Source organism: Camellia sinensis, chromosome 14 (assembly GCF_055761805.1).
Source record: "Camellia sinensis isolate YWXY chromosome 14, ASM5576180v1, whole genome shotgun sequence".
Taxonomy (NCBI): Eukaryota; Viridiplantae; Streptophyta; class Magnoliopsida; order Ericales; family Theaceae; genus Camellia; species Camellia sinensis.
The window spans coordinates 134,482,617-134,554,371 of NC_138974.1; the positions used below are offsets into that span (position 1 = coordinate 134,482,617).

The 71,755-nt window shown below is 38.8% G+C and overlaps 4 protein-coding genes and 2 long non-coding RNA genes across 7 annotated transcripts; 2 read left to right on the forward strand and 4 right to left on the reverse strand.

Annotated features, from left to right (window-relative positions):
- Window positions 1-1,599: 1,599 nt before the first annotated feature.
- LOC114269358 (major strawberry allergen Fra a 1.04) lies at window positions 1,600-2,671 on the reverse strand. The gene is made up of 2 exons (XM_082906183.1): window positions 2,275-2,671; window positions 1,600-2,132 (listed from the first exon to the last, which is right to left on the reverse strand). The coding sequence occupies exons 1-2, from the start codon at window positions 2,456-2,458 to the stop codon at window positions 1,834-1,836; spliced, it is 483 nt and encodes a 160-aa protein (XP_082762309.1). The 5' UTR covers window positions 2,459-2,671; the 3' UTR covers window positions 1,600-1,833.
- A 9,309-nt stretch (window positions 2,672-11,980) lies between these two features.
- Window positions 11,981-17,206, reverse strand: LOC145807316 (uncharacterized). The gene is made up of 2 exons (XM_082905293.1): window positions 14,464-17,206; window positions 11,981-14,421 (listed from the first exon to the last, which is right to left on the reverse strand). Exons 1-2 carry the CDS (start codon window positions 17,204-17,206, stop codon window positions 11,981-11,983), a joined length of 5,184 nt encoding a protein of 1,727 aa, XP_082761419.1.
- Window positions 17,207-18,878: 1,672 nt separating this feature from the next.
- On the reverse strand, window positions 18,879-20,168 carry LOC114310089 (kinesin-like protein KIN-14I). Of its 2 annotated transcripts, XM_082906184.1 has the most exons (3): window positions 20,034-20,167; window positions 19,410-19,897; window positions 18,879-19,299 (listed from the first exon to the last, which is right to left on the reverse strand). In XM_082906184.1, exons 2-3 carry the CDS (start codon window positions 19,739-19,741, stop codon window positions 19,167-19,169), a joined length of 465 nt encoding a protein of 154 aa, XP_082762310.1. In that variant the 5' UTR covers window positions 19,742-19,897; window positions 20,034-20,167; the 3' UTR covers window positions 18,879-19,166. The 2 variants fall into 2 exon arrangements, with proteins under 2 accessions (XP_082762310.1, XP_028111799.2); XM_028255998.2 differs by having other exon boundaries at window positions 19,410-20,168.
- A 20,503-nt stretch (window positions 20,169-40,671) lies between these two features.
- Window positions 40,672-41,510, forward strand: LOC145807794 (uncharacterized). The gene is made up of 2 exons (XR_014351182.1): window positions 40,672-40,807; window positions 41,229-41,510. It is a non-coding gene; the product is annotated as an uncharacterized LOC145807794 (long non-coding RNA).
- A 6,357-nt stretch (window positions 41,511-47,867) lies between these two features.
- Window positions 47,868-48,706, forward strand: LOC145807795 (uncharacterized). Its single transcript, XR_014351183.1, has 2 exons — window positions 47,868-48,003; window positions 48,425-48,706. It is a non-coding gene; the product is annotated as an uncharacterized LOC145807795 (long non-coding RNA).
- A 21,376-nt stretch (window positions 48,707-70,082) lies between these two features.
- Window positions 70,083-71,154, reverse strand: LOC145807641 (major strawberry allergen Fra a 1.04-like). Its single transcript, XM_082906185.1, has 2 exons — window positions 70,758-71,154; window positions 70,083-70,615 (listed from the first exon to the last, which is right to left on the reverse strand). Exons 1-2 carry the CDS (start codon window positions 70,939-70,941, stop codon window positions 70,317-70,319), a joined length of 483 nt encoding a protein of 160 aa, XP_082762311.1. The 5' UTR covers window positions 70,942-71,154; the 3' UTR covers window positions 70,083-70,316.
- Between the last annotated feature and the right edge of the window lie 601 nt (window positions 71,155-71,755).

Here is a 71,755-nt window from a genome sequence, read left to right on the forward strand (position 1 = left end):
AGGTATATTAAGATTAAGTGGATCTAAAAGTTTAAAAAAATAATTAAAATATTTTTAAAAAATATTAAAAATACAAAAATAAGAATTGAAAACTTAAAAATTAAGGATTCATTTGATAATTAATTTTTTTAGTTGACTTTATAACTTTTTACAAAAAATATATATATATATATATATATAGAGAGAGAAAAGTAAAAAGCGATGTGACAATTTATAGTAATTTTTTGACTATTTTTATCACACCCCAAACAATGCCTAAAATAACAAAAAAAACTAAAAAATCACTACAAGTTATTATATTACTCTTTATTTTTTTACACATTTTTTTTTATAAAAAAATTAAAAAATAATTAAAATAATCAATTCCGAAGCAAATCTGTGTGTGGACAAATTCTCACAATTTCAACAAATAATATTAATAAATTGAGGGGTGACTAAAAAAATCAAACAGCTTGTTCACAGAGTGTAAACAAAGCATACTATTTATTCCATTGGTTGAATCAATGAATTAGTCCCATAGAAGGTCCAAAATTGACCAATGGAACCATATATTATCTCTCTACTATGTGAACAAATTCACATACACATTCAATATATTTGGAATTAGAATAATTTTTTTAGTTTTTTTTATGAAAAAAAAATACAAAAAGTAATCTCATGGAGGGGCGTAAATTTGGCCTGACTTGGCCCACTCGGGCCCGAGCTCGGGCCGGCTCATGTCGGGCCTCGCAAGCTCTCGTCAAAAGTCGGACCAGGTCGGCCCGGCCCATGGGCCAGAAAAGTAGGCCCGGGTCCAGGCCTAGGGGATATTCGGGCCTTGGACGGGCCGGTGGGCATGGGCTTGGGCTTCGACAGAACTTGAACATTTTTTTTCTATTTTTTTTCATCAAATTTTTTTTCCTCCACCAAAAATGACATTGGGCCTCGGGCTGGGCTTTGAGTGGGCTTTAATCGGGCTAGCGTAAGCGGGGTGGGGTAGGCTTCAAAATGATGGCCCAGGCCCAAGGTCCTGTGCTGAGCTTGGGCCCAGGCCTAATTGGATCATGCCCACCCCAGACCACAGGCGGGCTTCACATGACATTTAATTATTTGTTCTTGTTTTCTTCACGACGCAATTCTACAATTTTGTTTTTCAATATTGAATATCTTTTTAGTATGAATGAAACCCGTTAAATTTGAATCAAGAATTTAGTTTAAATGAAACAGGGAAAATTATGCCGATAGTATTTACATTTTTATCATTGTATTATTTTGATTTTGTTAATGTTATTTGACTCAATTTTGACCTTTAATTTATAATTTTGTTCCAATTTGATCCAATTGATTAAATTACTTGTGTTTTTTTTAAATGAAAAGTACATACATGGGCGATATGTATCATAGTTTTATAAGTAAAATTGTGAACTTGTTCAACTTAGTAAATTTCAACAAATTCAGTGACCATTTTCCTTTAAAAACCCTAATCGACATTATCAGTTAAACTAAATTGACACAAAATCTAAAATCAATGATCAAAATCAAACTAATTAAAATTATAGACACCAAAACAATATAATTGACAAAATATAAGGATTACCAATTTTGTCCACGAAACAGATATGAAAATAAACATTTCTTGCACAACTTTACTATTACACTTGTTTTCATTTTTGTTTTACATGCTTTCAGTTTTATACTCCACACATTAATAATGTCACACTAACGTGGAGTTCTTATTCTCAAGCTTAAGGTAGCAGTTCAAACAACACAAAAAAAAAATCCACACCTTCAATTACTGCATAGGAATAGAAAATAAAGAAACAACTCAACAACTCAACAGTAACACATTTTGGTTCAAGCATAGACATCTGGGTTTGCAAGCAGGTAATCTTCGACAACCTTGAACATCCCCATGGCCTTGTCCTTTCCGGCTGTTAGTTCATCTACTTTGAGCTCAATGTCACCTTTGGCGTGATAATATGTTGTGCTTGTCACCTTACTTCCGCCATCAGTAATAGCCTCAAACTTAACCTCGTAAGAGAGAAATTCTAATTTGTCACCCAAGGCATCGCCTTCAATCAAAGTATATTTGCACGCATAGTTCTCGATGTCAAGTGAATCAATCTTGTGCTTCAAGCACTTCATGTGACTCCCTACAAATAGCACAAGCATTACAACCAATTTTATTGGCTCTTTTTTAAAACATAAAACAATTCTTTTAGCAATATTGTAACTGTCTTGTTAATTCTATTCACATTTTAGCACATGAAATATAAATTGACCTATATTATATACCTTCATGGAAGTTGGTTTGCTTGATGCTTCCAACACCGCCATCGCCTTGAATGTACTCAATGCTCTTGATGGATTGAGGGAGAAGCTTAGGGATGAGATTGTGGGAGTCAAGCATCAAAGCCTTGAACATCCTGTTGGGTGCAATTGAGGTGGTGAATTCTTGGGTGAAAGTAGTGACACCCATTTCTCTTTTTGGCTATAGAAAGGAGAGAGGGAATTGGTGTAGGAAATGGGAATGAGAGTGAGTTGAGGGTTGTGGGGTGTGAAGAACTGAATTAAGACATGGGTATTATATATAAGACTTGGGACTAGATAGGAATGTGTTGGGATAGTATAAAAATTCTCCAAGTAGGCCATATAATATTCAATACATAGCCATCCATTGTAGAATAATCGCGCTCTGTGGCCCTTGACCCATTTAGTCCATTTAAACCTGCCTTCTAGATAATTGACCGTTTACTTTAGCCGTGAATAACGGTTATTACATATAAAAAAATAATAGCAATGATCTTCATAAAAAAAAAATATCATAAAATGTTTCATAAAAAGTTTCCATTTTTGGATTATATACATAATAAAACACCACACTCTAATCAAATGATGAAAAGTATCATGAAATGTTTCATGAAAATTCTTCACTCTTAGATTAAATACAATAAAACACACACACTAATTAAAAGATAAAAAATCTTCATGAATATTTCATAATATTTTTTTCATGATACTCGACATTACTATTTTCTTTTCCAGTCAATGGAGGGGATATAGGAGAATAAAATATCGTCACTTAAATTGGAGTGTTGAATTTAAGTGATTTTTAAAGTTTGACGCTTAACTAAAAATAATGTAATTTCCATAATAACAAAAAAAGAATAGGCTATAGGAACCGGAAAAATTTGTTACTAAGTTCGTTTCATTTACGCTGTGTTTGGTTGGGGTATTTGGCGAAGAATTTAGAAAGGGAAAGAAAAAAAGTGTATTAAACTAGGTGAAATATAGGTATATTTTATTCACATTTCACTTATTTTTTTCCGTTTTCCTTTCTAAATCTCTTCTCAAATCTCTCAATCAAACATAGCATTAGAGAAGTCAGAAATTGTTAAGAAAAAATAACAATTCAGTGGAATATAGGATAAGTATTTACAATTTAGTGGTTAATTCTCAAAAATTACAAAGTTGGAAAATGAAAAAATATATATATACAAATAGTTGGAACCTCTATTTTGGAAGACAAAATTGCCCTTATGTCTCTTGACAATTCGATTGCTCCAAGTGGATACAATCAGGTCTGCATGAACCACCAATCTGATGGGTACATCACTCTTTTCGTTATATTATAGCTACCAATGCCATAACTACAAGACACCATTTGTCAAATTACTTAGCCAAAAATACCATAGGAGCCGAGTGTTTCTAAACGTGTTCTTTTTTTTTATTCTTTTCAAAAGCTTCCAAATATCAGTAGGCCCTCTCTGATCAATTATGAATGAGTTCAACAATGGATGGCTATGGCTATTCAAATGTGAAGTGCTAAAAGAATCATAATCTGCCAAAACATGCCCTCTAATCCCATTCTATAAATACCCATTGTCTTAATGCAGTTTCTTCATACCCACAATCAACTCATTCTCATTTCCTACACCTCTGTTTCTTCCTTCCTTTCTTCCAATAGCCAAAAACAAAAATGGGTGTAACTACTTTTACCAAAGAGTTCACCACCACAGTAGCACCCAGCAGGATGTTCAAGGCTTTGATCCTTGACTCCCACAATCTCATCCCTAAGCTTCTCCCTCAATCCATCAAGAGCATCGAGTACGTTCAAGGTGATGGTGGTGTTGGAAGCATCAAGCAAACTAACTTCCCTGAAGTGAACCTAAACATATCGGTTTTGTCAACAAATAGATCGCAAAGCAATATCATTTCAACAGTGATCAGAATGGATATATGCCCTTTTCTCAACTCCGTTACTAGATGAAAATTAGCACGCCAAAGGCCCAATCAGAAATATAAAGAAGAGACATTCCAGATATATGAAAAATGCTTAATAACATAAATAACGCAGCAAAGGAGAATTCATATGTATGCATACACAAAGACAAACTACCTGTCATAAAGAGTGAAAGAAAAAATTAACAGAAACATTGAGTTCAGATGCCAATTCATCAAAAATTGTCAGCATATTATCCCTTCAAACCATAAAACAGTGCACTAGTTCATTGCTTCATAAGATGCAGAAGACATCTTATGAAGAGGCATCTCCCTTAACTCTTATGAAGAGGCATCTTTTAAGAGGCATCTTCCCAATGGATCCCTCATGATAGAGGCATCTCCCTTAACTCTTGGATAGAGCGGTTCTTGATAGGAAAACATCCCTTTGCTTCTATGGAGAATTGTAAAATTTTCTTTATTGTTTCCTTGGCAGATTTGGAAGGATAGAAACTGTGCGGGGGTGATTTCCGCACTATGAAGAAGGGTTGAACTTCGTGGATGAACAACAGGCTTTGGGAATTGAAGATCTGCACAGAATAACAAACAGTGAGGCTGCCCGACCGGGGTTTGGTCGGAAACCCCTCCGATGGTAAAGTCAGGGACTCAGGGAGAGGAAAAAGAGAGAGGAGAGAATACAAAGAGTGTATATGTGTTAAGTGTGTGGATTTCGGATCCCTTGAGAGTGAATAGTGTTCACCTTTTATAGGAGAAGGTTGTTTGTCGTTCAAGTCCTTCTCTCTCCGCCATCTGTCCAATGTTCTTATTCGTGGTCGTCTCCTATTGGAGGAGGACGACCACTCCGCCTGACACTCGGGTGCAGGTCTGCTTTGTTTGTCTCATTAGCGGACATCTCTCATTGGAGGAGGACGACCACTCCGCCTGCCATTCAGATGCAGGTCTGTCATATATGCACATTGTCCCTCTGCACCTCCATGTCTCCACATTCTGTTCATACAGAGGGAGAGGAGCAGAGTTGTTTGTCTCTTGTGAGCCCAAGAAAGATCTTCAGTGAATTGGCCTTCTCTAAGTTGGTCTGCTCTAGAACGGTTGTCCAACCAGGAGGTCCAACAGGTTGCTCAACCCACTTCGGAGTGGTTCTGTCCATCCGGAAGGTCCGGCACGTTGCTCAACCCACTTCGGAGCGGTTCTGTCCATCCGGAAGGTCCACCATGTTGCTCGGCCCACTTTGGAGTGACGCTCGTACATTGGGCCGAACTCCTAGGATTGTCTTGCTTCGGAGCAAGTGTTGGCCATAGGGCTGAGGTCCGACCTAGCTCAACCTCGGAGTGAGCATCACATTGGGCCTAGCACCAAGACTTGATTAATTTTTACCCACTTCATTTGCCCCCTGGCTTGCGCTTACGTTTGGCGAAGCGGAAGCCAATTCTGTCACAAACTTCGAGGTTTGGTTGATCACAACTTAATTTGAGCTTCGTGAGTTGGATTAAAAATTATTGTTCGGTCCAACGTTTGCGTCTGCCCAATGTTTCGTAGCTCAATTGTGCCCCCAAACTAAATGTGTGTCTTCACTAGCCTTGTAATTGTCTAGCCTGGTGCTCTTTCAATCGGCTGGGCGTCGTTACTTGACTTGAAAAAATATATATATATATATATATACACAAAAATTTATTTTATTTTATTATTATTTATTATTATTATTTTTTAATTTCAAAAAAAAACATATACATACACAAATTTTGTTTTTGTTTTTTTTTTTTTTTAAATTATTTTTTAATTATTTATTTTTTAAAAAAATATATATATACACAAGAATTTTTTTATTTTTTATTTTTTTATTTTATTTTATTTTTGAAAATGTATATACATAAATTTATTTTTTATTCTTTTTTTTTTTTTATAGCACATTGCACATGACCATTAACTTATATAAACAATTACAATGAATGTACAGTGGGCCCTCTGCTTTGCTTGACTTTTGGTGCATATTTTGGTGCATAGTCACAGGATAAATCCTCCCTTGCCTTACTTCCACATGCATTATCTAAGCAGGTTTATTGGTGGGCTGAACGTGCAAGAAATTGTATATATTGCTCCAAGCAGAGTATGGACGTAATTAGCAAAACTGTTCAGCTCACTTCTTCATGCGTTGGTCGGTCGTGTCTTTGATTGCTGCTCGGCCGAAATATTTTGGTTGGTTTGCTCGTGTTGTAGCTCGGTCGGACTGCGTCTTGTTCGGCCCAACGCAGCTTCTTCGATTCATTTCAATTCATAGGTTTTGCTCACACCCAGCTTGGCTTACCCCATGCACGTTACGACTTGGTCGATTATCATCGATGCTCGGTCGACCCTTTTCCGACACTTGGTGGGCCGAACAACTCTTATTTATTTTACGCAAGACTTACCCAGCTCGGTCTTATTATTTTGATCTTCCAATTCTCGTTCTGCGTCGTTCGGCCTCCTCTTTATCGTTTGTAAATTGTTTTCCAATCTGTGCAGTTGTTCAGTCGGCCATGTTCGGCCTTCTTGACTTGTATTTGATGTTGTATTGGTGCTCGGTTGGGAGGTTGAATTTGCGTTGAAGATTTGGGGTTGAGAGTGTGAGGTCGAAGCTGAGGAAAGAGATCTATGGGCTGCGAGAGATCGAATCGACCATGGAGCAAGAGATGAAGGAGCGAACCAACTTCTCATCTCTCTGGTTTCGAACAAATTTAAAGCACCATCCAAATCATCTTGCATACAGTACCCCTTCATCAAGCTAGTTGCAACCACCAAATTCATTGGCTTTCTGCTACTAACCATTTCATCCTTTAGCTTTGAAGCATCTACCATGTTCCTTTGCTTCACACAAGCTCCAATCACACTTGTAAATGTGCCCTCAGAAGGAACCCACCCCATTTTCTTCATCTCATTCAACAACTCACATGCCACATTGGACTTAGGTTTTTTACCAACAACCTGAATAGCAGTACTGTATATCGCTGCATCGAGCTTAAGCCTACCGTTCTGCCTCATCGGTCTTCCCTTCCTTCAAACATGCACGCATCATCACGTATATAGTAAAACAGTCATAGTTAAATCCTCTGGAGGCTACATCATTGTATAAACCTCGAGCAGTCAACCAAGTGATCAACAAGAACACTAGCAGAGGGACCTGAATCCCCCAAAACGTATTGGTTAAGCAAATGCTGAGCAATTCGATGACGGTTCGGCGAACCCACCAAAATGTAGAGCAAAAGGCAAAAGGGACCTTCAATTCCATGAATCTATGTCTGCCTTCGCAGTACGTAAAGCATCTTTGTGGTTCCATCATTTATTTAGCTCCTTGCTCGGTCATCATTTTTTTTTTTTTTTTTTTTTTTTTGGTCCATTGCACGTGGCCTTCGTAGTGTAGCTCGGCTCTGACTCCTGCCTTCTAATATTTGTTCTGTCTTTGCACATGATCATTGAATTTCAAGCTCGGCACTGGCGGATGTAAGTACTAGACTGCCGAGCTACTACGTGTTTATGCCTGGTTGGTGGATTGGACTGCTGACGTGACGTGAAGAAGACCCATCAATTTTTTGAAAAATAAAACAAATCAATCTTGCCTCCACTTTTTTACTTCTGAAAAGCACAGGTTCCTTTTTTGAGAATAAAGTAATCTATTTTCTTTATCTTTACGTTTCCTCCCTTTTCCTTGGAGCATTAAAACAATTTAAAAATCTAAGAGCCTGACCATGGGACTCTTATAAATTCGGAATTTGTTTCAGAAAGTTGATAGCTTCCTCCAACTTTTTGGTTTTCCCATTTCCTCTCTCTAGAATTTTAAGTCAGAGAGACCAATTTCTTCTCTATTTCACGTTGGTTCGGGCTTATCTGATGTCCTGAGCAATGTATTTTTGATGGAGTGAACCCACCGTTATTTTGTCGCCCATGGATTGTAGCAGTGCTTCTTGTGCCTTTATTCCAAAGCTGCCTTTTCACCAAAAATGCCCCATCCTTCGCAGTGGGTTTGCCACTGTAATTTATTGATTCAAGTTGTTGACACTGTTTTGTAAGTTCTCCACTGTTATTTATTTATCTTTTTTTTTATTTTTTTTATTTAATCTTTTTCTTTTCTTTTCTTTTTATTTAATCTTTTTTTTTCTTTTTTTTTATTTAATCTTTTTTTTTTTTTTCTGCAACTCATAATTTTTCTCTTGGTTGCCACAGTGGGACTGCTTCATCGGAGAGGCTCGCCATCAAGTTTCCCTTGATTTTGGCACTGTAAGTCATAGAACCCATGTATTTCCTTTCCACCTTCACCATTACTTTTTTGGTTAAGTGTAACGTTGAGAGTCGTTTAGCACACGGTTGCTCGGTCAGCCATTGTACCTCCAACCTTGCAAGTCATCCTTAGTGTAGTTGTTTGGTGGAACGTCGCACCTCCAATGGGTAAGTTTCGGAACCTAGTGGACACTCCGGCAGGAATGGATGAGTTCCGCCGAAGATATAACATTCCCAATGATGTCACATTGACATTGGCGGCGGTTGACGCGGATCGGTCGTGTACAAGCACCACAATGCCCTTCTCAATTGCCTCCATCGTAGAGGGGGGTGTTAGGTTTCCGTTGAACCCTTTGTTGCGTCGATTCTTTTCTTATTTTGAACTTACACCAATGCAAATATCAATGAACACATTTAGAGTGGTAAACGGTGTCTCGGTCTTGAACGACCTCTTAGACTTGGACTTGGGTATTTGGGATATCCTTCATTGCTACTCCTTGTGTCGTAATAAAGGCGGTAAAACCTATTATGTCAAAGTTCGGTCGTTGGACCTCCAACTCGTTACTGAACTTCCTGATAATGACAAGCATTGCTCTGATTTCCTTCAAGTCGGAGGTAATTGGGAGTTTGCGGCCGAGGAGGTGGGCCGATTGAAGCGGGTTCCACGAGAGAACGGCCACCCAGGTCATTCTTTATTTTAGTTTCCTTTTATCCATTCGCTTATCGCCTATGACTTTTTTCTTTGTTAAAGTGTTATTGTTCGTACTTGCAGGTTCAAAGAAACTAAAAAGGAGGCCGGAGAAAGAGCATCCAAGGGATATCAAAGTTGCACTAAGGTACGAAGATCAGTCGGCCTCGCATTTGCTTAACTATGTGCGAACTTACAGACATGTCATCCAACGGAAACCCAAAGTAAACAACTTCTCGAGGGACTCACTTGAGATTGAAACCGAAGAACAAGTTGGCCAAACTGCTGGAGCTTCCTCTTCCGCTGTCGTTTGTTCATCAAGTGGATCACTCAGTAGAGGCTACTCTCCGTCGCCAGACTTAGCAAGTGAAATGGCTCGTCGCCAAAAGCTCAATCTTGATGCCTTAGTCTTTGGATCTGATGATGAGGACCTTCTAGCTGTTTCGACGGTCGACACACGAGTTTCCTCTCCACCGATGGAGAGGTCTAAGGGTGGAAAAAAGGATGTTGTTGTTCCTCCTCCTCCCGTTGCTACTCTTGCTCTTCCCGCTGATAGGGCCTCAAAGAGGAAGAGGTCCAAAGGTAAAGAAGTTGCTGGGGGTTCTCATGAGCAGGGCTCAGTTGAAGAATGGGTGCCTCCCTTGGAGCATAACGGCCGAGCAATCACTACATCGGACAGCACAATCTACTCAAGCGACTTGGCCTTTGACTTATCAAAGACATTGCTGCTACCTTTGGATATGGCGGAGCAAAACATTTCAAGCGACGTGTTGATTAAGGGTTCGGTGCAGATGCTAACCGCAGTAAGTCTTCTTTTATGTCTTTGTCATTTACTTAAATTTGGTTGTTGAGAATATGACATTTTGGTTTGGTGCAGTGCATTCAGAGGATGCACATCATGGATGAAAGGCGGCATCGTGAGGAGCAAGAGAAGGTTAAGACGATCAACATGTTGGCTGATGCTGATATGTCCTTGAAGGCGGCCAGAGAGGATATAAAGAAGATGGAAGATGCAAAGAAGAAGGCCGAAGCACTAATGTTCATGGCCGAGCGGAGGGCTGTAGATGCCGATGTTGCTTTGAAGTCTTTAAAGGCTAATTATCAAAGGATGGTGGACGAGGCCGAACAGAGGGGCTATGACGAGGCCGAAAAGACCTATTCGGAGGAGATTTTGAAGCTGAGGGACAAGATCTTTACTAAGGGTTGGACTGGGGCTCTGCGCGCTGCTAAGGTGGAAGAGGATTCTCCTCTTTATGATATTGACGATATCCCAGTCCCTTCGAAGACTGCTGCAAGGGTTAGGATGAGGAGGCCTCGCCAAGGTGGAGCTACGGATGTTGATCCTTCTGGCCTTTCTCCTTTTCTGCCGAGCTCTTCCTTGGTTAGACAGACTGTCAATCCTACAGAAGAGGAGCACCGCGAGGATGGACACTACGAGGAGGAGCAACGCAAGGAGTAAGTTGTTAGGTTGCCTCGAGTTTTGCTTTTACTTCTACTTTAGTAGTTCTTTTGTAATGAAACTTGGAAGTTAATGAAGTATCTTCAAGTTTTGCTTTAGCGTTCGGTTGGATAAGCTATGATACAAACCGAGCTCCCTTTTGTAATGAAGTACCTTCTACATTTGCCAAGTGTTGAATTTGCAACTTGTACTTTTTTATTTATCTTGGAGTTCGGTCGGGTGGACCTCTTCTTTTGTAAGGCCGAACTCTTTTTTGTAATTGAAGTTTCACTTCAATGCACTCGTTCTTTTATTTTCTTTTATTTTCGCAAGTGTTGAACTGCTTATCTTCAATTTTTGCTTATATGTCATGTTTGCCCCCGGCCGAGCAGAGGCTCTGTGGCCTAGCAGGCTGTCTGTTCGGTCTGATCAGGCTTCGTGCCTTAGAAAAAATTGAGTAAGTTTGTCGATGCCCCCAGCCGAGCATGAGCTTTGTGGCTCGGAAGATTGTCTGTTCGGTCAGACCATGCTTTATGCCTTCATAGAGAAAAAATTGTGAAAGTTCTTTATCATGTTGGTCGGCCGCCACCTGTCCTGGTCAAGTTTTGGCGTGATTTAACCCTTCGTAGAGTGTAATTCTGCCCGTCTTCGAGCGCGAATTGTGAATTTGGACCGTGCTTTAAGTAACGATACTTGGCACAAATTCCACCAAGTTATACCCCTTGGCACCCTGCTCCAACCAAAGGGTTGAGCATCCGGGATTGGCTTGAGTTAAGACCCGTGGCCAATTTGCTCCACCGAGCATAAATGTACAACACAAGCAAATAAGGACAAACTATAAAACAAATTTTCATTCATTGATATTTAGTAACTTTTGATTACATCAAGGCATGTTCTGAGAAATACATTACTGTAAGTACTTCATCCTAGGAATCATATCACTGGAAGTACTTCTTTAGGTTGGCGACGTTCCATGGTCTAGGGATTGCCTTCCCTGATAAGTCAGCCAGATAGTATGCGCCATTGCCAAGTGCCGAAGTAACCTTGTAGGGCCCCTCCCAGTTAGCACCGAGTTTCCCTTCTCCAGGAACTTTCTTGTGATCCATTACCTTCCTGAGTACCAAGTCACCTGGTAGGAATAGCCTTGGACGCACATTCTTGTTGAAGCTCTTAGTGAGTTGCTGCTGGTAGGCCGCCAACCGAATAAGGGCAGCTTCCCTACGTTCTTCGGCCATGTCCAGAGCTTGGGCGATGGCTTCATCATTGTCTACTGGCTCAAAGATCTCAGAACGGATGGTAGGAAGGCCAACCTCTAAAGGGATGACTGCTTCTATCCCATAGGTAAGAGAGTAAGGTGTCTCACCGGTTGACCGACGAGGAGTAGTTCAGTAAGCCCAGAGGACATTCAGTATCTCCTCCACCCATTTGCCCTTGGCTTTTTCAAGACGCTTTTTTAGCCCATCAATGATCGTCTTATTAGACGCTTCAGCTTGGCCATTGCCCTGTGGGTAGGCCGGAGTGGAGTTTCGGAACTCTATCTTCAAGTCAGCGCAAAATCTTCTGAAGATCTTGCCATCAAATTGTGTACCGTTGTCAGAGAGAAGGACTCTGGGAATGCCAAATCGAGTCACAACATTGCGCCAAACAAACCTCTTAGTGTCTGCTTCTTTGATCTTGCATAAGGCCTCCACCTCCACCCACTTGGTGAAGTAGTCAGTTGCAGCGATGAAAAACCTTTTATTCCCAGTTCCCCTAGCTAATGGTCCGACAATGTCTAAGCCCCACTGAGCGAATGGCCAAGGACTGGTGAGGGGGGTTAGAGCTTTGGCTGGCTGGTGAATGAGAGGAGCAAACTTTTGGCACTTGTCGCACTTGCGGACATACTGTTGGGCCTCCTTTTGCATGCGCGGCCACCAATACCCGTGTGTCAGGGCTCGGTGTGCCAAGGACCGACCACCAGTGTGGCTCCCACAGATTCCGTCATGGATCTCATAAAGCACATCTTCCACCAGACTTGGATGAACACAGAGTAGATAAGGGCCCATGTAGGACTTCTTGTAAAGCTTACCAGATGGGGAGACCCAAAATCGAGCAGCTCTATGCCTTGTCCTGTGCGCTTCTTTTTTGTCCTCAGGAAGGGTGCCATTCTTCAAGAAGGCCAGGAGTGGGTCCATCCAACTTGGGCCCAAATCTGTGCAGAGGACCATTTCGACTAGTTGAATACTTGGTTGGGGTACATATTCCACCCATATTTTGCGGGCGTCTCTGGAGTCGACCGAGGAACCTAGGCAAGCTAAAGCATCAGCATGACCATTTCCCTCGCGGCCAATCTTCTCGACTCTGATAGTTTGGAACTTTCTGATAAAATTTTTGGCCTGTTCTGCATAAGTGGCCATCCGTTCATCGCGAGCCTCGTAAACTCCAGAGAGTTGGTTGACCACTAATTGGGAGTCACTAAAGACGAGTAGCTCCTCCGCGTTGAAGTGTTCGGCACTTCGCAAGCCAGCTAGTAGAGCTTCATACTCTGCTTCATTATTAGAAGCTTTCCAGCCCAACCGAATGGCTTGCTCCCACATGAATCCTTCAGGAGAAATAAGGACAACTCCTGCCCCAGAGCCTTTTTGGTTAGAAGAACCGTCCACAAACAGCTTCCATACGTCTCCAACAAAAAGCTTCCATGCTTCAGCTGGGGATTGCCCTTTATGCTGGGCAGTCATAGTGACCAAAGCAGAGCTCCCTTCGGAGGGGACAGCCGGTCCCGGGGTGAATTCTGCAACAAAGTCTGCCAGAACTTGAGCTTTGATTGCTGTTCGAGGTTGGAACTTGATATCGAACTCTCCAAGCTCCACCGCCCACTTTGCTGTTCGGCCTGAGAAATCTGCTCGACTGAACACAGACTTGAGGGGGAATTCAGTGAGGACGTTGATGGTATGTCCTTGAAAGTAATGAACAAGCTTCCTAGAGGCAATTAATAGTGCATATGCCAATTTCTCCAATGGCAAGTATCTAGTTTCGGCATCAAGGAGTGTCTTGCTAACGTAATACACTGGTTTTTGCTCCTTCCCATCCTCTCTGACTAGCACTGCACTGACAGCATGATCAGAAACAGCCAAGTAAAGGAAAAGCTCTTCGTTGGCGACAGGTGTTGATAGAAGGGGAGGAGAGGACAAATACTTCTTCAAATCTTCTAGCGCTTCGGAGCACTGACTTCCCCACTCAAAACTGGTTTTCTTCCTTAGAAGTTGGAAGAAGGGCTTCATCCGATCAGATGACCGACTGATAAAACGGTTAAGTGTTGCAGCCATACCAGCGAGTTTCTGAAGTTCTTTAGCCTTTGTAGGTGCTTCAAGGTCTTGGAGGGCTTTGATTTGGTCGGGGTTGGCTTCAATGCCCCGCCTAGTCACCATATACCCCAAGAACTTCCCTGATCCCACTCCAAAGGCACATTTTGAGGCGTTCAATCGAAGCTTGTGAGTCTTCAGAATTCCAAACACTTGCTCAAGGTCCCTTAAATAGTGCTTGGCCAACTTGCTTTTGACGACCATGTCATCAATGTATGCTTCCATGGTTTTACCAAGCTGGTCCTTGAACATTTTGGTGACCATTCGTTGGTAGGTCGCACCAGCATTTTTCAAGCCGAAGGGCATCACTTTGTAGCAGTAAATGCCTCTAGGGCTGATGAAAGCCGTTTTCTCTTGGTCAGGACCGAACATAGGGATCTGGTGGTAGCCACTATAAGCGTCTAGAAAGCTTATGCGCTCATGTCCAGCCGTTGCGTCAACAAGTTGATCTATTCGTGGAAGGGGGAAGCTATCCTTGGGGCAAGCTTTGTTAAGGCTAGTGAAATCAACGCAGACTCTCCATTTGCCATTCTTCTTTTTCACCACGACGGTGTTGGACAGCCACTTTGGGTACTGCACTTCTCGAATGACTCCAGCAGCCAAAAGTTTGTCCACCTCTTCGATCACTGCATCGGTGTGTTGCGTGGATGATCGTCTACTCTTCTGAATAACCGGCCGCGCTCCTAGTTGGACGTTGAGTCGATGACAGGCATAGTTGGGGTCCAACCCAGGAGTGTCATAGGCCGACCAGGCGAACACTTCGATGTTTTTACGGAGTAGAGCCAGTAATTGCTCTTTCTCTCCAACAGTGAGGGAAGTGCCGAGCAGGAAGAACTTATCTGGGTTTCCTTCTTCTACCAAGACCGTCTCTAGGTCCTCCACCATCTTCTCAGTCGGCACTCCGCCGACGTCTTCCAAAACCGGCTGGTCAGGTACTTCTACCATCTGTACTTGGTCGCAGACTTGTTTGGTTTTCATGGCGGCAATGAAGCAGTGTTTGGCTGCCACTTGGTCTCCACGAATCTCCTCTACTCCATACTTGGTTGGAAAGCGAACGAGTTGGTGATAGGTGGAAGGAACTGCCTCCATCTGGTGAATCCAAGGTCGGCCGAGGATGGCATTGTAGGGAGATGGGGTGTTTACCACCAAGAAGTCAACAGAGACCACCTTGGACTTAGCTATGACAGGCAGAGTTATTCGGCCGAGCGGCCATTCTGTTTGCGAGTTGAAGCCAACTAAAGGGGAGGTGGCAGGTGTCAGGTGTTGCTCACTGAGGCCGAGCTTCTTGAAAAGTTCATAATACATGATGTCTGCGGCACTTCCTTGGTCAATCAAGACTCGCTTCACATCGAACTTGTTGGCCACACCAACTGTAACGATGAGGGCATCGGTGTGGGGGTACTGGATTCTCTCTAGGTCCTTTTCAATGAACACGACGTTAAACCGGAAAGGTCTGGCTTCTGTCTTGGACTTTTTAGGAGGAGGTCCTACCGACATTACCTGTCGAATGTGGGTGGCACGTTGGATTTCTTCTCGAATTATGTTTTCTCTTTCAGGGTCAGTCATTCCATGGATAACGTTGATGACCAACCTCGGGGCATGGTTTTCTTCAGGAGGGGCTTGGTCGAGTCCCTGCTTTTCCCTCGTCTTATCAACGTCTATCCATTGTTGGAGGTGTCCTGCCGTAACTAAGTCCTCCAAGTGTTGTTTGAGAGCTCTGCAATTTTGCGTCTTGTGTCCCTTCTCTCGATGATAGGTGCAACGCAGTGTTTGATTGCGCCGAGCAGGGTCTCCAGGCATCTTAGCTGGCCAAACAAAGAAGGCTTCCCCTTTAAGTTTCTCGACGAGCCAGTATATTGGCTCTTTGAAGACGGTGGTGATGCCTTCATAAGACTTGGCCCTTTCCTCATCATTTTCCGCTATGGAGCGGTTCCTTTGGCCATAGTTCTTGCGTTGTTCATCCCTCCTTGGCTGCTCAGTCTTAGGTGGTCGAGGCGGTCTGACTTCTTCTTCAGCAACCGCAACATGTACCGAAGCAGCGTCATCTTCCACACGAGCTTGTTGCTCTATTCGAGCCCTCAAATCCTTCATAGTGGGGGCAGGTCGTTTCGTCAACGACTGCCTTAGCTTGTGCGAAGGAGGTAGGCCTTGCTTGAAGTATAGCACGGCCAGATGTTCACTACAAACATTTTCCTCCAAGTCACCATACTCCTCCCAATACCGTCGCGCGTACTGGCGTAGGGTCTCTTTCCTGTCCTTTCGGATATTGAACAAAGTATCTAACTGCTTTGGGACTCTGCTGTTGGAGACAAATCGGGCTAAGAACGCCTCAGAGAGCTGCGTCCAGTCATAAATCGAGCCATTGGGGAGTTTGTCAAACCATCGGAGGCCAAGTTCTCCAAGGCTAGAAGGGAAGACTTTGCACATGAGTGCGTCGTTGCGGTTCCAGAGGGACATCATCTGGCGGTAATGGCTGATGTGGGTCAAAGGGTCCGTCTTCCCATCATAGAGAATGAATTTTGGCGGGCTATACTTCCGTGGAGGTTCTACAGCTTCTATCTCTGGGGAGAAGGGGGTGGACACCAACCGGTCTAGAGTACGACGCTCTTGTTGGTGTATGGACCGGTCTAACTGGTCCCTTTCCCTACTGAGCCGGCGGTCCTCCTCCCTACCTCCTCGACGTTCTCCTCCCCTGCATAGCCGTCGTGCCTCTCCTCTGTTATCGTTCAGCCAACTTCTCAAATCTTGCGGCCGCTCGTCGTGGCGACAATGAAAGGTTCCAGATAGGCGGCTGACAGTCCTCTGCCTTTTATGAGAATTCCCTCGTGGGTTATTTTTAAGGTTATTCGTCCTACTGCTGGCCCCTTCACTATGCACCGAAATCGGCCGGCTACGCCCTCTATGAGCAGGGCCACGGCTGGAGTGCTCCTTGTGAGGCGGCGGAGGAGTATGTCTCCTTTGCGATGGTCCACCAACGGATTTTCTTGGCTCCGCTGGGGTCGCCATGAACTTCAACAATTGGGTACGGAGCTCAGTGATCTCCAAACCCATTGAGTCAATGACGCGGTCACGGTGGTCTTTCTCAACAAAAAGACGTTGAGACGACTCAACGGCAATGACACGGCGTCGCTCCGTCGCGTTGTGTGTCTGATCGTCGTGGTCCATAGGGTCATCGTGCGCTGAAGGGAATGCCAGACCCTTATCTTTGGTTCTCTCCGTCATTGGAGTCCTCTCTGCTAGCCCAGAGTGGGGTGTGTCTTCGATTCCCATCGCCGGAGTTCGTCACGAAGCAAACAGTGGTTTTCCCACAGACGGCGCCAATTGTGCGGGGGTGATTTCCGCACTATGAAGAAGGGTTGAACTTCGTGGATGAACAGCAGGCTTTGGGAATTGAAGATCTGCACAGAATAACAAACGGTGAGGCTGCCCGACCGGGGTTTGGTCGGAAACCCCTCCGATGGTAAAGTCAGGGACTCAGGGAGAGGAAAAAGAGAGAGGAGAGAATACAAAGAGTGTATATGTGTTAAGTGTGTGGATTTCGGATCCCTTGAGAGTGAATAGTGTTCACCTTTTATAGGAGAAGGTTGTTTGTCGTTCAAGTCCTTCTCTCTCCGCCATCTGTCCAATGTTCTTATTCGTGGTCGTCTCCTATTGGAGGAGGACGACCACTCCGCCTGACACTCGGGTGCAGGTCTGCTTTGTTTGTCTCATTAGCGGACATCTCTCATTGGAGGAGGACGACCACTCCGCCTGCCATTCAGATGCAGGTCTGTCATATATGCACCTTGTCCCTCTGCACCTCCATGTCTCCACATTCTGTTCATACAGAGGGAGAGGAGCAGAGTTGTTTGTCTCTTGTGAGCCCAAGAAAGATCTTCAGTGAATTGGCCTTCTCTAAGTTGGTCTGCTCTAGAACGGTTGTCCAACCAGGAGGTCCAACAGGTTGCTCAACCCACTTCGGAGTGGTTCTGTCCATCCGGAAGGTCCGGCACGTTGCTCAACCCACTTCGGAGCGGTTCTGTCCATCCGGAAGGTCCACCATGTTGCTCGGCCCACTTTGGAGTGACGCTCGTACATTGGGCCGAACTCCTAGGATTGTCTTGCTTCAGAGCAAGTGTTGGCCATAGGGCTGAGGTCCGACCTAGCTCAACCTCGGAGTGAGCATCACATTGGGCCTAGCACCAAGACTTGATTAATTTTTACCCACTTCAGAAACTTAAAAAATTTTGACAATAAAATCTTGCCTTGGCAACAAAGTTGCTTTTTTTATTCAAAATTACACTTCACAAATTGTTGAAGCCTTTAAAGCATATATTCTTTTGAAATCTGTAAGTCCTAAATTTGTGATATGGTGTTTACCTCCCACGGGTCGAATCAAGTTGAACACGAATGGTTGTGCTCGAGGGGGTCCGGGCAATGGAGGCTTCGGCGGATTGTTTCGAGATGACTCAGGAATTTGGATATATGGGTACTTTGGGAAGCTGGAAGTATGTTCTAGTTTAGAGGCAGAGCTATGGGAGATTTATAGAGGGCTCACTGTTATCTTCCAAAAAGACTACATAAATGTGTTGATTGAATCAAACTCGGCTGAAGCTGTGGACCTGTTGCAAAACGCAACTGTTGTTAATGCTTCTTTCCGAAGTATTGTAGAAGATGCAAGACATCTCTTGAAAAGATGTAGATGTTCTATCCAACAAATTTTGAGAGAAGGAAACCAGTGTGCTGATAAGTTGGCTAAGCTTGGAGCTGATCAAGAAGAACATTTGGTTGTCATGGAAGACACTCCTGAGGAGGTTCAAAGTTTGGTTGTGGCTGACCTGCTGGGCCGTGAATACCAGAGACTCTAGGCCTTTTGTCTGCAGTTGTTCTATTTCTTGCTTTATGTTTTTTCCCTTTGATTCTGTTGTGGACTGTTCTAATCCTTTCCCAAGTACCAAAAAAATAAATAAATAAGATGCAGAAGACTTTTATATATGAATGAAAACATTGTGGAATCCAAAGAATTGGAGTACCTCTCTTAAGCTTGACAACAACAAATACAAGCAACTGGAGTTATGGTTGCATTGACATATATATAAACAAAAAAATGAATTCAAAAAAAAAAAAAAAAAAAAAAAAAACTATATTATAGAAACACCTCACCTCTCACACACTCACCTCACCATCAGATATAGAAACAAAAAATTATAAAAAAATAAAAATAATAATTCTGCTACATACAATCTACCCTCTATTTTCTATTCCCAGTTTTCCGTTTAGCTTCAGTGGGGATTTCCTGCCTTCCACTCCGTTGAGAGTTGGGGCCAATGCCGTTTGACAATTTATGTGATTGTGAAGGGCCTAATTTAGGAATCACATTCCGGCTGTAGAAGAACAACTAGTTAGAATTTTGAAACATATTTTTTTTTTTAAAAAGGGTTGACAAGGACAAAGGAGAGAAGCAGATACCCATAAAAAAATCAATAGGCATTACCTTAGTTCTGGGCTCTTTGCTGGCTTTGGATTCGGTTTCTGAATCTTTGAGCCCATCCCATTAGTTAAGTTGGTAAGTCTGGCATGATTGAATTGCCAAAGCAAATCAGGCTCCGATGAGTCACTAGTGCCAGCATCAAGCTCATCCAAATCATCACTAGTAGCAATGTCAAACTGGTTGCTTCCTGTGAATATATTATATGATGGTTCCATGTATAATTTGGAAGAATCTGAGAGATATTTCTGACCAAATACATCAGACATGTGTCCATTGTCTGCTTCCCAATGTCCTGAAGGTTTGTGAACTCCATGAGCTTCTTGCTTGTTCACCATGACCTTATCTACCCACTCACCTAAGCCTGTTTCTCTATCATCCTCCCCATAATTCTGACCAGGACTAGTGACAGGAGGCCAGGGAGACGAACTTCCTAATAGCTCATCAAGATCGAAACTTTGCCTCTTTTGCCTCAATCCTGAGTAGTTCCGTACCTACAAAAAAATTACATCATACATGAACCCCCATGGATCTACAAATATCAGAATTAAAATGACTGAATAGAAAAACAAATAAAATAACTAGAAGACTACATGAGAATTAATGATTATATAGCTACCCTCATCTGACCTAACTAAAGATTTTTCATGATTGTTATACAAAAATATGATGATAATAATTGTAAAAACTCGACATTTTCAATGATATTTCGCAATGGTCAAAAACAGGGTGGTTTATCTGGACACAGTCGTATCAATGAAAGTACTACTTGGACATATCTATAGTTAGATATTTTAAATTTGAAAATCAGTAGATACAATCAAATACTAGTGCACAGTAATGATTATTCTATTATTGGAAAATCAGTATTCTGCCAATTAATAGACATTAAGATGTTAATATTCAAGTTCAGCATGCAAGGTCAATAAGAGAACGATATGTTTCATTACACCATAGATGCAGTGTGTTTACCTCTTCTATGTTGCCTACTGTAGGACAATCTTCACTGTATTTAAAAAGATTAAATTCTGTTGTGTACAAAACAACAACAAGAATAAAAGAAATAGAGAAAAGGAGAGAATATGTTTGATTACAAAAATCAAACTCAAAATAAAAATAAATAAATAAAACCACAGATTTTATTTTGTTACAAAAACAAAATTAAAATCTGATTAAATAAACAAATAAAAACAAAATTAAATTAAACAACTTACTTGGTTAATTTATATAAATAATATTTCTGATCAAGTCCAGTGTTTAACACTGTGTCCTTAAGACAGATTCGTCCTCTCCACGGTGCTTTCAGAATTTGGACGTCTATCTCCCAGGATGAAATGATCTTACCACAAACAATAGCAGCACTACAAATTGTTTGCCTTACGAACACACTAAGTGTTTACACTCTTTCTTTCGGAAATAAAATGCAGCAAGATGAAGAATATAATTTGCAGAGGATGGAGTACGAAAAATCTGAGTAAAATCCAAATGGGAGGCTAGTCTATTTATAGATGTTAAGGTGGCTTTTCATTTTGAATTGAACAGGTATGAAACCTGTTAGATTCAAATTTAAACAGATTTGAATCTGTTTATTCAAACAGATAGAAACGGGAAGGGCCCTGTTTGGATGAACAATAAATCCAAAACTGTTTAATTCTGTTTGAAAACGGGAAGGGCTCTGTTTGGATGAGCACTAAATCCAAAACAGTTTAATTCTGTTTGAAAACCGGGAAGGGCCCTGTTTGGATGAACAAAAAATCCAAACCAATTTAATTTGAATTATGGATTTTATTTTAATAAAAAATAAAATTAAATTCAAATGTTTTTGGCTCAAAAAGATTAGAAGCCCAACCACACACCACGCACCCGCGCCCAAGCCCAGGCCCAGCCCGCCCGACCGGACGGACGGCGGCGCGCGCGTGTGTGGTGATTTTTGGGTCCAATGGGTCTAGCCCATTTTGCCCATAACCTCTCCCTCTAAAACACTTGGGTACCCCTTGGGGCACACCCCAAGTATCTCACCCTAAGCCTTATAAACCCTTTCAAAACTTCCCACCAAATCAATGTGGGACAAGCCAATTTACAACCTTAAGGAATTTCCACCAAAACTCCATTTCCATGGAGCACACTTTGGCTTCAATTTCCCATTCACTCGATAATGGTTTTGAGCAACCAAATATACCACGTGAATCACAACGCGGCATAGAACGCGTTACCACTTTGACCCGAGTAAATCGACACTCGGGGCCCACCTAAAAAATAGACCAAACTTGAGGAAAAATAACCATTTCCAACAATCCCCCACATGAATGGAAGTTGATGACAACGGAAATGCAACAATATGCAGACTTTAACGAAAGAGTATAAGTCGAAAATATCTTGCATCAGGATAGGTAGTTTTCGGCTTTGAACCTTCCCTAGTGATAACCTATCGGACTTACTGGCTAACCAATGGACGCGATGCCTTAAATTGTTCAGCCGTTTGTGTAAGCCAAGACAATAGATTTCACACAAAATATCTTCTAACACATCGTGGTTCTCACTGTTGTGTTCATTTTGGCCTTGAACGCGCCTGGTTTTCATAAGTGTTTCTAGAGAATTTAGCCTTTGCATTCTCATAGAACCGGCCCCAGTTCAACACTCATATAGGTGATTCTTATTGTGAGTATCTCCTTATACTCGTCTTGATTTTATGTCTTAATCAAGATATAAGTAATCATTAAAAGCAAAGCTTATCCTTATACCTCTGCATACAACATATGTTGCAGATATCACTCTCACCATAGGAATGGGTAGGAATTTTAATCCCTTGGTGATTTCTGGCGAGCCATACATAACTTAGTTGTCCCTTTGAACTTAGTTCTTGGGATCTCCAGTCATATAAGTAGGGTTACCATTATGACGACTCTTATGTAATAGGCTTTAATCCCATCCCCTTCGATGAACTATACACTAGCTCTTTTGTCAAACCTTTTGTTAACGGATCCGCAATATTCTCTTTAGATTTTATATAATCTATTGAGATTATTCCGTTTGACAACAATTGCCTTACGGTATTATGTCGACGACGAATATGTCGTGACTTACCATTATACATATGATTATGTGCCCTGCCTATTGCAGATTGACTATCACAATGAATGCAAATAGCTGGCACAGGTTTTGGCCACATTGGAATGTCTTCTAAGAAGTGACGAAGCCATTCTGCTTCTTCACCTGCTTTGGCAAAAGTTGAAGTACCTGTTCCTAAAAAGACTAAAATTGGACCAAAAACAGTAGATTGTGTGTTTATTGGTTATGCTCAGAATAGTAGTGTATATCGGTTTCTGACTTATAAATCAGATATACTTGATATAAATGTGAACACTATTATAGAGTCAAGGAATGCTGTGTTTTATTGTTGGAAATGGTTATTTTTCCTCAAGTTTGGTCTATTTTTTAGGTGGGCCCCGAGTGTCGATTTACTCGGGTCAAAGTGGTAACGCGTTCTATGCCGCGTTGTGATTCACGTGGTATATTTGGTTGCTCAAAACCATTATCGAGTGAATGGGAAATTGAAGCCAAAGTGTGCTCCATGGAAATGGAGTTTTGGTGGAAATTCCTTAAGGTTGTAAATTGGCTTGTCCCACATTGATTTGGTGGGAAGTTTTGAAAGGGTTTATAAGGCTTAGGGTGAGATACTTGGGGTGTGCCCCAAGGGGTACCCAAGTGTTTTAGAGGGAGAGGTTATGGGCAAAATGGGCTAGACCCATTGGACCCAAAAATCACCACACACGCGCGCGCCGCCGTCCGTCCGGTCGGGCGGCCTGGGCTTGGGTGCGGGTGCGTGGTGTGTGGTTGGGCTTCTAATCTTTTTGAGCCAAAAACATTTGAATTTAATTTTATTTTTTATTAAAATAAAATCCATAATTCAAATTAAATTGGTTTGGATTTTTTGTTCATCCAAACAGGACCCTTCCCGGTTTTCAAACAGAATTAAACTGTTTTGGATTTAGTGCTCATCCAAACAGAGCCCTTCCCGTTTTCAAACAGAATTAAACAGTTTTGGATTTATTGTTCATCCAAACAGGGCCCTTCCCGTTTCTATCTGTTTGAATAAACAGATTCAAATCTGTTTAAATTTGAATCTAACAGGTTTCATACCTGTTCAATTCAAAATGAAAAGCCACCTTAACATCTATAAATAGACTAGCCTCCCATTTGGATTTTACTCAGATTTTTCGTACTCCATCCTCTGCAAATTATATTCTTCATCTTGCTGCATTTTATTTCCGAAAGAAAGAGTGTAAACACTTAGTGTATTCGTAAGGCAAACAATTTGTAGTGCTGCTATTGTTTGTGGTAAGATCATTTCATCCTGGGAGATAGACGTCCAAATTCTGAAAGCACCGTGGAGAGGACGAATCTGTCTTAAGGACACAGTGTTAAACACTGGACTTGATCAGAAATATTATTTATATAAATTAACCAAGTAAGTTGTTTAATTTAATTTTGTTTTTATTTGTTTATTTAATCAGATTTTAATTTTGTTTTTGTAACAAAATAAAATCTGTGGTTTTATTTATTTATTTTTATTTTGAGTTTGATTTTTGTAATCAAACATATTCTCTCCTTTTCTCTATTTCTTTTATTCTTGTTGTTGTTTTGTACACAACAGAATTTAATCTTTTTAAATACAGTGAAGATTGTCCTACAATCTTAAGACAGATTCCTTTTTGGGTATCTTCATTGTATTTAATTTTCTGTATTTTCAAATTAATATTCTGGTTGGAAAAACAAATAGTGATTTATGCTATTTGACAGATAGTAGTAATATACTGTCTCTTTTCTTTGACAACAACTAGTAGTACGATACTGGTGTCATTAACAATTCAGAATATTATTTGGTATTACAGAAAATTCTTGTGATATTTTATTTTTCTAGTTTTAGTAACAAGGAAAATAAAATTATTTTGTTGTTATAATTTATTTTCTGGTTTTAGTAACTAGAAAATTAATTTGTGTTTTAATTTGTTCTGATTTTTGTAATCAGATAGTTTTGTGGTATTTTATTTTCTAGTTTCAGTAACAAAGAAAATAAAATTGCAGTATTTTCTAGTTTTAGTAACAAGAAAAATAAAATGATTTTGTGTTATAATTTATTTTCTGGTTTAAGTAACTAGAAAATTAAGTTGTGGTTTGGTTTTCTGATTTTTGTAATCAGATATTATTTCGGTATTTTATTTTACTAGTTTTAGTAACAAGGAAAATAAAATTATTTTGTATTGTAATTTATTTTCTGGTTTTTGTAACTAGAAAATTAATTTTGTTAATCAATCATGTAACTTTGTGACTCGGTCACAATCTGTTAATTTGTAACTTATGGTTTCGTTTGGTAGACCACTTATTTTTTAATCCTATGTGAAAAGGTATTAATTATTTTGATTTTATCATAGTTCATCATGAGTATACATGGAAGAATTTGTTTCTAGAGTAAAAATATTTTATTTTTATTGCAATGTGGATTCATAGTCTTGAATTGTTTCTGCACTTGAGTCGGAAAATATATATATATATATATATATATATATATTCACAAGAGCATTTTAATTCATATTTAATTTGTTTATTTATGTACAAATCAAACTTATTAAATGAAGGTATGCTTTGTCATTTTGAAGTTTAAAGTTTTAAATGTGTTGGATTTTATTTATGAGTTGAGAATTCTTTTTATTTCATGATGCAAGTGATGGGATCGTGCATGATTAATTTATTTTGGTAATTCATTATTTTTAGTTGATGCGTTTGATATGTATGTATGATATCAACTCTAGTTATTTCTTAACAATAATTTCAAGTGATTTGAAATGATAAATTGTTATGTCGACTTTGGACATAAGCATGTTAATTTGAATATTTCTAATCAATTTTGAATGGGTGTTTAAAAGAGAAATTTAAACATGAAGATGTATGTAATTATATCGGTCCGTTTAATTGGGAAGTAATTTAAATCGTTTATGTTGATTATTGATTTATGTGACATGAGATGTCATTAATAATTATTTTACTTGCGTAGTAGAATTTGTTAAACCATGAACCATTTTATTAATATGGGGAGTGTATCTCTTGCATTAATTGAGATAATTTAATTTTCTTCTGTCACAAATATTTGTATGACAGTGACATTTATTTGTTATTGAGTTGCAAGAATGTATACAATCAAATGGGTTTTTTGAATTGTTTGATTCTTAGGCAAAATTTTTTATGAGAATATAATTTTGTCAAAACATTAATTTTGACTTGAGTAGTCATAATTATTTTGGTTTTTTCTTGAATTTGTTTTAAGTGATAGGGGTGGTGAATATGATGCACCATTAAATGAATTTTGTGCACAACATGGCATTATTCACCAAACTACAGCCCCTTATTTTCCACAGCAAAATGGAATTGCTGAAAGGAAGAATAGAACCTTAAAAGAAATGATGAATGCCATGTTACTAAGTTCAGGCTTACCACAGAACTTGTGGGGGGAAGCAATATTGTCTGCTAATTATGTTCTTAATAGAATACCCCACAAGAAAACCAAAAGCATTCCTTATGAATTGTGGAAAGGTCGACCACCTTCCTACAAATACTTAAAAGTGTGTTCGTAAGGCAAACAATTTGTAGTGCTGCTATTGTTTGTGGTAAGATCATTTCATCCTGGGAGATAGACGTCCAAATTCTGAAAGCACCGTGGAGAGGACGAATCTGTCTTAAGGACACAGTGTTAAACACTGGACTTGATCAGAAATATTATTTATATAAATTAACCAAGTAAGTTGTTTAATTTAATTTTGTTTTTATTTGTTTATTTAATCAGATTTTAATTTTGTTTTTGTAACAAAATAAAATCTATGGTTTTATTTATTTATTTTTATTTTGAGTTTGATTTTTGTAATCAAACATATTCTCTCCTTTTCTCTATTTCTTTTATTCTTATTGTTGTTTTGTACACAACAGAATTTAATCTTTTTAAATACAGTGAAGATTGTCCTACACCTACATCCCCCATTGGTTTCCTGCGGCTTTTCTGATCAGCCAATATATCTCCACCTTGTGGGCTACGATGATAAGGCGAGGACACTATGCCACATGGACTACCAGCTATTTTTTGCTGCATGAGCTCCGATTGCCCTTCTTTCCTTGCCAAGGCTGCTTTAAGACTAGCAATCTGATATAAGAATTTGTATATTAGTGAAATGAAATAAGAACTTACAAATATTCATCTGTAAGTGCAATGCAGAGGTAAACAGCTAAACAAAGAGAATGTAAGAACCTGCTCTTTGAGGTGTTTAACATCTGCACCATCTTTGTTTATGTGAACAAACAGTGGCAACACGCTCAGCAAATTTGAGTGTACTCAATGTTTCTCCAATAGAATCAGGCTCAGGGCTTATGTGAACAAACATTAGTGTCTTGGCCTGTCCTCCTAAAATTTAAGTACGACCCCAAAACATAAATTATCAGATAGAATGAAAAACAAAACAGAAGTTTGAATTTCCTCTCCACCCCGTAAATTCATTCATTTAGCCTTACCAAGTGAGTCTTGGAGCAATTGTGTGAGTTTGCTGTTCCTGTAAGGGACATGTGAATTCTTTTGGGCGAGGGAAGAGATCACATCACCCAAAGCAGAAAGAGGTTTGTTAATATGTTGCGCCTCTTTTAGTCTATCTCCTGTTACTTCAGATTTGTCAACCCTCTCACTTCCGGCCAGATCAACCAAATGCATACAGCCACGAAGTATAGCTCCAGTTGTCAAGTCCCTTCCTTGGGCATGAACAGTCAAGCAACTGCAAATTGATTAAGTAGTACAACTGAATTGCGTATAAATGTTTTATCTTTTTCCCTTTTTCTGGTCAAAGAAGTTATTTTTTGCTCCCTTGTAACTGATCTGAATGGCTTCATGTTTTTTAACTCTATTTTGTTGTGGATCTATGTTGTTTACTATTGGAGTTAACATATTTGACTACCTACTAATTGTGATTACTTATGTAAGATATTATGAGTGCTTATTCATCTTATCATATATTGGCTTGTTGCTAACATGGGTATCTCTCTATTTCTGATGATCAATTTTAGATAGAAAATGGTTTTATTTTTTCCCTAGATTTGCAATGGTTTTATTTTTTATTTTTAAACTTTTTCCCTTTGGCACCCATTTGGATGTGTTACTTTCAATAAAAAGCAATGATTCAATGTAGAAGAGTCTAACTCCGACTTTTGGTACCCGAACTCTTCACCTTGAAGTACATAGATGATAATTGTGTATAAAATTCATTCAATAATAGTGAATAATATGATCTATGGATAAATATTATGAGAAAAGATAGGGATGATGAAAAAACTTTCATGAAATTGGTCATGAAAAATTTATGACCCTTGGATTACCTTGATTAGTGTGTGGTGTTTATTTTAAGTGTAATCCAAGGGTCATAAATCTTTCATGATTATTTTCATGAAAGTTTTTTCATGATACCTAACATTGCTCAAATATTATTGAAACATGTGACTTGGATTGGAAAGGAAAAAGTTATCATTCGAACTAATTAATAGTCATAACTATGTCTTGGTAACCCCATCCCTCTTTTGGCACCAATTTTTAATTTTTTTTTCTTTCTCATTTGTGGTTATTATCAAATGTATGCAATTTTTTGATACATTATACTCTTTGATTGTTTGATGTAATACCTAATGAATTTGATGCCTTTTTGTGATACAAATCAGTCATTGAAGTTCGTAATGGGTTGACATTCCTAGACCTAATTGTCATCCAAATTGAGGAGACTTGCAATTGGAAATATGTTAAAGAGTTTTATGTTTCTGTTGTAAGTTTTTGATGTTTGATCTAATTATAAATTATTTGTTGATATAGGAAAAGAAACTTGTTGCAGAGATAAAGAGAACCGCCAAAACAAAAAATGAGGTACATTCTATTTTTATGCAAGATGCACTCTTTGAATTATTCAGATTTATCTTATTTTTATTTATGTTTACATTCCGTAGGCATTTTTGGATTTACCACCTTGAGATTCTTGCATTCCACGTGTACTGTGTTAAGATTTGACACTTGTCCTTGCTTTAGCTAGCTTGTTGGATTATGTAATTTTACAAGGAATTGCAGTTTTATAACATTTTTTAGAGTTTAAGACTAAAAAATGATTTTGCTAGATTTGTCTCAAATAAATGGTTTGGTGCTATTGTTTTTAGTAGGATCTTATTTGGTAGATTTTTCTCAAAATATTCATAGCTAGAAATCTATTATTGTATTGTTTATAAAATATCATTGAGAATTATTTGCGACGGTAACAAGATTGTCGCTAATACATTGAAGACATTTTGTATTTTTTGCGACGACAAAACATCAGTCGCCATAAGTAGGCTAGGCAATCGCAAATAGTTTGCGACTATTGTTTTGTGGTCACAAAAAAATATTTGCCACCCCCATTTGCCATCACATGGGCCGTTGCAAAAGATGTTTTGCGACTGTATTTCTATTATTTGCGATGGCTTGTAACGGTCGCAAAAAATAATTTTTTTAGTAGTGGAAAGTGAGTTTTGCATTCATAATTATTTTTTTAAAGATCAAAAAATACTTAAAAAATTAATGAAGCCACCAAAATAAAATCCTAACCCTTTCTTGTTTCCTCTCCTCTTTCTCGGAACTCCCCCGTCTCTCTCTCTCTCTCTCTCTCGACTTTATCTCTCCCGCACACAGGCACAACCCTTTCTTTTTTGTTTTTTTTTCTTTCTTTTCTTTGCCTCACCTAAAAACTATTATATTATATTTTATTATATAAATACAACATATATAAATATGCTATATAAGATCAATATATATATAATATAAATATATATAAATATTCAGATTAATTATATATAATTAAATTATCACATTAAATTAATTAAATATCACATTAAATTCTCATATACCCACACAATTAATAAAGTCAAAAAAATATAAAATAATAATAATAATAAATAATTACTTAAGAAAAATTAGGGTCGCTACAAGTAGTGTACCAAAAATTTATTTATTTGTTTATAAATAAATTTGTTCACATTTTAAATAAATAAATATTATTTTTTATCTTTATATTTTTAATTAGATCAATTTTAATTTTTAATTTTGTGTCAATTTGGTCCAATTAATAATACCGTTAGTGTTTTTGACAAAAAATGATCGCTGAATTTGTTCAGATTAACTCATCAGTCAAACAAATTTATATTTTTGCCTCTAAAAGAATGACATATGTCACTTATATACATATTTGTCATTAAAAAAAGGCTAACAATTAGGGCAAATTACACTATTAGTCCCTCTATTTTGGCTATTGTGCTTTTTTAGTTTTTGTAATTTCGATTGAATTGATTTTAACCTTGAATTTTTTATTTTGTCTCAAATTGATCCAATTCATAGCATGTTATATTGAGTTCAATTTATTTTTATATTTATTTTGTTCATTTTAAAAAAATTTGGAAGTATAGTGACATTTTTTGTTTTTTCAAAAAATGACATTAGATAGCTTGGAAATTTTTTGGTTTAGTGACATTTCTCAAAATGCCATAAAATATTTGTTTATGACACTTTTCACTTAATGCCATAAAAGGTAACTTGCATCTATATTAGTGACATTTTAAAAAAATGTCATAACTACAAAAGTTTAGCAGCATCTTTTGATAAATGTCATTAAAATAATTTCTTGTGTCATTCTTTTGTAAAATGTCATAAAGTTAATGCTATTAAATCACATTTTTGTTGTAGTGAAGTAACACTTTTTTTTATTGAAATGCCACTAGAGTCTTATATGTTTGTGGCTCTGTGACATTTTTCTAAAACATGCCACCAATTATTCTTTTTGTGACATTTTTTAAAAATATACCACTAGTATGGTATCGCTAAAATGTATTTTTGTTGTAGTGATAAGTCAATAAATTTCATTAAATTGGACAAAAATTTGTCCTATAATTGAATTTAAAATTTCAAGGACCAAAGTAAAATTTAAATAAAATTTAGAAAGTAAAAAGCTTTATTCAAATTCAAGGCAAAGTAGTTGATGTATTAGTTAATAGGTCTCTACTAACTAATTTTGTCTAAATTTTAAACACTAGTATTTTAGTAGTCAATTTTAATGTAGTAAACAAAATCTAAGTGAAATTGAGAGACTTTTAAAGACTAAAATTTAAATAAAATGTGATAGGTAAAAATGGTTTTTTTTGTAAGTTTTTGTAACGAGAGCTGATGAAATGATGATATTAAAACTTGATTAAAATTATTACAATTTGTAAAAGGAGCTAATTTGAGCCCACTAAATTAATTAGGCCCAATAGTCCAAGGTTGGTGGGCCCAAATTTATCGCAAGTCCAAGATTGGTGGGCCCGGATTTATCGCCATCAAACGAGCTGAATCGCTCTAAGCCTCGAAAGGGTTCGGATCCACGAACTTAGAGACTTACTCGAGCCTGGACTCGAAAGTGTATTGAGCAAGCCTAGAGGTTCGAGGCACTCGGACTCAAAATGGTTTGGATCCACAAATCTAGAGATCCGAAGCACTTGGCATCGAACAGATTCAGACGCAATCTAGAAGTCGCTCCGTTAATTAGTCCCAGAACACTTGCGGGCTCGGAGCTTTCCGGGATCTACGCACCAGAACCATGGGCGTAACGGAGTTCGAACAAAGGACCCGATCCTGAGGACGGTGAGTGGAGATAAATTCACTCTTCGGTTAAACTAGCCTATACCTGGGTCGAAGTGGCACGATCTAGGGGGTCCCTCAAACTCGGCAATATTTGCAGCAGGGCGTTCTCTTGAACTACCCCTGACCCTTATGCGGCAGGACGTCCTCTGGGACTACCCCTAACCCTTTGGGATGATTGGGGATCATTGGTTAGGTGTGGCTAAGAAGAAGGGTTCGCCGAGAGGTTGATCTCCTCTTCGGGGTTTTTCTCATCCTCGGAGAGGTCACCTCCTCGGATAAGGTGGTTAGAGAGAATATTCCCCATGTGCCTTGCACATGGGCTTCATCCTACATCATGAGGTGCCTATAAATAGTACCCACCCATAGCTTTACAAGGGATGGATTTTGGAGAGACAACTCTTGAGAAAGAACTAATTTCCCTTCTCCATTATCAACCTTGAGAGTGAAAGTGGGAGATCCATGGGAGAGCTTTGTCATTATTCTCTCTCTAGCTACTTTGCCTTCTTCTTCACCCAATCTCTTATCTCCATCATCTCTTTGCTTTTGTGTTCTTAGTTGAGACTATTGAAGAACCTAAGCCTCTCATCATCTTCTAGAGAATTCAATTTTTTTCTTCAAGGATCTTCGAAGATCTTCGAATTTTCTAACAACTTTCCTGAACCCTCTCATACATTTGGCGACTCTGCTGGGGAGGCGGATTGGTTAATAGTCTCAACAAGATCCAAAATCTACACAACTTCGGTGAAGATGTCAAGAGAAGAAGAAGTTCATCAACAAGGCTCTTTCAATGGTGGTGATGAAAAGACTCAAGTTCAAGACTCACCTCTCATCCTTGAAGCCATTCAAGAACTCCAACACACTCAATAAGAGATTCTCACGACCCTTCAAAATCTCACACACACCATGTTGGTGATGGGTTCAAATTTCGCACCACCAGCAACAAATGGAGGTCAAGTTGGTACTGACAAGCATCAACAATTTCATGGTAATGTTGGAAATGGTCAAAACCATCAAGATTTACCCCAAATTCTCCCTGAAGTTGTACAAAATGGTGTGCAAAATCAAGTGCTAGGAGAAACAAGTCATGGCCAACCTGTGGCCCATGGAGCGCAAAATCACGCACCTGCAAGATCGAGCCATGGTCCATCGGTGGTTGGAGGAGTTTCCGGCGCGATGAATGGTGTTCCAACGAATGTGGAAGTTCAAGGAAGGCCTACAGAGATTTCTCTACAAAATGGTGCTCCATCTATGCCTAATTTTGTTCCACCGATTGTAAATTCTACTCATGTACCGAGTGGTCCTCCTTTGGCTCCAACGCCAAGTTTGCAAGTCCAACCCAGTATAGCCGTGGCGTGCAATGAACTTTATGGGACCCAATACAACGTCCCATCACTAAATGGCATGTCCATAGGTGCCGATGACCAATATCGTCATGCGTCTTCACTGATGATGAATTCTCAGCACCCAAATGGCCAAGTCGCTCCAAGTTCAGTCCTCGGGTCTACAAGCCAAGTTCTGGAAATACCACCATCAAGTTCTCTCCCTCAACAATTTCTCACCCTTGCAGATGTGCAAGCCATGTTCGAGCTAGAACGGAGCAAGAAAACTTTACCCTCTTTGCCTGATCCGGATGTCAAGCCACCATACCCTATTGAGATATTGAGTTATCCATACCCGGAGGGGTACACGGTGCCAAAGTTCATCAAATTCGATGGCAAACAAGGAAATGCTCGAGAACATATTGTGCGGTTCATCAAGACTCTCGGTATTCATGGTTCAAACCATGTCCTCCGGCTGAGAGAATTATCCAAGTCCCTCACCGACCGAGCATATAGTTGGTACGTTAACTTGACCCCAAACTCTGTTTGGAGTTGGGAGGAGATGGTCAACAAATTCCACACCAAATTCTTTCAAGCGGCTGAGAAGGTAACCGCACTTACCCTATGTAAGGAAAAGTAGTAGGAATGTGAAGACATTCTCGAATATGTGAAAAGGTTTCAAGACAAAGCCATAGACTGTCATGAAGCTATGGAGGAAAGCTACTTGGTCTAAATCTGTGTTGAAGGGGCATTGAACGGATACAAGATGCTTCTAGTTAATCACAAGCCACCCACCTTCTTGGCACTAATTGAGACATCTCGGAACATCAACATACCTCAATCTCAGGACATCGGGTTCGAGACTAGTTATAAAACCAGCTTCAAGTCATCTCGAGGACCTTCTGTCACTGCGGCTTCCGCTTCTTCTACCCGAAAGTCGCAGGGGGGAGGAATTTAGAGGTCAGAAGAGGAAATACTGCGAAGATGACACTCCTTTTCCATGTAGTGTTGAGGAGGTGAAGGCCTTAGTTAAAGAATGGGTGGAAGACAGGGAACTAAAGTTGCCTCATATCGAAGAATTTTTGCCGAAGAGAGACCGCGAGGGTCCTAATTATTGTGTTTTCCACCGATCACTAGGACATCCCACAGAAAAGTGTCAGACGCTTAAGAAGATTTTTAGAAAGAAAGTCGAAGCAGATGAGCTAGAGTTCGGAGGACAAGGAGCTAAGGATATCTTAGAAGACGTGGCTATGATGGTATATGACGGCCACAGCCCGAGCAGCTGGTGTCACGACCCAAACCCGCCTCTATGGGTTTAGCACCGTAACCGGCCAGTAATCCGAGATTACCGAAGGCCTGCTTAACAGCAATACAGTAAAACAGAGTACAGGGGCCTGGCGGAAGCCAATACAGTAAATAAACAATGTCCAATGAGCTGTGACAGTCTGTATGCCAAAAAGACTTTTCATATATATATATATATATATATACACAGTGCAGAACAGTATGTACAACATTTATAATCATTCAGATCAGGGACCTAATCCCTATTATACAGTACAGCAACAGTCTATATAGTTAACAAAACAGTTACAGAGACAGACGGAGGAAATTAAAACACCCCTAAGCCATAGCTTGACAGGCTCGGAACCTCGCAGTGAGACACAGTGGTTGGCTTGACAAAACTGGAGCTTACCCCGACGCTTCTAGCCGCGGTCTGGTGCCTGTACACCTACATATATATATGAGCAGTGAGCTAAAACCCAGTGAATAACATAATGCGTAAAGAGGTTTAGAATGAATATCCTTACAGTAATGAAAACAGTTCATTAAATCAGTATTTCAGTCGTTCAGTCAGTACAGTCATATGTGGTACATCCATTAGCATAACAGTACAGTAAACAGTAGGTCTTGAAAGACCGAACAGTCAATGATGGCCATCAATCAGTAAACAGTAGTGGTTCCAACAAGGAAACTGACAAAGATCTCTATAACAGTAACAGTCAGTAACAGTAGTTGCTAAGGATGCCACAATACAATTCAGAATAGAGGACATACATTCATTCTATTAGCAGTATCAATTCAGAAACAGTACAATTCAATTGTTCAGAAGATAATCATTTTTAAACATATCTTTACACAGTTGTTACTCACAGAGTTCTGGGCTACAATTAGGCTAGAGCACGTCCCCAGTCGCCAACCCTACATAGTTCACAGATTGAACACACACTAAGCTACACAGTTGGGAAAGATAATAATTTAATCCCTAATTAGCCTCGGTGTGTTCTACATCTATATCCTTATTAAGATGTCTTAAACTAGGCCTAAGAATGCCTAGGATGGGATGAGGATGCAAAGATGCATTCAGAAAACAATTTCAGAATTTTCAGAAAAAAAACAGAGCCCCGCTCGAGCGCAGGTTTCCCCGCTCGAGCGGACATGCAACAAAGGTACCCGCTCGAGCGGACTGTAAAAGTACCGGATAGGTGAAATCCCCGCTCGACGGACGCTCGACGCCCGCTCGAGCGTGAGACACATGCCCCTGCTCGAGCGTACAATCCTCCGCTCGAGCGAACTGTAAATCAATGCAAGATGCTGGGAGCTCGATTTTCCCGCTCGAGCATCAATTTCCCCCGCTCGAGCGGGAGTCAAAAATCTGGATTTTCCAGGTTTGAGTCCTAAGTTCAAAATCATGTTTTGATGCATAAATTTCGATCCTCTTGGGCTAACTTTCTGGAAAACACTTGTAAACACATAGAATAACCTGATTCAAAGCTCAATTTAAGAAACCAAAGTCCAAGGGTGTTTCAATTAAATCCAATTTCAAACCAATTTTCATGAACAAGATGAACATGCAACATGCATGAACTTAAATCATTTCAAAGCTTTAAATACAAGCTCAAATGAGCTAACTTTTACAAAAACATGATGAATTACAACCTCAAAACTTATCAATATGCACATGCATGCAACAATTGAGCTATAATTCAACACTATTGAACCAATTCAAGCCTTAGATCACTAAAGACCCATTAATCATGCAAGAATAAACTCAAATACACAATGAAGAAGGTCAATGATCTACCTTAGGTCTTTAATGCAAGATACACAAGCTCAATTTGCAATCTACACTTCAATTCCTTCAAGTTTCTAAGCAAATCAACAAGGACAATTCAACTCTCTCACTTTCTCTCTCTCTAGTTCGGTGGTGGTGAGGAAATAAGCTGATGAAATGTTTGTTTGAGTGTATAAAGGCTCAAATATGTTTAGCCTACATGGCCCACTAACAATGGCACTATTGTAAATAAGCCTAACGACGTTATTCAACCTTAATTAATCTAATTTAATCATACCTAATCAGTTTTCAGATAATTACACCATAAAATCACATAAATTATGATGATCATAAAACACTAATCGATCTCCGGTTCGGCCGCCGATAAGGCCTTCAATTCGCAATTTAAACATAAAACATGAACAGATAATCAAACAGTCAAACAAATAAATAATGCATTCAAACAGATATAGTCAATCAATCAATTTCAGATTTCAGTCAGTCAATTCAGTATTTCAATCAGTTCAATTACTTTTCATAATCAGTCTCAGTTTAGCAGTAATCAGTAGTTTATCGGTAAACAGTGGTGAGGGTTGTTACAGTCTCCCCTCCTTGAAAAGAGTTTAGTCCTCTAAACTCGAGTTACCTTCGTTTTGGAAGAAAACAGGATTCAGTGGAAACAGTTCAGGATATCTTTTAGCCATGTCATCTTCCCTTTCCCAAGTGGCATACACGCCACCATGGTTTTGCCAGTCGACTTTTACTAACGGGATCTCTTTGTTTCTCAACTTCTTGATCCATCTGTTTACAATCTGAATAGGTCGTTCCTCGTAAGTGTAGTCATCACTCAGCACTACACGAGTAGGCTCTATCATATGGAAAGGATTCCGGAGGTAATCCCTCAACATAGAAATGTGGAAGACGTTGTACATATGCTCCATTTCAGGAGGAAGCGCAACTTGATACGCCACTGGATTGATTTTCTCAATAATCTCATACGGTCCGACATATCTTGGCGCTAACTTGCCTTTGACTCCAAAACGAGTCTGGTCTTTCATCGGTGTCACTTTCACAAACACGTGATCACCTATTTCATATTCTCTGTCTCGTCTTCTGACATCAGCATAACTTTTTTGCCTGCTCTGTGCAGTTTTCAGTCTCTGTTATATCAGTTTCACTTTCTCAGTCGTTTCATATACAATCTCGGGCCCAAGCAAAGGTCCATCTCCAACTTCTGCCCAGCAAATCAGAGACCTACATTTTCTGCCATACAATGCCTCAAAAGGCGCCATACCAATACTTGAATGATAACTGTTGTTGTAGGCGAATTCGGCTAAGGGCAAATGGCTTTCCCAGTTTCCCTGAAAATCAAGGACATACATTCTCAGTAAATCCTCTAGAGTCCGGATGGTCCTTTCTGACTGGCCATCTGACTGAGGATGATAAACACTACTCAGTCTCAATTCAGTACCCAATGCAGTCTGTAAGCTTTGCCAAAATCTCGATATAAATTTTGAATCCCTGTCAGAAACAATGGACACAGGCACTCCATACAGTCTAACAATTTCATCAATATAGAGTATAGCCAATTTGTCCGCATTACAAATTGTCCTAACAGGTAAGAAGTGAGCAGATTTAGTCAGTCTATCAACAATAACCCAAATTGAGTCCATACCTTTACTGGAGCGAGGCAATCCCACGATAAAATCCATGGTAATATGTTCTCATTTCCACTCCGGTATGGGTAAGGACTGCAATAAGCCTGCGGGTCGTTGATGTTCGGCTTTAACTTGTTGGCAATGAAGACATTTCGATACAAAATCAACAATTTCTTTCTTCATTCCCGGCCACCTGAAATTCAATTTCAAATCTTGGTACATTTTCGTGTTCCCTGGATGGATAGACAGTTTTGAATTGTGGCCTTCTTGCAGAACTTTTCTTTTCAGTTCAGTATCATTCGGTACACACAGTCTTTCTTAAAATTTCAATACATTATTTTCAAATTTGAAAGCCGGTCTTGGTTTAGTTTCCCTTTCTTCGATGATCTTCTTCAAGAAGTCATCCGATTGTTGTTTCTCTTTAATTTCTTCAATCAGTGTCGGTTGAATAGAAATAGCAGCTATTGTTCCACCTTGTTTTCACAAAACAATTTCAATTTCAGATTTTTCAAGGTCACAAAGCAATTCTTTCTGCCTGGTGAGCAAACAGGCTAAATTTTCAATTGATTTCCGGCTCAGTGCATCGGCAACGGTGTTGGCTTTTCCCGGATGGTACAAAATCTGTAGGTCATAGTCTTTAATCAATTCTAGTCATCTCCGCTGTCTCATGTTCAGTTCTTTCTGTGTGATAAAGTATTTCAGACTCTTGTGATCTGTATACACCTCACATGTCGCCCCATACAGATAGTGACGCCAGATTTTCAAAGCAAATACCACTGCGGCAAGTTCCAACTCATGGGTTGGGTAATTCTTTTTGTGCGGTCTTAGTTGTCGGGAAGCATAAGCAATAACTCTCCCATTCTGCATTAAAACACATCCCAAACCCTTATGAGAAGCATCACTAAATACAGTAAAACCATCCATACCTGAAGGTAGGGTAAGAATCGGTGCAGTTACAAGTCGAGTTTTCAACTCTTGGAATGTTGATTCCCTTTGGTCAGTCCAGTCAAATGATATCCCCTTCTGAGTTAACTGAGTCAACGGTAAGGCAATTTTGGAGAAATCTTTGACAAATCTTCTGTAATATCCAGCCAAACCCAAAAAGCTTCAGGCTTCTGTTACATTTGTTGGTCTAGACCAGTTTACTACCGCTTCAACTTTCTGTGGATCAACTGAAATTCCATCTTTGCTAACAACATGCCCCAAAAACATAACATGATCAAGCCAAAATTCACATTTAGACAGTTTAGCATAAAGTTTTTGTTCTCTTAGGGTCTGTAGGGCAAGTCTCAGATGATGTTCATGTTCTTCTATACTTTTGGAGTAAATCAGTATGTCATCAATGAATACAACAATAAAGTCATCAAGGTATGGTTTAAAGATTCTGCTCATGAGGTCCATAAATGCAGCAGGTGCATTGGTAACTCCGAAAGGCATAACTAAAAATTCGTAATGTCCATACCTCGTTCGAAAAGCAGTTTTGTCAATGTCTTCTGGTTTAACTTTCAACTGATAGTATCCTGATCTGAGGTCGATCTTAGAGAACACTTGAGCACCCTGTAACTGATCAAATAAGTCATCAATACGTGGCAATGGGTATTTATTTTTCACAGTTACCTTGTTCAGTTCACGGTAGTCAATACACAGTCTCAGTGAGCCGTCTTTCTTTTTCACAAACAAAACAGGTGCGCCCCACGGTGAAGTATTGGGCCTGATGAACTCCTTATCTAACAGTTCCCGCAGTTGCACTTTCAATTCTTTCAATTCAATCGGAGCCATTCGGTAAGGAGCTTTAGATACTGGCTGGGTACCTGGAATCACATCAACGGTGAATTCAATCTCCCTGTCAATCAAATCCCCTGGCAGATTATCTGAAAAAACATCTGGGAATTCTCTAACTATGGGAATACTGTTCACATTAGCATTATCATCAGTAGATACAGTCAATACAGAACACAGATACCCTTTACACCCCTTTCTAATCAATTTAACAGCTTTCACAGATGAAATCAAATACGGAAGAGGTACTACTCCACTTCCATTAAACATAAATTCAGGTAAACCAAGTGGACGGAAAACTACTTGTTTCATTACTGTAACAACCCTCATACTGTTTACCGACTTATGACTGATTGATTACCGATAACCATCGATTATCGTTAAAACTGAACTGATCGTGACTGATAATGGGACGGGTAAAAGTACTGAACTGACTGACTAAAATTGGAAACCGAATTGATGGAGTATATGTTAGCTGAATTGCATTCTATCTGTTTGATTGTATGATTATCTGTTCATGCTTATATGTTTAAACTGCTAATTGAAGGCCTTATCGGCGGCCGAACTGGGAATTGATTAATGTTTTATGATCTTCGTAATTAATGTGATTTTATGGTGTATTTACCTGAAAACTGATTAGGTATGATTAAATTAGATTAAATTAAGCTAATTAAAGAGTTGGACTTAATTACCATTTTGCCACCCTTAGTGGCCCACTCAATATAACATATTTGAGCCTCAATATACACTTAGGCAACATTTTGCTCAGCCATTTTCTTGCTCTAGCCGACCAAGAGAGGGAGAGAGTGAGAGAACTTGGAATTCATCTTGAAGAATTGCTTGGATTGAAGTGTAGATTCCACATTGAGCTTCCCTATCCTAAATACAAGACTTAAGGTAGCTCCATTGTCTTCTTGTTCATGTTTTGAGTGGATTCTTGCATGGTTCATGTCATATTGATGGAGTTTAGAGCCAATCATGGGTTAGATGTTGAATTGAAGCTTGATTGTTGCATGCATGTTGCCATTCTTGAGTTTTGAGGTTGTAAGTTCATGTTTCCTCACATGCATGTTCATAATTTTGTAATGGTCCATGATTTCATCATGTTTTGAAAAGAATTGGCTCTTTAGAACATCAAATCGAAGCTTCAAAGTGGTTTGAATTCATGCATGTTGCATGTTCATATTGTTCTTGAAATGGATTTGAAATTGGGTTTGAATAAAACACCCTTGGGCTTTGATCTCTCAAATTGAGTTTTGAACCATGTTTAACTATGAGTTCACATGTGTTTTCTGGAAATTTAGCCCAAGAGGTCGAGTTTTGATGCTTTTGAACTTGGTTTTGAGCTTGGAGGTGCAATCTGGGTTTTCCAGATTTCGCATTTCCGCTCGAGCGGGGGAAATGCCGCTCGAGCGTGGAATCCGAGCATCCAGCATCTTGCACTGTTTTACAGTCCGCTCGAGCGGAAGATTGGGCGCTCGAGCGGAGTCATGTCTCAAGCTCGAGCGGGCGTCGAGCGGGGATTTCACCCATCCAGTACTTTTACAATACGCTCGAGCGGGAAAGTTTACGCTCGAGCGTGTACCTTTGTTTGCCTGTACGCTCGAGCGGGGAAACCTGCGCTCGAGCGGGACTCTGTTTTTCTGAAAATCCTGAAAATGCTTTTAAATGTGCATCTTTGCATCCTCATCCCATTCTAGGCATTCTTAGGCCTAGTTTAAGACATCTAGATGAGGATATCGTTGTAGAACACACCAAGGCAATTTAGGGATTAAGTTATGATATTTCCCAACTGTGTAGCTTAGTGTGTGTTCAATCTGTTCACTGTGTAGGGTTGGCGACTGGGGAGACACGCTCTAGCTTACTGTAGCCCAAACTCTGTGAGTAACAATTGTGTAAAGATATGTTCAACTGATTATCTTTTGAATACTGAACTGAACTGTTTACTGAACTGGTATTATTTACTGAATGAATGTATGTCCTTTATTTCTGAACTGTACTGTGGCATCCTTAGTACCTACTGTTTACTGTTACTGTTACTGCGACAGAATTCTCTGTCGGTTCCCTCGTGGAACCACTACTGTTTACTGACTGATGGCCATCATTACTGTTCGGTCTTTTAAGACCTACTGTCACTGTTATGCTAATGGATGTACCACATATGACTGTTTACTGTACTGAACAACTGAAATACTGATTGAATTGAACTGTTTTTCATTACTGTAAGGACATTCATTCTAAACCCCTTTACGCTTTATGTTATTCACTGGGCTTTAGCTCACTGCTCATATATATATGTAGGTGTACAGGCACCAGATCGGAGCTAGGAGCGTCAGGGTAACTCCAGTTTTGTCAAGCCAGCCTTTGTGCCTCACCGCGAGGTTCCGAGTTGCCATGCTATGGCTTTGGGGGTGTTTTGTTTGTTTCCCCCGTCTGTCTCCATACTGTTTGGATTACTGTATAGACTGACAGTTGCTAACTGTACTGTTATCAAGGGATTAGGTCCCTGTACTGTGTAACTGTAAATTTTGTACAGACTGTACTGTTTGTATATGTATGAATGCATGAAAAATCTTTTTGGCATACAGACTGTCACAGCTCATTGGACATTGTTTAATTACTGTGTTGGCTTCCGCCAGGCCCTGTACTCTGTTTTACTGTATTTACTGTTAAGCAGGCCTTCGGTAATCTCGGATTACTGGCCGGTTACGGTGCTAAACCCATAGGGCCGGGTTTGGGTCGTGACAGAGTGGTATCAGAGCGATACTTAACCACGAGTTATACCGCACACACGTGTCCAAATGAGCTATAGGATGTCCTAGAAAGTGATTAGGGCATTTCATGAACTTGAAAAGTGTGTGGCTATGTTATGACTGAATACATGTTAATGTGATAACTGTTTAAATATGCAACTGTTTATGTTACAATTGTTATAACTGTTATAACTACTTATAGTGAAATGGACAATGCAAATGAACCTGAATCCTCGTCTACCGAGGCAAGAATGGAAAGAATGGAAAGAATGATAGAACTGATAACTGCTAGACTAGAACAACAACAGAACCAACAGCCCCCACCTCCTCCACCTCCTCCTCCGGTACAGCCGGAACCTAATGTGAATGTGAATGATGGGGATATAATTGCTCTTACCCAGAAGTTCAGCAAAATGAAACCGCCATCCTTTCAGGGAGGCCTTGAACCGTTAAAAGCTGAAGCTTGGGTTCTGGAAACAGAAAAATTATTTGAAGTATTTCCGTGCTCAGAAGCAAACAAAGTATTGTTAGCTACCTTCACCCTACAAGAAGAGGCTAGAAGGTGGTGGATGTTGATCCGTGATACAAATACTGTTATGACTTGGGCTCAGTTCAAGGAGTCCTTCTTTGAAAAGTATTTCCCTCAGTGTGTCAGGGATAGAAAGGTGACTGAATTTGAACAGCTGAAGCAGGGCACAATGTCCGTTGCCGAGTATGAAACCAAATTTACTGAACTTGCCCGTTATGCACCGCACATGGTGGATACTGAATATAAGAAGGCCAGAAAATTTGAAGGCGGCCTTAATGTTGCAATTCTTGACCGAATAAATGTTTTGAAACTACCGACTTTTGTGGGTGTTCTCGACCGGGCATTGATGGCCGAGTCGAACATTGCAGCAGTGAAACAATCTGAAACACCAACAACTGAATGGCATGGAAAAAGGCAGGGTTTCAAATTCAAGAAAGGCAAGCACAACCCAGCCAATAAGAAACAGAACACGGGATCAATGACTAGCCCCAGCCAGGGGAGTGGGTTCATTCCACCCTGCTCTGTATGTGGTAACAAGCATAAAGGGATTTGTCACAAATTATCAGGAGCCTGTTACAGGTGTGGCAAGGTGGGCCACATGGTTAAAGATTGTCCTTCTACTCCGCAGGGCAATAACAAAGCTGCAGCCAGCGGCGCAACATCAAACGCTCCACCAAAGCCTAATACCAGAACTACCGGGAAGGAGCCCATGAGGCAGGGCCGAGTGTTCGCCCTGGTACCGGGAGACGTGCAGAATACCGAGACCGTTGTGTCAGGTATTCTCTCTATCTGTACTCAGAATGCATATGTACTGATTGATTCGGGGTCTACGCATTCATATGTGTCGCATGCCTTTTCACGAAAATTGAATAGACCCTTGGAACCCATGAACTATCTGTTAGCTGTATCATCACCCGTAGGGGGATCCATGACATGTACTTATATGTACCCCGCATGTGAAATTATTGTTGGGGATATGCATCTGTTTATTGATTTACTGCCATTGAGCATTGATCATTTTGATGTAATATTGGGGATGGATTGGTTACAAAAATATCATGCCACTATTGACTGTGTGACCAAGCAAGTTGTTTTTCGTCCACCGGGTTTGCCTGAATTTGTGTTTAATGGGAGTGGAGTAGTACCTCCTCCGTATTTGATTTCGTCAGTGAAAGCTGTTAAATTAATTAGAAAGGGGTGTAAAGGATATCTGTGTTCTGTACTGACTGTGTCTACTGATAATGTTAAAACTGATGTGAATTACATTCCTATAGTCAGAGAATTTCCAGATGTTTTTCCAGACAATTTGCCAGGGGATTTGATTGACAGGGAGATTGAATTCACCGTGGACGTGATTTCCGGAACACAGCCAGTTTCTAAAGCTCCCTACCGAATGGCACCAACTGAACTGAAAGAATTGAAGGCGCAATTGCAAGAACTGTTAGACAAGAAGTTTATTAGACCCAGTACCTCCCCATGGGGTGCACCGGTTTTGTTTGTAAAGAAGAAAGACGGCTCACTGAGACTGTGCATTGACTACCGTGAACTGAATAAGGTAACTGTAAAGAACAAATACCCACTACCGCGTATTGATGATTTATTTGATCAGTTACAGGGGGCACAAGTGTTTTCCAAGATTGATCTTAGATCGGGGTATCATCAACTGAAGGTTAAACCAGATGACATTGATAAAACTGCTTTTAGAACAAGGTATGGACATTATGAATTTCTAGTTATGCCTTTTGGAGTCACGAATGCACCAGCTGCATTTATGGACCTCATGAACAGAATCTTTAAACCATACCTTGACAACTTTATTGTTGTATTTATTGATGACATATTGATTTACTCCAAGAGTATAGAAGAACATGAACATCATCTGAGACTTGCCCTACAAACTTTAAGAGAACAGAAACTGTATGCTAAACTGTCTAAATGTGAATTTTGGCTTGACCATGTTATGTTTTTGGGGCATGTTGTTAACAAAAATGGAATTTCTGTTGATCCGCAGAAAATTGAAGCTGTAGTGAACTGGCCTAGACCAACAAATGTGACTGAAGTCCGAAGCTTTTTGGGATTGGCTGGATATTACAGAAGATTTGTCAAAGATTTCTCCAAAATTGCTCTACCATTGACTCAGTTAACTCAGAAGGGGACATCATTTGACTGGACTGACCAAAGGGAATCTGCCTTCCAGGAGTTGAAAACTCGATTAGTGACTGCACCAGTTCTTACCCTACCTTCAGGTACGGATGGTTATACTGTATTTAGTGATGCTTCTCATAAGGGTTTGGGATGTGTTTTAATGCAGAATGGGAAGGTTATTGCTTATGCTTCCCGACAACTGAAACCACATGAAAAGAACTACCCGACCCATGATCTGGAACTTGCTGCAGTAGTATTTGCACTGAAAATCTGGCGTCACTATCTGTACGGGGTGACATGTGAAGTGTACACCGACCACAAGAGTTTAAAGTATTTCTTCACACAGAAAGAACTAAACATGAGACAGCGGAGATGGCTGGAACTGATTAAAGACTATGACCTACAGATATTGTACCATCCGGGAAAAGCCAATACCGTTGCCGATGCATTGAGCCGGAAATCGATTGGAAACTTAGCCTGTTTGCTTACAGGGCAGAAAGAGTTGCTTTGTGACCTTGAAAAATCTGAAACCGAAATTGTTTTACGAGAACAAGGTGGAATCTTAGCTGCTATTTCTGCTCAACCGGCGCTGATTGAGGAGATTAAAGAGAAACAGCAACTGGATGACTTCTTGAAAAAGATCATCGAAGAAAGAGAATCTAAACCGAGACCGGGATTCAAATTTGAGAATGATGTACTGAAATTTCAAGAAAGACTGTGTGTACCAAATGATACTGAACTGAAAAGAAGAGTTCTGCAAGAAGGCCACAATTCGAAATTGTCTATCCATCCGGGGAATACGAAAATGTACCAAGATCTGAAACAGAATTTCTGGTGGCCGGGAATGAAGAAAGAAATTGCCAACTTTGTGTCCAAATGTCTTCATTGCCAACAGGTCAAAGCTGAACATCAACGACCTGCCGGACTATTGCAACCCCTACCCATACCAGAGTGGAAATGGGAGCATATCACGATGGATTTTATCGTCGGATTGCCTCGCTCCAGAAAAGGTATGGATTCAATTTGGGTTATTGTTGATAGACTAACCAAATCTGCTCACTTCTTACCTGTCAAGACGATTTATAATGCGGACAAATTGGCTGTTATCTATATTGATGAAATTGTAAGACTGCATGGAGTGCCTGTGTCTATTGTTTCTGACAGGGATTCGAAGTTTACATCGAGGTTTTGGCAAAGCCTACAAACTGCACTGGGTACTGAACTGAGACTGAGTAGTGCCTATCATCCTCAGACAGATGGCCAATCAGAAAGGACCATCCAAACTCTAGAGGATTTACTGAGAATGTGTGTCCTTGATTTTCAGGGAGACTGGGAAAGTCATCTGCCATTAGCTGAATTCGCCTACAACAATAGCTACCATTCGAGTATTGGCATGGCGCCCTTCGAGGCATTGTATGGCAGAAAATGTAGATCTCCAATTTGCTGGGCAGAAGTTGGAGATGGGCCTTTGCTTGGGCCCGAAATTGTTTATGAAACAACTGAGAAAGTGAAACTGATACAACAGAGACTGAAAACTGCACAGAGCAGACAGAAGAGTTATGCTGACGTCAGAAGACGAGACAGAGAGTATGATGTGGGTGATCACGTATTTGTGAAAGTGACACCGATGAAAGGCCAGACTCGTTTTGGAGTCAAAGGCAAGTTAGCGCCGAGATATGTCGGACCGTATGAGATTATTGAGAAAATCAATCTGGTGGCGTATCAAGTTGCGCTCCCTCCCGAAATGGAACACATGCATAATGTTTTCCACATTTCTATGTTAAGAGACTATCTCCGGGATCCCTTTCATGTAATTGAGCCTACTCGTGTAGTGTTGAGTGACGACTACACTTACGAGGAACGGCCTATGCAGATTGTAAACAGACGGATCAAGAAACTGAGGAACAAAGAGATCCCGCTAGTGAAAGTTGACTGGCAGAACCATGGTGGCGTGTATGCCACTTGGGAAAGGGAAGATGACATGGCCAAACGATATCCTGAACTGTTTCCACTGAATCCTGTTTTCTTCCAGAATGAAGGTAACTCGAGTTTAGAGGACTAAACTCTTTATAAGGAGGGGAGACTGTAACAACCCTCATACTGTTTACCGACTTATGACTGATTGATTACCGATAACCATCGATTATCGTTAAAACTGAACTGATCGTGACTGATAATGGGACGGGTAAAAGTACTGAACTGACTGACTAAAATTGGAAACCGAATTGATGGAGTATATGTTAGCTGAATTGCATTCTATCTGTTTGATTGTATGATTATCTGTTCATGCTTATATGTTTAAACTGCTAATTGAAGGCCTTATCGGCGGCCGAACTGGGAATTGATTAATGTTTTATGATCTTCGTAATTAATGTGATTTTATGGTGTATTTACCTGAAAACTGATTAGGTATGATTAAATTAGATTAAATTAAGCTAATTAAAGAGTTGGACTTAATTACCATTTTGCCACCCTTAGTGGCCCACTCAATATAACATATTTGAGCCTCAATATACACTTAGGCAACATTTTGCTCAGCCATTTTCTTGCTCTAGCCGACCAAGAGAGGGAGAGAGTGAGAGAACTTGGAATTCATCTTGAAGAATTGCTTGGATTGAAGTGTAGATTCCACATTGAGCTTCCCTATCCTAAATACAAGACTTAAGGTAGCTCCATTGTCTTCTTGTTCATGTTTTGAGTGGATTCTTGCATGGTTCATGTCATATTGATGGAGTTTAGAGCCAATCATGGGTTAGATGTTGAATTGAAGCTTGATTGTTGCATGCATGTTGCCATTCTTGAGTTTTGAGGTTGTAAGTTCATGTTTCCTCACATGCATGTTCATAATTTTGTAATGGTCCATGATTTCATCATGTTTTGAAAAGAATTGGCTCTTTAGAACATCAAATCGAAGCTTCAAAGTGGTTTGAATTCATGCATGTTGCATGTTCATATTGTTCTTGAAATGGATTTGAAATTGGGTTTGAATAAAACACCCTTGGGCTTTGATCTCTCAAATTGAGTTTTGAACCATGTTTAACTATGAGTTCACATGTGTTTTCTGGAAATTTAGCCCAAGAGGTCGAGTTTTGATGCTTTTGAACTTGGTTTTGAGCTTGGAGGTGCAATCTGGGTTTTCCAGATTTCGCATTTCCGCTCGAGCGGGGGAAATGCCGCTCGAGCGTGGAATCCGAGCATCCAGTATCTTGCACTGTTTTACAGTCCGCTCGAGCGGAAGATTGGGCGCTCGAGCGGAGTCATGTCTCAAGCTCGAGCGGGCGTCGAGCGGGGATTTCACCCATCCAGTACTTTTACAATACGCTCGAGCGGGAAAGTTTACGCTCGAGCGTGTACCTTTGTTTGCCTGTACGCTCGAGCGGGGAAACCTGCGCTCGAGCGGGACTCTGTTTTTCTGAAAATCCTGAAAATGCTTTTAAATGTGCATCTTTGCATCCTCATCCCATTCTAGGCATTCTTAGGCCTAGTTTAAGACATCTAGATGAGGATATCGTTGTAGAACACACCAAGGCAATTTAGGGATTAAGTTATGATATTTCCCAACTGTGTAGCTTAGTGTGTGTTCAATCTGTTCACTGTGTAGGGTTGGCGACTGGGGAGACACGCTCTAGCTTACTGTAGCCCAAACTCTGTGAGTAACAATTGTGTAAAGATATGTTCAACTGATTATCTTTTGAATACTGAACTGAACTGTTTACTGAACTGGTATTATTTACTGAATGAATGTATGTCCTTTATTTCTGAACTGTACTGTGGCATCCTTAGTACCTACTGTTTACTGTTACTGTTACTGCGACAGAATTCTCTGTCGGTTCCCTCGTGGAACCACTACTGTTTACTGACTGATGGCCATCATTACTGTTCGGTCTTTTAAGACCTACTGTCACTGTTATGCTAATGGATGTACCACATATGACTGTTTACTGTACTGAACAACTGAAATACTGATTGAATTGAACTGTTTTTCATTACTGTAAGGACATTCATTCTAAACCCCTTTACGCTTTATGTTATTCACTGGGCTTTAGCTCACTGCTCATATATATATGTAGGTGTACAGGCACCAGATCGGAGCTAGGAGCGTCAGGGTAACTCCAGTTTTGTCAAGCCAGCCTTTGTGCCTCACCGCGAGGTTCCGAGTTGCCATGCTATGGCTTTGGGGGTGTTTTGTTTGTTTCCCCCGTCTGTCTCCATACTGTTTGGATTACTGTATAGACTGACAGTTGCTAACTGTACTGTTATCAAGGGATTAGGTCCCTGTACTGTGTAACTGTAAATTTTGTACAGACTGTACTGTTTGTATATGTATGAATGCATGAAAAATCTTTTTGGCATACAGACTGTCACAGCTCATTGGACATTGTTTAATTACTGTGTTGGCTTCCGCCAGGCCCTGTACTCTGTTTTACTGTATTTACTGTTAAGCAGGCCTTCGGTAATCTCGGATTACTGGCCGGTTACGGTGCTAAACCCATAGGGCCGGGTTTGGGTCGTGACAATTACACAGTCTATAGTAGCATGGTATTTCGTTAACCAGTCCATTCCCAATATTACGTCAAAATGATCAATGTTCAGTGGCAGTAAATCAATACACAGATGTGCATCTCCAACAATAATTTCACAAGCAGGGTACATATATGCACAAGTCATGGATCCTCCAACGGGTGATGATACAGCTAACAGATAATTCATGGGTTCTAATGGTCTATTCAGTTTTCGCGAAAAAGCATGCGACATATATGAATGCGTAGACCCCGAATCAATCAGTACATAAGCATTTTGAGTACAAATAGAGAGAATACCTGACACAACGGTCTAGGTATTCTGCACATCTCCCGGTATTGGGGCGAACACTTGGCCCTGTCTCATGGGCTCTTTCCCGGTAGCTTTGGGGTTCGGTTTTGGTGCAACAGTTAATGCTGCCACGCTTGGTGCAGCTTTACTATTGGCTTGTGGAGCAGAGGGGCAGCCTTTAACCATGTGGCCCACCTTGCCACACTTGTAACAGGCTCCAGATATTTTGTAACAGACCGCTTTGTGCTTCCTGCCACACTCAGAACAGGGTGGTATGAAACCACTCCCTTGGCTGGGGCTAGTTGTTGATCCCGTATTTTGTTTCTTATTCAATGGGTTATGCTTGCCTTTCTTGAATTTAAAACCCTGCCTTTTACCACGCCATTCAGACGCTGGTGTTTCAGTTTTCAGTGCCTCGATGTTCAATTCAGCCATCAAAGCTCGATCAAGAACATTTACATAATTTGGTAGCTTCAAAACATTAATTATGTCCAGTATTGCAACATTAAGGCCGCCTTCAAACTTTTTGGCCTTCTTATAATCAGTGTCCACCATGTGTGGTGCATATCTAGCAAGCTCGGTGAACTTTGTTTCATATTCAACAACGGACATTGTGCCCTGTCTCAGCTGTTCAAATTCAGTTACTTTTCTGTCCTTGACACACTGAGGGAAGTACTTTTCAAAGAAGGCTCCTTTGAATTGAGCCGAAGTCATTACAATGTTGTCATCACGGATAAGCATCTACCACCTTCTGGCCTCTTCTTGCAAGGTAAAGGTAGCTAGCAGTACTTCATGTGCTTCAGAGCACGGAAACACTTCAAATAACTTTTCTGTCTCAAGGACCCATGCTTCAGCTTTTAACAGTTCCAGGCCTCCCTGAAAGGATGGCAGTTTCATCTTGCTGAACTTATGTGTCAATGCAATTATGTCATCATTAACAGGTGGCTCTGGCTGTACTGGAGGAGGTGGGGGCTGTGGGTTCTGTTGTTGTCCTAATCTCTCAGTTATGAGTTCCATCATTCTCTCCAGTCTTGCCATTCTTGCCTTAGAGGATGAGGATTCAGATTCATTTGCAGTTCTTGTATTATCCATTTCACTATAAGTTGTATACTTAAACAGTTTATCACATTAGCATATATTCAGTCATGTCATAGTCACACATACTTTAACAAGTTCATGCAATGTCCTAATCGCTTTTCTAGGACATCCTATAGCTCATTTGGACATGTGTCTGTGGTATAACTCGTGGTAAGTATCGCTCTGATACCACTCTGTCATGACCCAAACCCGCCCCTATGGGTTTAGTACCGTAACCAGCCAGTAATCCGAGATTACCGAAGGCCTGCTTAACAGTAATACAGTAAAATAGAGTACAGGGGCCTGGCGGAAGCCAATACAGTAAATAAACAATGTCCAATAAGCTGTGACAGTCTGTATGCCAAAAAGACTTTTCATATATATATATATATATACACAGTGCAGAACAGTATGTACAACATTTATAATCATTCAGATCAGGGACCTAATCCCTATTATACAGTACAGCAACAGTCTATACAGTCTATACAGTTAACAAAACAGTTACAGAGACAGACAGGGGAAATTAAAACACCCCTAAGCCATAGCTTGACAGGCTCGAAACCACGCAGTGAGGCACAGTGGTTGGCTTGACAAAACTGGAGCTTACCCCGACGCTTCTAGCCGCGGTCTGGTGCCTGTACACCTACATATATATATATATATATATGAGCAGTGAGCTAAAGCCCAGTGAATAACATAATGCGTAAAGAGGTTTAGAATGAATATCCTTACAGTAATGAAAACAGTTCATTAAATCAGTATTTCAGTCGTTCAGTCAGTACAGTCATATGTGGTACATCCATTAGCATAACAGTACAGTAAGCAGTAGGCCTTGAAAGACCGAACAGCCAATGATGGCCATCAATCAGTAAACAGTAGTGGTTCCAACAAGGAAACTAACAGAGATCTCTGTAACAGTAACAGTCAGTAACAGTAGTTGCTAAGGATGCCACAATACAATTCAGAATAGAGGACATACATTCATTCTATTAGCAGTATCAATTCAGAAACAGTACAGTTCAATTGTTCAGAAGATAATCATTTTTAAACATATCTTTACACAGTTGTTACTCACAGAGTTCTGGGCTACAATTAGGCTAGAGCACGTCCCCAGTCGCCAACCCTACACAGTTCACAGATTGAACACACACTAAGCTACACAGTTGGGAAAGATAATAATTTAATCCCTAATTAGCCTCGGTGTGTTCTACATCTATATTCTTATTAAGATGTCTTAAACTAGGCCTAAGAATGCCTAGGACGGGATGAGGATGAAAAAATGCATTCAGAAAACAGTTTCAGAATTTTCAGAAAAAAAAACAGAGCCCCGCTCGAGCGCAGGTTTCCCCGCTCGAGCGGACATGCAACAAAGGTACCCGCTCGAGCGGACTGTAAAAGTACTGGATAGGTGAAATCCCCGCTCGACGGACGCTCGACGCCCGCTCAAGCGTGAGACACATGCCCCTGCTCGAGCGTACAATTCTCCGCTCGAGCGAACTGTAAATCAATGCAAGATGCTGGGAGCTCGATTTTCCCGCTCGAGCGTCAATTTCCCCCGCTCGAGCGGGAGTCAAAAATCTGGATTTTCCAAGTTTGAGTCCTAAGTTCAAAATCATGTTTTGATGCATAAATTTTGATCCTCTTGGGCTAACTTTCTGGAAAACACTTGTAAACACATAGAATAACCTGATTCAAAGCACAATTTAAGAACCAAAGCCCAAGGGTGTTTCAATTAAATCCAATTTCAAACCAATTTTCATGAACAAGATGAACATGCAATATGCATGAACATAAATCATTTCAAAGCTTTAAATACAAGCTCAAATGAGCTAACTCTTACAAAAACATGATGAATTACAACCTCAAAACTTATCAATATGCACATGCATGCAACAATTGAGCTCTAATTCAACACTATTGAACCAATTCAAGCCTTAGATCACTAAAGACCCATTAATCATGCAAGAATAAACTCAAATACACAATGAAAAAGGTCAATGATCTACCTTAGGTCTTCAATGCAAGATACACAAGCTCAATTTGCAATCTACACTTCAATTCCTTCAAGTTTCTAAGCAAATCAACAAGGACAATTCAACTCTGTCACGACCCAAACCCGCCCCTATGGGTTTAGCACCGTAACCGGCCAGTAATCCGAGATTACCGAAGGCCTGCTTAACAGTAACACAGTAATACAGAGTACAGGGGCTGGCGGAAGCCAATACGGTAAATAAACAATGTCCAATGAGCTGTGACAGTCTGTATGCAAAAAGACTTTTCATTCAAATATATACAGTCAGACAAAACAGTATGTACATATATACAATCGTTCAGTTCAGGGACCTAATCCCTATTAAACAGTACCGTACAGTAAACAACACAGTTACAGAGACAGAAGGGGGAGCTAAAACACCCCTAAGCCGTAGCTTGACAGGCTCGGAACCTCGCATTGAGGCACATAGGTTGGCTCGACAAAACTGGAGTTTACCCCGACGCTTCTAGCTGCGGTCTAGTGCCTGTACACCTACATATATATATGAGCAGTGAGCTAAAGCCTAGTGAATAACACAATGCGTAAAGAGGTTAAGAATGAATGTCCTTACAGTAATGAAAACAGTTCGTTAATTTAGTATATCAGTCATTCAGTCATATATGGTACATCCATTAACATAACAGTACAGTAAACAGTAGGTCTTAAAGACCGAATAGTAAATGATGGCCATCAATCAGTAACAGTAGTGGTTCCAACAAGGGAACCAACAGAGATCTCTGTAACAGTAACAGTAAACAGTAGTTGCTAAGGATGCCACAATACAGTTCAGAATATAGGACATACATTCATTCAGTTGACAGTAATCAGTACAGAAAGTAATACAGTTCAGTTGTTCAGAAGATAATCATTTTGAACATATCTTTACATAGTTGTTACTCACAGAGTTCTGGGTTACAGTAAACTAGAGCGCGTCCCCAGTCGCCAACCCTACATAGTTTATAGGTTGAACACACACTAAGCTACACAATTGGAAAAGATAATAGCTTAATCCCTAATTTGCCTCGGTGTGTTCTACATCTATATCCTCACTAAGATGCCTTAAACTAGGCCTAATAATGCCTAGGATGAGATGAGGATGCAAAGATGCACTTTAAAAGCATTTTCAGAATTTTCAGAAAACAGGGGTCACACTCGAGCGTAGGTTACTCCGCTCGAGCGGACATGCAGACAAGGGTTTCCGCTCGAGCGTAGAATTACCCGCTCGAGCGTTCTGTAAAACAGTCAAAAGTGCTGGATAAGTGAAAATCACGCTCAATTGGGCGCTCGACACCCGCTCGAGCATGAGAGACAATGTCCCGCTCGAGCGAAATTCAAAACAGAACAAAAATGCTGGGAGCACGATTTCCACGCTCAAGCGCCAATCACCCCGCTCGAGCGTGAGTCCAAATTCTGGAAATTTCAGATTTGAACCTCAAGCTCAAAACCAAGTTTTAAAACATGAATTTCGATCCTCTTGGGCCAATTTTCCAGAAAACACATCAAAACTCATACTTTAACATGATTCAAAGCTCAATTTGTAAAATCAAAGCCCAAGGGTGTTTCAAACAACTCAATTCAAACCAATTTTTCATGAATATGACGAACATGCAAACATGCATGGATTTAAACACTTCAAAGCTTCAATTTGATGCTCTAAGGAGCCAATCATTCCAAAAACAAGATGAAAACATGGACTTACATAACCATGAGCATGCAAGTGACAATTCTCCATGGAGTCAACTCAAAATTCAACAATTCAAACATGCATACATGAATTAAACTATAATTCAACAATTAAGAGCCATAACTTGGCTCTAGACTTCAATTTGCTCAAAACCATGCAAGAATCAATTCAAAACATACACAAGAGGCAATGAATCTACCTTAGGTCTTGTAGTTCAAGATGTACAAGCTCAATTTTGCAAAGAACTCTTCAATTACTTCAATTATCAAGCAAAACTCAAGCAAAAGTGAGATGAAATCAACTCTTCTAGTCTCTCTCTCTCTCTCTATGGTCGGCAATAACAAGGAGAATGGCTGAGAAAAAGTATTGGTCAAGTGTTGTACAAGGCTCCATATGTGTTAGGTAGTGGCCACTAAGTGGCACTAATGTAATTAAGTCTAAGTTGTGCAATTTATCAATAATTAACCTAATTTAATCATACCAAATTAGTTTTCAGATAAATATGCTATAAATTCACATTAATTCTAACGATCATAGAACATCAATCAATTTCAGATTCGGCCGCCGATAAGGCCTTCAATTTGCAATTTAACCATAAAAACATGAACAGATAATCGGACAGTCAAACAGATAGATAGTGCATTTAAACAGATACAGTCAATCAATCAGTTTCAGATTTCAGTCAGTCAGTTCAGTATTTCAATCAGTTCAATTACTTCAGTTATCAATCACAATCAATCTCAGTTTATTCAGTTCACTTATCAGTCATAATTAGTTTCAGTTTAACGGTAATCAGTGGTTATTCGGTAAACAGTGACGAGGGTTGTTACAAACTCTCTCATTTTCTCTCTCTCTAGTTTGGTGGTGGTGAGGAAATAAGCTGATGAAATGTTTGTTTGAGTGTATAAAGGCTCAAATATGTTTAGCCTACATGGCCCACTAATAATGACACTATTGTAAATAAGCCTAACGATGCTATCCAACCTTAATTAATCTAATTTAATCATACCTAATCAGTTTTCAGATAATTACACCATAAAATCACATAAATTATGATGATCATAAAACACTAATCGATTTCCGGTTTGGCCGCCGATAAGGCCTTCAATTCGCAATTTAAACATAAAACATGAACAGATAATCAAATAGTCAAACAAATAGATAATGCATTTAAACAGATACAGTCAATCAATTAGTTTCAGATTTCAGTCAGTCAGTTCAGTATTTCAATCAATTCAATTACTTTTCATAATCAGTCTCAGTTTAGCAGTAATCGGTAGTTTATCGGTAAACAGTGGTGAAGGTTGTTACAGCTTGTGAAAGCTTTCCAAATGACCTTGCAACTCTAGGGGCAAATATCAACATTCCGTAGAATAAGTCTATCTATGACATTTACAATTTGTATTTACTACATTGTCTGAGAATTTTCTATCTTTCTTTCTTATGTTATAAAGAAAGTTATTTCCTCAATATTGTGTATCTCCATTAGTAGTTATTTTCTCTACATTGTATATCTTCATTGTGTTATGTTGCTTGAAACAATTTTTAATTTTTTGTTGGCCCTCAAAGAAGAAAGAGGAATAATAAACTCGATTACCAACCTGAAGGGACTTTTCTTGACGCAGTAGAAGTGTAGTCTCACTCAAAGAGGGACAACCTCTACTGTCATTAGTTGCCGAAATAGTGTGTGCTCCTACTCGGACCTCCAAAGAGCAGCCATTGCTTCCTTCAATGCAAGCTTCGAGGGTCTTTCTTGCTAAAGTAGAGTGTGTGCACCCACTCGAACCTCCGAACAACAGCTATTGCTTCCATCAATGCAACTTTTAAGGGTCTTTCTTGCTGAAGTAGAGTGTGTGCTCCTACTCGAACTTTCGAAGAATAGCCCTTACTTCCGTCAATACAAGCTTCGAAGGTCTTTCTTGTTGAAGCAGAGTGTATGTTCCACTCGGACTTCCGAAGAATAGCCCTTGCCTCCATCAATGCGAGCTTCGAGGATCTCTCTTGTTGAAGTAGAGTGTTTGCTCCCACTCAGACTTTCGAAGAGCAAATCTCATTTCCATCAGTGCGAGCTCCGAAGATCTTTCTTGTTAAAGTAGAGTGTGTGCTCCCACTCAAACTTTCGAAGAACAGACCTCGCTTCTATCAGTGCGAGCCTCAAGGATCTTTCTTGCTGAAGTAGAGTGTGTTCTTCCACTCAAACTTTCGAAAAACAGCCCTCGAGACTCGGTGGCCTATCAGAAGGGACCTTCTTGCCAAAGTAGGGTGTGTGCTACTATTCAAACTACTGCGGGATAGCCTTGCTTCCATTTGAACTGCCGAAGGACAGCTCTTGCTCTCATTAGTGAGAGTCTGAAGAACAACCCTTGCATTCACCAATACGAGCTCCAAGGATCTTTCTTTTCAAAGTAAAGTGGACTCCTACTCGAACTCCTGAGGGATAGCCTTTGCTTCCATTAGCTGCCGAAGTAGAAGTGCATATCCACTCGAACTTCCAAGGGATAGCCTTGTTTCCACTCGGACTTCTAAAGGAGAGCCTTATTTTCGCTTGAACTCTTGAGGGACAGCCTCGGACTTCTGAGGGACAGCCTTGCTTCCGCTCGGACTTCCGAGAGACAATCTTTACTTTTGTTAGAGCAAGCTTGGTAGACTCGGTTGCCTTCCAGAGGGATCTTTCTTGCCAAAGTAGGGTATGTGCTATTTTCGAACTCCCGAGGGACAGTCTTGCTTCCGTTCGAACTTCCGAGGAATAGCCCTTGCTCTCATTAGTGCGGGTTCTGAGGGCACCGAGGTCATGGAGTTTGTACAAGAATTCATTCGCCTGGAATAGCAAAGCCGACAAACGAGATAAGCAATATTGAGTTCAGATTATGATTCAAGCATTACCGAAATAGAGGCGACATCAACTATTTATTTCCCAAGCATCCATAAGATCAACAAGACAATAATTAATTATTCAACAACAAGATCTATATACAATATGCGGGGCTCATTCTCTCGGGCTTTGCTTGCAACAACATTTATTGTATTTTGCTCTACAAATTTCAAGGCAAGCCTAACAAAGTTTTCAGTAGCAGCACCAACAAAACTCAAAGGATTCAAATTATCTCTCTCTACACCAATGAATCTTTACAACATTAATACCCCATATATATCAGATTTATCAACACAAGGTCAAGCTCCAAAACATGAATTTCAGGACTACATTTCATCATGAATTCAAGATCCAATCCGAAAGGTTCAACAAGTATCTCATTTTCTCTCAAAAAATCAAATGCAAGTGTCCTTAAGGCTATAATGTTCAAACCACATTCAAGCACCAATGACTCAAGCTTATATGAGACTAACAATTCAAATTGATTTCACAAATTTTAGGATTTTGTACAAATTTAACATTCTACGTTCCAGCTCCAAAGTCATGAATATTAGGCCCAACAAATCAAAGCTCAAAGCATAAATATATATGTGTATATATATATATATAATATGGTATAAGAAGAAGGAGAATGGGGCTTTGGTAGAAGTAGCAAGATCAGATTCAAAGCAACAATGAGCAAAGAAGAAATTGAGAACGGAACAAGCAGGTGGCGGAGCAGCTGGGCAGACCGACACCGTGGTAAGTCGGCCATGTGGTTAGCGTTGATTAATCACTACTGGAACCAGTGAGTGCAAAGCAAGGCCGAGATCTATGTGTTCGGAGCTTTGAAAATGTTGCTAAGCCAGGAGGGCACACCAACGACGAGCTGAACAGCGTTAGGCAAAACCAGACACGACGCGTTGAACAGACGACGTGTGTGGTTGGCACTGGACCGTCGAGGCCGGAGGAAGAGTTTCAGCAAAGAGAGGCCGATGGTAGGCTGGTTTGGTCTTGGCGCAAGGCATCAAGCGTGAAGGACAGGCCAACCAACAACGAGCTGGGTTGGTGTTGGCGTGAACCGATGACCGAGCTGCGACACTAATAGTATCTGATGCTGTGGCGACGGACGGCGTGCTAAGTGCGCTGATGGCCGTGAGCGAGTCAATGCTCTATGTCGTTGATTTGCTGCACTGCTGATGATGATGGTGTTAATTGGCAGGCTGGACTAGCGTCGGTGCGAGCTAGCTGCGCCTCGGGTTGTGGTAGGCGTGTTCTGAATATCTGCAACAGGCGAACAAAGATGGTGATGGTGCTTGGAGATGCGACGATGGCCAGTGTGCAAGCTGGCCACAGTGGCTTTTGGTTTGGTAGCTGCGGAGCTCCAATTGAAGAAGAATAAAGCTGGGTCAGTCTTGAGAAAGAAGAGAGCTGAGTTGGTCTCTCAATCTAGAGAGGGAGTCGGCTAAGAAATGGATTTGGCAAAAAGAGACTAGGTCAAAAATTTATGGTCCTTGTAAGGATATATATATATGGGGAACTTACTGATAAGTCCCATGTAACAAGTTCAAAACCCAACTAATCCCAAAACAAAATACTTGTACCAATTAGTCCAACACATTTTTAATTGTTACCAAAAAAAATTTTTTTTTTTTTTAATTTATAGACACTGTTCACATCTTACTACCGTCAGACTTCCGTTTAACGGTCGCCGGAGACTCACCGGAATGTCTAGAATATTGCCGGAAAAAAAAAATTAAAAAACATGTTATGAAACTGTAAAATTTTACAGTTCTAAAGAATGTTATAAAACTGTAAAATTTTACAGTTTTAAACCATGATTCATTCCAGCACCAAAAAAAAAATTTGAAACTGCAAAATTTTACAGTTTTCACCGCCTGTAACTAAAACTCGAAAACTGCTTGTTCAGAATTCGAAAATTTTCTCCATTAGAACAGAAAAACAGAAGTGTATAGCAGAGAGAGAAAAAAAAAGAGATCGAAGGGGAAAGACGGATGTCTAACCAAATCTGTGTAGATCTACTCAGATCTGATGTAGATCTGAGTAGATCTATATCAGATCTAAGTAGATCCATTCATCTTCTTCGTCGGAAAATATATCATCTTCTTCATCGGAGTTGATTTCAATGCATGGTGGTTATCAATGAACCCCGATCAATGGAGAAAGATATGATCACCGGTGGTCCTCTTCCATGACAAACACGGTGACAGAAAAATGTAGAAAAAAAAACGAGAGAGGAAGGGAAGCAAAAAGCAGAGAGAGAGAGGAAAGGACTTTTGGGTGTAGTGAAAAAGTTATGGGATTAAATGGAGATCACATGTTTCCCATGGGACCTATGGGTAATTTCCCCTATATATATAAATGATGGGCCTTCAATATTCAATGGTGGGCCTTCTGTTGTTGTAGAAGCAAAAGAAGGCTTTGGTTCGTTAAGGATTTTAATTCTGGGTCACTTTTTTCTAACTCACAGTGAAAGAAAATTGGAGTTTGAACTAAAAAAAAAAAGTCTGATTATTTTCTGGGGGAGGCATTCAATTCTTGATTCTTGGTGGTGGATTATCAAAATATTAAATATAAAACTGTGTATGGGCCAAGCATGGCATAAAGACCAAAAAAAAAAAAAATTTCTTATCTTTATTAATCGTCAATTTTACCCATAATTTGTGGTGAGCCATTAGCTTTATTCATAGACTCTGTCAATACCAAATATTTCCAAAGATGTAATGTGAAGCATGGCTGAAAAGGTGAAATTATGTATGTCTGAGTAAACTAAAATTTCTCATACACGCAATGGGCAAATGTAAGAGGAGCTAATTTGAGCCCACTAAATTAATTAGGCCCAATAGTCCAAGGTTGGTGGGCCAGAATTTATCGCAAGTCCAAAATTGGTGGGCCCGGATTTATCGCCATCAAACGGCTGAATCGCTCTAAGCCTCGAAAGGGTTCGGATCCACGAACTTAGAGACTTACACGGGCCTGGACTCGAAAGGGTATTGAAAAAGCCTAGAGATTCGAGGCACTCGGACTCAAATGGGTTCGGATCCATGAACCTAGAGATCCGAAGCACTTGGCTTCGAACGGATTCAGACGCAATCTAGAAGTCGCTCCGTTAATGAGTTCCAGAACACTTGCGAGCTCGGAGCTTTTTGGGATCTACGCACCAGAACCATGGGCGTAATGGAGTTCGAACAAAGGACCCGATCCCGAGAACGGTGAGTGGAGATAAATTCACTCTTTGGTTAAACTAGCCTATACCCGGGTCGAGGTGGCACGATCTAGGGGGTCCCTAAGACTCAGTAATATTTGCAGCAGGGCGTTCTCTTGAACTACCCCTGAACCTTATGCGGCAGGACGTCCTCTGGGATTACCCCAACCCTTTGGGATGATTAGGGATCATTGGTTAGGTGTGGCTAAGAAGAAGGGTTCGCCGAGAGGTTTATCTCCTCTTCGGGGTTTTTTCTCATCCTCGAAGAGGTCACCTCCTCGGACAAGGTGGTTAGAGAAAATATTCCCCATGTGCTTTGCACATGGGCTCCATCCTACATCATGAGGTGCCTATAAATAGTACCCACCCATAGCTTTACAAGGGATGGATCTTTGAGAGACAACTCTTGGGAAAGAACTAATTTCCCTTCTCCATTATCAACCTTGAGAGTGAAAGTGGGAGAGCCTTGTCATTATTCTCTCTCTAGCTATTTTGCCTTCTTCTTCACCAAATCTCTTATCTCCATCGTCTCTTTACTTTTGTGTTCTTAGTTGAGACTATTGAACAATCTAAGCCTCTCATCATCTTCTAGAGAATTCGAATTTTTTCTTCAAGGATTTTCGAAGATCATCGAATTTTCCAACAACTTTCTTGAACCCTCTCATACACAATTGAAATATGATAAACTAAAATAAAATTTGAAAAAAAAAAATTGGGTACATACAAAGTGCAATTTGTTTACTCATGTCCCTCCTGTCTTGTTTTGAGCCCTTGGATCTTCTGTTGGGAGTGATGGACAATTGGGATCAAAATCTCCATTTATTGACAGGATCATCCTCATCCTACTTCCCTCTAGTTTGGAAGCTTTAAGCAGAGCTCTAATGACTTGACAATTTAAAAAATAAATAAATAAAAATAAGATACAAACATTACATTATGGTGGGATCCACACACCGGTGTATTTGGTTTTAATTTTCTGAATTCAGTTTTCTGAAAAGTGAGTTTTTTATTTTTCATGTTTTTTTTTTAAGTGAATATTTTTAAAATTTTAAGTAATTTTTTTACTCTTTTAGATGAACCTTACTTAGATATATCTAAAATAGTAAAATATTTTAAAAAATTAATAAATACATAAAAATACGAAAATGTACTAAATTTTCGTATTTTTTTAATATATTTTTTGGTATTTAGTATATTTTTTAAAGATTTTTTTCACAAATATTATACTTTTTAAGTGTATTTATGTGTGTCTAAAAATTTTTAAAAAATGCCTAAAATATTAAAAAAATTCATTGAAAACATTAACATATGAAAAATAAAAAAATAGAATTTTTTGAAAACTATTTTCTAAAAACTGGAACCAAACAAGTAAAACTCTCTAGAACTCTTCTTTTAGAACCCTCAATCTTTTTTCTACACCCAAAATAGGCCATAAGGTATCGCTATAATTCATAATAGAGTAATGATAGGAACTCAAAATATTTTATTAACATTTCCATTAAATGTCTCATATGAATATGCAGTTTACATAGGACCCACATGATATGAGATTTACAGCCATATGAAACATTTAATAAAAATATTGATAAAACATTTTAAGTCCTAACATTTTCCTCAAATTAATGTAATAAAATCCTTTTTAAAAAATAAAATCTTTTCTTTCTTAAAATTGAATACGAGAATCTTTTTGTATCAACAATAAATTTTGTCATAACCGACCATATAAAAATAAAATTAAAAAAAAAAGGAGCATATTGTTGGGTGCTGGGGCCATTACGTGTCTCGTTTCGATAATCCGAACCGTTCAATATGTAGAAATCATCAAGTACTTTATGCCTGCAAAAAAATTATACTGATCGGATATCGATGGCTCTTTATCAAAACACATTTTGTTTAATGGTAAATATGATTTTAAAAATAAATTGTTAACAAAAATGTGTTTCGATCAAGGGATTACCGATATCTGATCAACTTAGTTTTTTGCAAGCATAAATTACTCGACGAGTTTTACACATTAAACAGTTCAGATCATCGAAACGGGACCCATAATGGATCCTATAGGCCTAATAGTACACTCCAATCCACATCTCCAAAAAAAAAATTGAGACTTTGATGTCCTATTTTATAATGACCAATCTCATTGGATTAAATTTTTTTCTGTATGCTTTGACGGGATGGTGATTTCATACTCTAAATAAATAATAATGTTTGAGAGCTCTAATTTGAGAGCTCTAATCTATGAAGCACGGATACTCTGAAATGGCTCCCGTATCCGTATCGGATACGTATCGGATAGGGATACGCATCTGATACGATAGGATACGTATTAGATATGGCAAAGAAGTATCCTATTTTTTTTTTTTTTTTGAATTTCGGATATGTTTGGGATATGCGACGATACTTCAGGAATACAGTCGGGATACTTTTGGGATACAACAGGGCGAAAAAATAATTTTAAAAACTTATAATTGAGTCAAACTGTAAAATAACATAAGTAATGTAAAATAAAACAACAAAATCATTGAACCAAACCCTAGCGAACAGCAGCAGCAAAGGAGAAGGAAGAGGAGGAGTCTCTATCAACCAGCAGCAAGTTGTCGTCGTCGATCAGGTTCGTCCCTCTCTCTCTCTCTCTCTCTCTCTCTCTCTCTCTCTTCCTCCCCCTCTTCCTCTCACTCGATCTCTCTGGTTTGGACAAATGTCGCTCGATCTCAATGAGTGAGAATCTCACTCACTCTCTCTCTCTCTCTCTCCCTCTCGCTCGAGCTCTCGCTCGATCTCTTGTTAGGCTATTTTTATAATACACATTTTTTTTTGTTTTTTTGTTTTTCAAATATACTCCTGTTTTGGCCCCATTTGATATCAATGTCATTTATATGTTAGCTTTTATACTTATAAAATTTTAGATTATTAGTTTAAAAGAATTAAAATAAGTTGTAAATGTGTTTGATTATGAAAAAAGTTGAACCTATTTGGCTAAATAAATTGTCACATTTTTTTTGTTTTTTGCAAAAAATATCAAAAATGTCCTCAAAAGTTATAATTAAAACAAATATATGTCACTTTATTTGTTCATACATATTTAAGGATTTCAATTATGCTAAAAAAAACCCACATAATGTAGTTCAAAAAAATACACTGTCTTTTTTGGGCCAAATTACCGGAAAAATCAAATAAATTATAATTTACAATTGCAACTAAACACCATAAATTAATTTCGTTTAAGCAAATAAATAAATAAACTCATTAATAAATAAATGAACTTTGTAAAGTTTTTACCCCTTAATTTGAATTGCATTATGGTTGTTATGGATGATGCATTGATGCTATATTGTTGGAATTGCTGAAATTTAATTGAATTGTTGAATGTTTTTTTGATGTTCATGCCAAAAGATAATTAGGAATCGTTCTTTTTTTATCAAGTTGTCTTTTGCTTTAAGTTTTATTTTTATGCATGCTATATTACTAAAAATTATAAAAATAACATTTTTTGTAAACGTATTCCCGCCGTACCCGTATCCTAATTTTTTAAATTTTGTCGTATCGCCGTATTCGTATCGTATCATACCCATATTCCGTATCTGTATCCATGCTTCCTAGGCTCTAATGTAACTTTCATGATGTGGAGAGGACCCATGTGAAAGTGGGGCCCACATTCCTCTCTCTATCTCTCTATACTCTCTCTCTTCCATCTCACTAGAACTCTATTTAAAGCTCTCAAATTAGAACTATGTATCATTACTTTTTAGATACCTAAACTATGTATCTTCGATCTCTCTCTCTCTCTATACCTAATGCCCTAAAACTGTCTGGTTTGGGAGTCATTGGCCCAAAACTTGCTACATGGGTTAATTAGAAAGCTTAAGGGGCTTGGACATTGCACAGTTAAAGAAAAATAAGAAGAATGACTTGTTCGGATTCATAACCTTTTCAACTCGAGTTATTAAGTCCATACGGGTGTCTTTACACCTGGTGCCCTAAAACCATCTGGTTTGAGAGTCATTGGCCCAATGCTTGTTACATGGGTTGATTAGAAAGCTTAATAGATCAGGAAATTGCACAGTCATAAAAAAAAAAAAAAAAAAAAAAAAAAAAAAAAAAAAACTTTAGGAATCTTGGCTGCAACAGGTTAGTTTTTCTGTATATGTTGGGTGTTATTATGAGTACACTGAGCTATTATAGTGGACAGTTAACTAATATAGAGATTGCACTTTACACCGGGGGTACTCATGACTTGTCTACTAGCATGCACAAGTACAGGGGACTTTACTTTTGTATTAACTGAATTGTGGTTTTGACTCAATAGGTTCCTTCATGCTTATCCAATGTGCCTTTAATGACTCATGATGTCTCAATATCACACTGTAGTGGCACATAAGTTGAATGTTAGGTGGAATAGTGTGGTCAATTGTTGTTCAGTATATATGAATATGTTAATGTTTGTGGGTATCATTTCTGGAAACCCTCACGAGACTTTACTCGTCCACTTGGGTTAACCTTGTGGTTTAAAGGCTTGTTGCATATGCTAAATGCAACCGTTTTCTCACGAAAGAGGAAATATATAGATTTTGTTTTATTTTATTTTATTTTACTTGCTTGAGGACTAGCAAGTTATAAGTTGGGGGATGTGATTAAGGCCGAATTGTACACCATTGAGGCCTTTAATTAAAATCTCTTAACTTCACTTGCTAGCCAAACTGTATACTTTATGTGTGTTGAATGTCAATCAGGTTGTACATAGTCGGAGCATAAAATGGGCAGAAAGACAGAATTTGGAGGGAGTTGACCAAGTTGGATGTGCGTTGACTTTTTTCGCACGTGCATTGACTTTTTCTGGGAAAGTCAACCAAACATTTTAAACCTGTTTGGACGAGATTGGAAGGATAGAAAGGCAAGGAAAAGGCTGGAATAGGGCTCTGAACTTGTTTCGACCTAAAGAGAGAGGCTAGGATTTGGAAGGAAAGAAAAACAAAAAGCTTCAAGGATGTCTCCCATGGTGGTTTCTTCTCCATCTACCTCCTTCCACTCCTCCATGAGTGACTAGTCTCATTTTCTAGGGTTTTGATGAAACCCTAGCCATGTAATTATTTTGTTTTCTTTTTTATTTTTAATTATGTAAAGGTTTGAACATTTGTATGGTGATTTAAAAATTTCTTTTATATATTTTTCATTATTTCTTCGAATATTTGACTTTCTGTGATTGTTGAATGTTATCCATACATGAGTTTTCTATTCCTTCACATTCAAGGTATGAGACGAATCATGCTACGAGGAACAAGTCGTATCACTACCTTAGTTTAGAGTGAACAATTCGTATTACTTGAGATGGTTCGTGCTCGTACATTGAATGTGATGATCTTCTTGTTAAATGTTTTGAGCTTGTAGTTGCGAAGCATTAATCTATTCAAACCATAGCATAATTGATTTCAATTGGAAACCCTAATTACGTGGCTAGTGGTGGACTCTTTGCTCTAGTTTTTCCCCCAATTCAGTAAACCCAATTTCATTTATTATTGATAATTTAATTCCTTAGCTTAATTTATTTATTATTAATTTAGGCTATGAACAATCAATCTTTTTATCAAAATTAATTTAGAAATTTAACAATTAAATTAGTTTAATTTCACAATTATCCCTGTGGATCGATACCTAGACTTGCCATTATTCTAAAAGAATTTAGTGTAGTTTAAAATTTATTTTTGATGTGTTCAACGATCCATCACTATATAAGCTTCAGTCAAGGATAAAATGAAATAAAATAAAAAATAAAGAGAGTACCCTTTCCCAATAAATCGACCAACGATCAGTGAAGGTACAATGACTTCTAGAGTAGCAGCTGTCACAACAATCACAACAAAGAAAACATGGGTTTAATGTATTGAAACAAGAAAAATGTTTGAGGGCCACAAAAAGTGTGGCTTAAATGGCTCAAAACTGTCAAAACGACGTCGTTTTGCGTCGTTTTGCCCCCAAAACGATGTCGTTTTGGCAGTTTTGAGCCATTTGAGCCACATTTTTTGTGGCTCTCTACCATTGCTCTTAAAACAATTCACTCAAAAAAAATATATTGAAACAATCTATAAAATTTAGAGCTAAGCAGAATAATAGTAATCATGAATACAAATCATGAACAACCCAATACTGAAAACAAACATATTTAAGAGTCCTAAATTAGGAGCTCTAAGGAAACTCTAATTTGTCTTTTTTCATGATGATTTGTCTTTTTTCCCTTTTTTTATTTTTTATTTTTTATTTTTTTTACCCCTGCCAGCTGTGTAGAGCTCAATTTAGAGCTCTACACCTAGTGCTCTGTGTCACAGTCGTACTGAAAAAGTTACCAACCGAAATATTATCTTTGGATTGTGACATCCTCAATTTTGCTTCAAGGAAACAATCTTCTTTTCAAGTTTATTGTTGGGCGAATTACATTAATGGTCCCTATTGTTTGTGACTTATGTCATTTTGGCTTCTGACTTTTCAATTGTGATACATTTGACCATGAATTTTGAATTTTGTTCCAAATAAAGACAATTGAAGATATTATTACTTAATTTCAAGGGCAAAATCATCAATTTAATAAAATATAAACTAATTTGACAAAAACAAATGTCAAAAAAATATTTTTGAAGTTTTAAAAACTATTTCTACTCACTAAAAATAAAATTATGTAAAATTAATAAATATTTTATTTATTTATTTATTTATTTTACCAAATTAATTTTTATTATATGTTTGGATAATAAGCATGTAATGGATAGTTGTTTATATTTTCATTAAATTAGTTTTTATTTTTCAAAAGTCAATTATAGCGACAACTTTGATATCATTATTAAACCAATTCATTAAATCAAAAAATCCAAAACTAAAAACATTTCACATATTAAATATATCAATTACGCATTAAAATCCTAACAACCACCGATTACATAATCATCATCCAAACACATAATAAAACTTAATTTGGTAAAAAAAATAAATAAATAAATCTCTAAAAGATTTATTAATTTTACATAATTTTATCTTTGGTGGGTAGAAATAATTTTTAAAAATTTAAAAATATTTTTTTACATTTATTTTTGTCAAATTAGTTGAAGATTTTGCCCTTAAAATTAGGCAATGGTATCTTCAATTGTCCGTATTTAAAACAATATTCAAAATCCATGGTCAAATGTGTCACAAGTGGAAAATCAGGGACCAAAGTGACTCGAGTCCCAAACTATAGGAACTGTTAGTATAATTTGCCCATTTATTATTTCATCAATATTAGGATTTACGATTATTTTTTCTTCCAAATATCTTGATTATTATTACAAACAATATATATATATATATATATATATGGTATATAGAAGATTCTCTATAGGGAATGTGAGATGAGATGTCCCTTCCTGTACTCCTGTAAAAAGAAACCAATTGGTCAGTGATCTCTCCCGACCAGATTTGGTCGGGAGGATCCTTCGATAATCAAGTCAAACATCAAATCGACAGTATAGTATTTGTTTTATAGATATAAATTTTATACTTCTTTTTCTTTCCATCTCCTGCTTACCTTTTGCTTTTACTTACTTTCCTTTTTATAGTGTTGTAGTTTTGGCCTCGTCTATTGGATCGGCACCTTCATCCAAGGGTTCCGATTATCGCCAGACTTTGGTCAGGCAAGTGGCCAGGCTACTTTGATCTTGTGCCGTTAGATTTATGCTATGTTCGGCTCAAATTATGTCAAGCTTCTTAGGGACATCCTACCAATTGCCTCGTTTGTCCAATCATATCTATCGGACGACCATTATATTTACACGAGCTAAGCCTATATACCTATTTCTGGCTATTATGATCCTCATCATTTGTTATGCATTAATCTGACGACTCTCTTGCATTATACAGATCCTCTAGAAGGCTATTTTGTTCAAGCTTTAGTCACGTGACATTGTCCCTTTCTTCGTTGGACCCATCAGTGGTTTGGGCTTTTCATGATTTCAAGTTGCTGGGCCGGACTTCGATTTTTGGTTTTTAGGCCTAATCTCATAGGTTCTTGGGCCAATATTTTTATCCCTCCACAATATGTATAGGTTGGCGGTTGGTCTCCCATTGAAGAACATAAAAAATAGGTGACTTTGGTTTCTTTCTTTTTTTTTTGGCCAAGGTGACTTTGGTTTTAAAAAAATAATAATAATAATAATGTTTGGTTCTAGAAAATTAAGTTTTTTATTTTTCGTATTTTTTATTTTCATTGAATTTTTTTATTATTTTTCACAATTTTTTTATTTTTTACATACACCTAATCAAAATACATTTAAAAAGTATAATATTTATGAAAAAATAAAATAAAATAATCCACCAAATACAAAAAAAAACAAAAAATATATATAAATCTAATACATTTTCGTATTCTGTTATATTCAATGAATTTTTAAAGATTTTTGTACAATTTTTTTTAAAACTTTTTAGGTATATTAAGATTAAGTGGATCTAAAAGTTTAAAAAAATAATTAAAATATTTTTAAAAAATATTAAAAATACAAAAATAAGAATTGAAAACTTAAAAATTAAGGATTCATTTGATAATTAATTTTTTTAGTTGACTTTATAACTTTTTACAAAAATATATATATATATATATATATATATATACAGAAAAGTAAAAAGCGATGTGACAATTTATAGTAATTTTTTGACTATTTTTATCACACCCCAAACAATGCCTAAAATAACAAAAAAAAACTAAAAAATCACTACAAGTTATTATATTACTCTTTATTTTTTTACACATTTTTTTTATAAAAAAATTTAAAAATAATTAAAATAATCAATTCCGAAGCAAATCTGTGTGTGGACAAATTCTCACAATTTCAACAAATAATATTAATAAATTGAGGGGTGACTAAAAAAATCAAACAGCTTGTTCACAGAGTGTAAACAAAGCATACTATTTATTCCATTGGTTGAATCAATGAATTAGTCCCATAGAAGGTCCAAAATTGACCAATGGAACCATATATTATCTCTCTACTATGTGAACAAATTCACATACACATTCAATATATTTGGAATTAGAATAATTTTTTTAGTTTTTTTTATGAAAAAAAAATACAAAAAGTAATCTCATGGAGGGGCGTAAATTTGGCCTGACTTGGCCCACTCGGGCCCGAGCTCGGGCCGGCCCATGTCGGGCCTCACGAGCTCTCGTCAAAAGTCGGACCAGGTCGGCCCGGCCCATGGGCCAGAAAAGTAGGCCCGGGTCAAGGCCTAGGGGATATTCGGGCCTTGGACGGGCCGATAGGCATGGGCTCGGGCTTGGACAGAACTTGAACATTTTTTTTCTATTTTTTTTCATCAAATTTTTTTTTCTCCACCAAAAATGACATTGGGCCTCGGGCTGGGCTTTGAGTGGGCTTTAATCGGGCCAGCGTAAGCGGGGCGGGGTAGGCTTCAAAATGATGGCCCAGGCCCAAGGTCCTGGGCCGAGCTTGGGCCCAGGCCTAATTGGATCATGCGCACCCCAAACCACGGGCAGGCTTCACATGACATTTAATTATTTGTTCTTGTTTTCTTCACGACGCAATTCTTCAATTTTGTTTTTCAATATTGAATATCTTTTTAGTATGAATGAAACCCGTTAAATTTGAATCAAGAATTTAGTTTAAATGAAACAGGGAAAATTATGCCGATAGTATTTACATTTTTATCATTGTATTATTTTGATTTTGTTAATGTTATTTGACTCAATTTTGACCTTTAATTTATAATTTTGTTCCAATTTGATCCAATTGATTAAATTACTTGTGTTTTTTTTAAATGAAAAGTACATACATGGGCGATATGTATCATAGTTTTATAAGTAAAATTGTGAACTTGTTCAACTTAGTAAATTTCAACAAATTCAGTGACCATTTTCCTTTAAAAACCCTAATCGACATTATCAGTTAAACTAAATTGACACAAAATCTAAAATCAATGATCAAAATCAAACTAATTAAAATTATAGACACCAAAACAATATAATTGACAAAATATAAGGATTACCAATTTTGTCCACGAAACAGATATGAAAATAAACATTTCTTGCACAACTTTACTATTACACTTGTTTTCATTTTTGTTTTACATGCTTTCAGTTTTATACTCCACACATTAATAATGTCACACTAACGTGGAGTTCTTATTCTCAAGCTTAAGGTAGCAGTTCAAACAACACAAAAAAAAAATCCACACCTTCAATTACTGCATAGGAATAGAAAATAAAGAAACAACTCAACAACTCAACAGTAACACATTTTGGTTCAAGCATAGACATCTGGGTTTGCAAGCAGGTAATCTTCGACAACCTTGAACATCCCCATGGCCTTGTCCTTTCCGGCTGTTAGTTCATCTACTTTGAGCTCAATGTCACCTTTGGCGTGATAATATGTTGTGCTTGTCACCTTACTTCCGCCATCAGTAATAGCCTCAAACTTAACCTCGTAAGAGAGAAATTCTAATTTGTCACCCAAGGCATCGCCTTCAATCAAAGTATATTTGCACGCATAGTTCTCGATGTCAAGTGAATCAATCTTGTGCTTCAAGCACTTCATGTGACTCCCTACAAATAGCACAAGCATTACAACCAATTTTATTGGCTCTTTTTTAAAACATAAAACAATTCTTTTAGCAATATTGTAACTGTCTTGTTAATTCTATTCACATTTTAGCACATGAAATATAAATTGACCTATATTATATACCTTCATGGAAGTTGGTTTGCTTGATGCTTCCAACACCGCCATCGCCTTGAATGTACTCAATGCTCTTGATGGATTGAGGGAGAAGCTTAGGGATGAGATTGTGGGAGTCAAGCATCAAAGCCTTGAACATCCTGTTGGGTGCAATTGAGGTGGTGAATTCTTGGGTGAAAGTAGTGACACCCATTTCTCTTTTTGGCTATAGAAAGGAGAGAGGGAATTGGTGTAGGAAATGGGAATGAGAGTGAGTTGAGGGTTGTGGGGTGTGAAGAACTGAATTAAGACATGGGTATTATATATAAGACTTGGGACTAGATAGGAATGTGTTGGGATAGTATAAAAATTCTCCAAGTAGGCCATATAATATTCAATACATAGCCATCCATTGTAGAATAATCGCGCTCTGTGGCCCTTGACCCATTTAGTCCATTTAAACCTGCCTTCTAGATAATTGACCGTTTACTTTAGCCGTGAATAACGGTTATTACATATAAAAAAATAATAGCAATGATCTTCATAAAAAAAAAATATCATAAAATGTTTCATAAAAAGTTTCCATTTTTGGATTATATACATAATAAAACACCACACTCTAATCAAATGATGAAAAGTATCATGAAATGTTTCATGAAAATTCTTCACTCTTAGATTAAATACAATAAAACACACACACTAATTAAAAGATAAAAAATCTTCATGAATATTTCATAATATTTTTTTCATGATACTCGACATTACTATTTTCTTTTCCAGTCAATGGAGGGGATATAGGAGAATAAAATATCGTCACTTAAATTGGAGTGTTGAATTTAAGTGATTTTTAAAGTTTGACGCTTAACTAAAAATAATGTAATTTCCATAATAACAAAAAAAGAATAGGCTATAGGAACCGGAAAAATTTGTTACTAAGTTCGTTTCATTTACGCTGTGTTTGGTTGGGGTATTTGGCGAAGAATTTAGAAAGGGAAAAAAAAAAAAGTGTATTAAACTAGGTGAAATAT

Excerpts from the sequence above, each read along its gene's own strand:
- LOC145807316 (XM_082905293.1), bottom strand. The coding sequence starts at position 17,206 with ATGGGAATCGAAGACACACCCCACTCTGGGCTAGCAGAGAGGACTCCA. Across the intron at positions 14,422-14,463 it reads CGTGGTGAAAAAGAAGAATG|CTTGCCCCAAGGATAGCTTC; the intron begins GCAAATGGAGAG and ends GCCTTAACAAAG.
- LOC114269358 (XM_082906183.1), bottom strand. The coding sequence starts at position 2,458 with ATGGGTGTCACTACTTTCACCCAAGAATTCACCACCTCAATTGCACCC. Across the intron at positions 2,133-2,274 it reads GCAAACCAACTTCCATGAAG|GGAGTCACATGAAGTGCTTG; the intron begins GTATATAATATA and ends TGCTATTTGTAG.
- LOC114310089 (XM_028255998.2), bottom strand. The coding sequence starts at position 19,741 with ATGGTGAACAAGCAAGAAGCTCATGGAGTTCACAAACCTTCAGGACAT. Across the intron at positions 19,300-19,409 it reads GCAAAGAGCCCAGAACTAAG|CCGGAATGTGATTCCTAAAT; the intron begins GTAATGCCTATT and ends GTTCTTCTACAG.
- LOC145807641 (XM_082906185.1), bottom strand. The coding sequence starts at position 70,941 with ATGGGTGTCACTACTTTCACCCAAGAATTCACCACCTCAATTGCACCC. Across the intron at positions 70,616-70,757 it reads GCAAACCAACTTCCATGAAG|GGAGTCACATGAAGTGCTTG; the intron begins GTATATAATATA and ends TGCTATTTGTAG.